At 44.6% G+C, this 72,089-nt stretch overlaps 4 protein-coding genes and 1 long non-coding RNA gene across 5 annotated transcripts in view; all 5 read left to right on the plus strand.

Annotated features, from left to right (window-relative positions):
- The first annotated feature begins 1,599 nt into the window (after nt 1-1,599).
- Nucleotides 1,600-2,696, plus strand: LOC310985836. The gene is made up of 3 exons (XR_014595376.1): nt 1,600-1,749; nt 2,123-2,328; nt 2,409-2,696. It is a non-coding gene; the product is annotated as an uncharacterized lncRNA (long non-coding RNA).
- A 4,906-nt stretch (nt 2,697-7,602) lies between these two features.
- On the plus strand, nt 7,603-27,810 carry LOC310985115 (E3 ubiquitin-protein ligase TRIM21-like). The gene is made up of 3 exons (XM_083970579.1): nt 7,603-7,695; nt 23,991-24,215; nt 25,847-27,810. The coding sequence occupies exon 3, from the start codon at nt 25,856-25,858 to the stop codon at nt 27,524-27,526; it is 1,671 nt and encodes a 556-aa protein (XP_083826705.1). The 5' UTR covers nt 7,603-7,695; nt 23,991-24,215; nt 25,847-25,855; the 3' UTR covers nt 27,527-27,810.
- On the plus strand, nt 14,712-16,524 carry LOC310985054 (E3 ubiquitin-protein ligase TRIM21-like; the record flags this gene model as incomplete). Its single annotated transcript, XM_083970490.1, has 1 exon — nt 14,712-16,524. One exon carries the CDS (start codon nt 14,712-14,714, stop codon nt 16,398-16,400), a length of 1,689 nt encoding a protein of 562 aa, XP_083826616.1. The 3' UTR covers nt 16,401-16,524.
- A 12,268-nt stretch (nt 27,811-40,078) lies between the features above and the next one.
- On the plus strand, nt 40,079-49,847 carry LOC310991489 (uncharacterized protein; the record flags this gene model as incomplete). Its single annotated transcript, XM_083979210.1, has 4 exons — nt 40,079-41,718; nt 45,417-45,453; nt 45,595-45,708; nt 48,162-49,847. The coding sequence occupies 4 exons, from the start codon at nt 40,079-40,081 to the stop codon at nt 49,845-49,847; spliced, it is 3,477 nt and encodes a 1,158-aa protein (XP_083835336.1).
- A 21,863-nt stretch (nt 49,848-71,710) lies between these two features.
- Nucleotides 71,711-72,089, plus strand: part of LOC310985176 (E3 ubiquitin-protein ligase TRIM21-like) — a gene marked incomplete at both ends in the record, with an annotated part of 1,629 nt that continues 1,250 nt past the window's right edge. Inside the window, one exon of the mRNA XM_083970681.1 lies at nt 71,711-72,089. This exon is cut by the window's right edge and continues 1,250 nt beyond it. Within this exon, the coding sequence (XP_083826807.1) occupies nt 71,711-72,089 (379 nt within the window).

Raw genomic sequence — 72,089 nt, forward strand, 5'->3', positions numbered from 1 at the left:
ACCCAGCAGCTAATTACACCTGGTACAAGGAGGATGAAGACTCACCAAAAGCTTCAGGACAGATCTTCACCATCACTGACCTCAGACCTGAACACAGTGGGAGTTATTCCTGTGAAGCCCAGAACACAAGAGGACGTCACAAGTCCACCTTAAATCTGATTGTTGTTGTTTCAGGTGAGTTCTACACATTCATCATCACACACTGTTTACTGCACCACAGTTAGCTAATTAACCTCACTGATAATATCTCCTGTTGTTACTACTGCAGCTTTTATTCATTATTATTAGGGCCACGGGGCAAATGTACCGGGCACTGGCCCTTGCTGCTATGAAATAGCCCCGGGCACTACTGTTATTGTGTGGATTTTTTCTTATCTTTATTATTCCTCTTCCGGACACAATTTCGATTCACTACTAGTCAAAACGTGCGGTTTGATCGGGATCGGTGTGCTATTACTTTTCTCAACAGTTCACAAATTTTTTGCAACTTAAGTTGCGAAAAACTGCAAAATTTTTTGCATTAAAGTCAATGGGATGGGTGGGGAAAAAAAGAGCGAAAAAGAACAATCATTGGAGTTTTCTAAACGTCTACTGCTCAGGCATACTTTCACCTAGAAACGTCATTTGAACTTTAAACAGTAGACACAAGTCTTTTGTATTAGTGTATTAATCCAGTGTATTATAGTTTTTGATCAATCCCTGATCAATGACCATGATCATTTTTGGAAAAATTATGAGATTATAATGGGTGTGTATTGCACGGAATGTTCGTGTCAGAGTGCGTGACATCATCGGTCAGAGTGGGAGAGAGCCCCAAAAAATTCTACATTTTTTCTCTTTCCACACTCCTTTTGGACACAATTTACACTCTACACACATGATTTTTTCGAAATGTGTAGACAATCTTGTTCTGTCTCTCACAATGTGCTCAAAATAGCAGAGAGACATACAGAATTTGAATTGTCAGCCTCTAAGTGCGGCCATGTCTGTCTCTGCTCCTCATTGACTCCAATACAAAGATTTTCTGAGCGAAGCAGAATGGACCAATGTTTTAAAATCACACATTTCAGCAAAATATTTACTGTAGAAACACCAAATCGTACCAAATTGTTCAGGAAGTCCTTAATAGCGCTGATGGTCTGGGTTTTCTCTGATTAGAGTTACCGTTTTGTCACAGTAAGCCTAAATGTGAGACCAGTGCAGAGGCAGAAAATCACTCTTTTTCTCCACGTTTCTGTCTGCCTCAACCCCTATCGCCCCTATCGTCATTGGCAACCGCCTCAAGTTGCCTCTGAGCCTCAGGGCAGAGCTCGTTAAGGTTTATAAACAATCCACCCGGTGCTCGTTAAATGGTTATAAACACATACAGACGCTAAATCTGATACAGGATGCAGCTCATAACATGTGTCAAGTCAGTCACACAATATGGGCTGCTTTTTCCCCCCGTGGAGTGTTTTCCCCCCCTCTCAGTTATTATTATTATTTATCTCTTGTCAGTGTTTCCTTCTGGTTGTCCATGTTCATGGAAATCAGCAGCTGTTGGAATAATCACTGTTCTTCTCCTGGTTCTCGTCCTCCTCACTGTCTTCCTGTGGATCAGGTGAGAACGTCTATGTCTCCATCATCATCTTCACTGATCCATCTAACTGTAGGAGTTGATTCATTCGACTGTTTTTCCTCCTGTCTAGAAGGGACAAGTTGTTCACAAAGCAGCGTGAACCGGGAGAGAGACCTGACAACGGAGCAGAGGTGAGACAGGAAGAGTTCAAGTCCAAGTCCAAGTTCCAGTGTGAAATGAAACATGAATGTCAGACTGCACTTGTCCTGTTAAAACTCACCTGGACACTGTTGTATCAGCTGTTTAGTCCACTTTCTTCATGGCTGCCTTCTTGGTGTTTTACAAACAATAGTTCATTAAAGCTGTGGATGACAGTGTAGATCCCTCAGGCTGAGAAAAGTGGCTTTGAACTGTGGAACCTCACTACATGTTGATTTATTGACTTTGCTGAATGTGTCAAGGAACATGAAGCAGTGTGTGAATACTCTGACCTCTGGTGGTGGACAATGGGAATTACAACACAATAAAAGTCTTGTTATAACTGAGATGTGTTTGTCCCGTCAGCTGAACGTGGGTCCAGCGTTTGACTCCCCGTCATCTGCAGCAGGACAGCAGGATGAGCTTAAGTACGCCAGCCTCAGCTTCCCTCGGCAGAACCAGGGAGATGTTGTCTCCTCCAACATCAGAGGTCATCTCCATAGAGAAACTGAGAAGGAAAATGGAGTTACATATTCTGATGTCAGACTGAACAACACCAGCAGTGCATCAGGGTGAGCAGCTCCTCTCACATGAAAACAATACACATCAGGTTAAAAACTGTCAGAGTGAAATTTTATTCTTCTCTTCACAGAACAAGCCAACAACAAGATGGAAACGATGCATTTGCACTGTACAGCAAAGTCAACAAACACACATGAATCTGTGGATTGTTGTTTATACTTTGATCAATAAAACAAGGAAAAATACAAGCACATAAACAACAGTGGTTCATGTAGGGAATGCAAATACTTGTTTCTTTTCTTTTTGTTTTAAAGGGTTGCAGATATAAGAAGGAAAACATATTTTCTCACTTACTCCTACTTTTATCCAATCGTGTAGGCCTATATTTGCTGTGAAAATGTACCTGTATGTTACTTAAGTTAAAACACAGGAAGAACCCTCCGTATGACATATTGTAAATAAAACAGCAGGCTACACTGGATCATATAGCCTACTGTATGTACATTACATGGATAAATATATACAGTAAATAAAACACAGTCAAACAGTTTGTGTTGTGTGAGTGATTTGATGGTGAACAACTCAACACGATAGTCCAATGTTGCCAAAACCAACTGATATAATACACATTTATTTATAAAGCACATTTGAAAAAGTGCTGTACAACAATAAGCATGAAAAAATACAAAATGCAGACTAGAACAAAATAATAACCCACTATCACATAGAGACTGTGAAGACCAGGGAAAGAACGTTTTTTTAAATGAGACTTAAAAACAGGCAGTGTGATGTCAACTACTTCTCATACAAACACAACAGCTTAAAGACAAGAATATAGAGATATAGGACACAAGATACCCCATGATTGGTGTAACTGTTGGAGACAGTATTTCATGAAGTTAATGAAGTGTTTAAAAAGATTAATAAATAGACATATAAATTCATGATAATAAGAGAGTTAAAAAGAGCTTACGTTTATAAATAAGTTGATAAAAATGATCTCAGTTGTGATATTTAAAAACCTTCCTGTGAGGACATTTTATTTTGAAAGTGTGTGGTCACATGACCCCTGGTCTTTTGTGAGGGTGAACTGTGGGATTGTGGGTCAGAAGTAAAATGCGGGACCACAGAGAATGGAGGCAGGAAGTAATGCCACTGAACACTCAGAGATAAATACACTGCGTTCAAGAGGCGCAAACGGTAATTATGGTTTGGTTTCATATGTATTTTATTTGTGGTTTTGTACAAAATGCTTTGAGCATACAGTGGACACTTCATGTGTTTGTTTACGTTGAGTTAGCATTTAGCTACAATGGACTCATATGGACTCTCTGCTTCTATTTGTAGTTTTCACGGTGTTCTATGATTTTACCAACGTCGGTGGAGAAGGAGAATAAAAGAATGAAAATCAAGACATCAGTATGAAGCGTGGCCTTTTGTTGAACCGGTGTAGCTACAGTGTCAGTTATCCAATCAGAAGAAGGAACAGAAATGACATCATGTTCTCACATCAGATCAGAGTGAGACACGATTCGATAGATCAGTGATCAATATTCACTTGTTTGTTAATCAATGACTCACCTTCACATTAAAAACACTGATGCTGATTATTGATCACTGAAGAACACGACCCCACAGAGGTCAGAGCTCTGAGCCCTGAGTCTGCTCGCTCCACAGACCAGATCCTGGTCCAGATCCAGATCCAGTTCGGACCCTGAAGCCGTTCACTGAGCATCAACTGATCCTCTACACTACAGTCATTGGACCATTAGAGAGTAAGTAGAATGACAGTGACATCACCGGGCCACCAGGTGTCAGCAGTTCTATCTATCTATCTCCTGCCAGGATGTCCGAAAAACTCTCTAAAGAGTCTCCAGCTGGTCCAGAATGCCGCAGCGAGGGTTTTGACAGGAGTTAGGAAGAGAGAGCACATCTCTCCCACTTTAGCTTCTCTCCACTGGCTTCCTGTAGGATTTAGAATAGACTTCAAAATCCTTCTGCTGACTTATAAGGCTCTTAATGATAAAGGTCCATCCTATCTGAAAGAACTAATCATTCCTTACTGTCCTACCAGAGCACTCCGCTCCCAGAACGCAGGTCTGTTAGTGACTCCCAGTATCTCTAAAAACAGACTGGGAGGTAGAGCCTTCAGTTACCGGGCTCCTTTACTGTGTAACCAGCTCTCTCCATGGGTCAAAGAGGCAGACACTCTAACTACATTTAAGTCTAGGCTTAAGACCTTCCTTTATGACAGAATTGCTTATAGTTGATAATAATCAAAACACACAGATCCACAGAACTGTGGGTTCTTTGTTAACCGAACAGAGGATGGATAAGGTTTCTGGTCTGAGATCCAGACCTGTGGGGACCATCACTCACCGTGAGGCCCGTTACTCACCGTTAACGTCCTTTTACACCGAAAGCGCAGGCGGGCGGCGGCAAACTCATTCATTGTGGATGTGCTAGGGATGCATGAAGTGAGTACCAACTCTCCCTAACAGGCTGTTAAACTGCTCCCTGCTCAGCCTGAAGCTAAAGTACACCTGGAAGCAGTCATCTTGTTGCTCCTGGTGAACATATACCCCCAAATCCTGTCTTGTTTGTTCGGTCACTGAGCAAATCGCGCCATATATGGGTGTGATGGGCGCGTGTGCCTGCGCCTGTCTGCGCCATAACGCGGTGGGCGCAACGCATACCGTGTTCAGTGTTGAAGCCCCTTTTCTCACCAGGAGGAACCACCACCTGGGGACCGTCACTCACCGCGGGGACCATCAATCACCATGGGGACCATCAATCACCATGGGCTCCATCAATCACCGTGGGGACCATCAATCACCATGGGCTCCATCAATCACCGTGGGGACCATCAATCACCATGGGCTCCATCAATCACCATGGGGACCATCAATCACCATGGGGACCGTCACTCACCGTGCGTGGGGACCATCAATCACCGTGGGGACCATCAATCACCATGGGGACCATCACTCACCCTGGGGACCATCAATCACCGTGGGGACCATCACTCACCATGGGGACCATCACTCACCCTGGGGACCATCAATCACCATGGGGACCATCACTCACCCTGGGGACCATCAATCACCGTGGGGACCATCACTCACCATGGGGACCATCACTCACCATGGGGACCGTCACTCACATCACAGTAGTGTATCTAGAACACATAGGCCTATTTCTAAAATGGTGAAGTATATACATATAAAACAGGTAACAAACGGACAGGAAAGGAGAGAGAGAGAGAGAGAGAGAAAAAATAATAATACAAGTAAGGCACCTGTTGAGATAGATCTGGTAAATCTACTACTTAGATTAAGAAAGCCAGTGAGTGGTGGTGGGGCTAAGCCATGAACAATTTTTTATACCAGATTTACGTAGTGAAATGTTACCACATTATCCCAACTTAAGAAGGAATGTTTGTCCAGGATACTGCAGTGATGATGTTGGAGGGGTTTCTTATCCACCACCTTCATAAATACCCAGAGAGAATCTGTTTTAATGTTGTCTTACAGGTCTGAGATCAGCTGGTGAGACAGTATGTGGAATGGGGCATTATCGTTACATTAAAATACAACTTTGCAGCTTCTGTGGTTAGACAGGGTCGTATATCTAAAATTTGCAAGGTTGTATTTCATTGTTTGCGTGACATTTTTTACTTTTTTTTGAGTCTAAGATGGTTCCAAGATACTTATATTCTGTCACAACTTGTAGCCTCTCACCTACCACATACATATCTGGTTCCTGTGTGTTTGATGCTCTTTTTGTAAAGAACATGCCTACTGTTTGATTTACATTTAAAAGTAGGCAAGAGTTGAGCCATTTGGATACCTGTACCACGGTTGCTGATGTTCTTACCATGAACATGGATTACAGTATTGTCTGCATACATTTGTATTTCGGACTTGGGCAGGTCATTAATAGGCTGAACAGTAGAGGCCCAATTCTGATCCCTGGGGCACCCCCACATCATATTTGAGGTCAGGTGATAACTCACTGAGCACTCTGACTGATTGGGTCCTACATTTAAGATACGAATGGATCCAATTTATGACATCAGAAGAAAAATGAATCAGATCATTTTGTGATAAGTACATCATGACTGATGGCATAAACGGCTTCTTAAGATCTAAGAACATGGCTCCAACTACCCCTCTTTATCCATTTTTGATTTAACAGTTTCGATAAAGAAACTGGTGGCGGCTTCTGTAGCGTGATTGGCTCTAAATCCAAACTGCATAGGGTGTAGTTTATATGGAAAACTGTTAAGATGGGCAATTAGTTGATCAGCTACAAATCTCTCAGCGATTTATGACACCACTGGGAGGATGCTGACAGGCCTGTAGTTGGAAACATCATTAGCATTTCCAGACCTAAAAATGGGTGTGACGGTAGGCTTCCAGGCGCTTAGGTACATAGCCTGTCTGAATCTATTAATGATCTATTAATAAGCCTATAATACATCCATATGTCAAATACTCATGAACTGAGCAGTGTGTGAGTCCAATCTGGATTCTACTTTCACTGGTCATTTAGTGAACAACAGCGACTTCTATTAATTATTAATCTGGTGATTATCACTGATGTTCCCTATAACAAATCAAGTAAAATCAGTTTATTAAAGGTCACTGAAACATTTGTAAATGGCCCAATGTATCCCTGAATGTGGTTCTTAATTTCGTTTAGTCCTATACATTTAATGTGTTATACAGACTGTAGAAAACACTCATAAAATAAATGTTTTTTCGTAATCATTTTATGTTTTAGCTTCAACGTTATATTCACAGAAAAAAACAATTTTCTTCTCTTCCTGATGAAAATATATTTCCACACTCTCTTCATCACAAAGTAAAATAACATCATTAATCACACAATAAATAAAAACACAATGTTTTTAACCAAAGTTGTTAATAATGTTGTAGTTGTTGCAATAATGATGAAATGTATTGCACCTCACATTAAAAAGCAAATCTCAAAATGCTACATAAAAAATAGTCAATAACTGTAATGTAAAAAGTAACAAGAAATTAGCTGTGATACCACACATTCACAAGTTTCAAAAAAGTTCTAGAAAAAAAACAAACCAAGCAACACAGAACCTGAGGTAATAAACAGTGACAGGAATTTGACTTGATTCCCACTTGGTGAACATCAACCTTTGCTCTATATTCACCAGATAAAACCTGCTGTTACAATAAAATCACAGACACACTGAGCTGCAGTGGGAGGAGCAGAAAACTGGAAACACTGGAACCAGAGAAACATTGAGCGTCAGCGTCCAGAAGTGAAAGTAAAGTGTGAGAGGAGGACGACTGAGCTGCAGCAGAGACGAGACAGAAAGTCAAAGTGAGTCCATCAGGTGTTTGTAAGCAACACAGCAGAGTCTCGACCAAACACTGGTGAGTACAGCTCATCATATTCACTGTGTGAGCAGCAGCTTTAACACTGAGCTTCATCTCTACTCACTCTCTTCATGTCACACTGACTCTAGTGAACTGGCTCACAACAGACCTGAGGCTGTTTGTCCACAGAGACACTATAGTCCACTTTAAACTGTCTCTGTGTCTCTGCTCAGGACTTTTACAACTCCTCACTCAGTCTCTGAGCTTCACTCTCTACTTCACCTCATTTCCTGCTTTCATGCTGTCAAGTTATCACTTCCTACTGCTGCCTTACTTCACACTTCCTGCAGCTCTTTCACAATAAAAGCCTCACACTTTTATTGTGAAGCAGCCAGAGGAAACACAGTGTCCTTGTCACTCAGCTCAGCTCTGTCAGAGGTTTTCTCTTTCAGTGACGTCATGAAAAGATTAAACATATGATTCAAAGTGACTACTAATATCATGTTAGAACAGTCTCCATATTTATTTATTTAATGATCTATTTATTTTATTATCTGATTTATGTATTATCTATTAATTATCAGAATGTTTTTCACTTCAAGCCTTCCATTCTAAAGAATCCATTGAACAGTGCCTGTGCTCTTAAACTCTTATTATAACCATAACTCCTGCACTTTATTTGTCTAATTTCTTGCACTTTTATATTTCAGTGTTTGGTTTGTTACTGTTCTCTATCAGTCTATATTCACTATGATGTGTGTTGCTGCCTTTCTTGGCCAGGTCACCCTTGTTAAAGTCCCAGTCTGTAACTTATTTGGCTTTTTATTATCAAAAATCAAATATTGCTTTCATAAATACGTATTTCACTATAGTCGAATCACACCCGCATACAAATGAAAGCTTTCTGGTACCTTAGAATGAGTTGTTACAAGTCGTTACAAATACATAAGTGGGCGATGCACCGAACCGAGGCGGCCATGTTGCATCGCCATTTTTTACGTTGAGTGGCAGCGTGACCGTAGGTAACCATGGAAACTGAGCGGAGCTGTGGGCTCGGCCTGTTAAAACTGTCACCACTGTGTAGTGTGAGGAAGGACGGAGGCAGTGATGTTGCATTCAGGTGCAGTCAGGCAGACGGCCGTCGGCAAACCAACCGGATGTCATTTTACTCCACCAGAGAAAGACGGTAAAACAATACCACATCACCATGACAACATTTTGTCACGCCTGTATTGTTTTGCCTCATGCTGGCGGACCACTGGTTTACATAGACGCTTGTTTATCCTGTTACATGCACATGTTGTCTGTCTGACGTCTGCCCGATTTCACGTGAATGCAACATCAAGAATACGTTCAGATATGCAACCGCACCGCTAGATGGGGTCATTCCTACACATTATACCTTTAAAGAGGTCTTGAGCTCAGTTGGGTCTTTTATCTGGTTAGATAAATAACCAATCAATTAAATATTTGTTTAGGTGTTCAGAAATGGCCGTATGTCCTGTTTGTCACGCCTCCTTCCACGAATTGCTACACAAGTTTACCCGAGTAAGGAAAAAGAAGGATATTCAGTGTTTGGGGCGGGACCGAGCTCGGTGTGTGTATATGTGTGTGTGTGTGTTCAGTGTGTTAGCGGGCTTGCTCGCAGGGTGTAGTGACGCGCCTAGTGCAGCATGCTAGAGAGACGTTGCATGTAGGGATGCATGTGACCCCCCTCCCTTAGTTCCTGCCGCTGACCAGTCCAGTCAGGATAAAGGAAGCCGAGTGCGTCAGTATTCCGAGGTCAGTACATAGCCTCTCCTTCACCAAGACCCCTACCTTGCCTCCTCACGGCAACACACGGATACTGGAGCCTCACGTCCCCAGGCTAAAAGGTAGGGGATCGCAGGGCAGCAGTGGCCCTTGAACAACCTACCACTGCCCCACTGCCACGTGGGTAAACCCGGGAGGGTTCCTTGGCTAGGGGAGTAAACCCCAATGACAAATCTGCACCTGGGGGCAGGCACAGACGGTGTCCAACAGACCGGACTACCGACAACCCCCTGCAACTCCTGCCAGACGAAGGTCGTCATGGGTTTCTCATGCCACCGGAGTCCATCTGGCGGAGTGAAGATGGTGGGAGTGAGGACTGCGCACCCACACCCTCACCCTCACCCTAATCCCTACCTCGCGCTAGCTCCTTGCCCCCCACCCCCCTCCCCCCTCTCCCCTCCCCACAAAGTCCTGTGGCGATGTGGAATGGCGGCAGGCACAGGCCAAGGATGTGGCTGGGAGTGCCTAGCCAAACCATGCACACAGGCGGCGATGGAGTGATGGTCGTTGTGACTGCGGGATGGAGCAGCGCATCACCTCGGCAGCTTCCATCGCGACTGAGCAGCCCCACACTGCTCACCCCAGACAGGGGAAGGACCTAGAAAAGGTGGTTCAAAAATTGTCTGCTCCCCAACCTCCGGACGGTCAACCGCAACCATCGGAGCACCCCCCCCCCCTGCGGTCGAAAAACAAAACACAGAAAAGCAAACTTATGCATCGCTACATGGAATGTCCGCACACTGCTGGACTCGGCCTTAACACCTGACAGACCCCACCGCAGGACAGCGCTTGTGGCCTTGGAGCTTGCCAGATATAATATCGACATCGCAGCACTCAGTGAGACCAGACTGCACGGAGAGGACTCCCTGACTGAAGTTGGTGCAGGTTACACCTTCTTCTGGAAAGGGGTCCCCGAAGGCACTCGCCGCATCCACGGAGTTGGTTTTGCTGTGAAGACCAAGCTGCTGCAGCGCATCCCAGAATCCCCTAGTGGCGTAAGTGAAAGAGTGATGACATGGCGCATTCCCCTTACAAAGGGACGTTTCGCCACCCTCATCAGTGCTTATGCACCAACCCTTGACGCCGAGAACAACATCAAAGAGGATTTCTACCGGATGCTTGACCACATCATTCAGAAAACTCCAACCACGAACAAGTTCATACTCATGGGAGACTTCAATGCTCGAGTGGGCACAGACCATCTTGTATGGAACCGGGTCATCGGTCAGCACGGAGTGGGGAAAATGAACTCCAACGGGCTACGGCTCCTCTCCCTCTGTGCAGAACATCACCTGGTCATCACTAACACCACTTTCCAGATGAAGAACTGGCTCAAAACCACCTGGCAGCACCCCCGCTCGAAGCATTGGCATCTCCTGGACTACGTGATTGTCCGCCAACAGGACAGACGGGATGTTACCATCACCCGAGCCATGCGTGGAGCAGAATGTTGGACCGATCACCTCATGGTCAGATCCAAGCTCCTCATGTATATCCAACCACGCTGTCCGAAGAAAGCCTCAATCAGAAAACTCAACTGTGCAGCCCTCAACAGCTCCACCACCAGAGACAACCTTCGACGGCTCCTTGCAGCAAACCTTGACCAGATCCCGGAGGCTTCCACTGACTGGCCATCTTTGCGTCATGCCATCTACAGCGCGGCCTCAGTGGCAGTAGGTCCCTCAAGGAAACGTCACCAGGACTGGTTTGACTGCAACTCAGCCAAAATACAGTCACTTCTTCAGTCAAAACATCAAGCTCACAAAGCTCTCCTGTCCTGCCCTGGATCTGCCACTCTGAAAGCCTCCTTCACCACAGCAAGAGCCGAGGCCCAGCGTGAGCTTCGGGTCATGGAGGACACCTGGTGGGTGACGAAGGCCCAGGAGATCCAGACCCTGGCAGACCACAACAACACCCAGGGCTTCTACGACGCCATTAAATCGCTGTACGGCCCCAGAAAGCAGGGAATTGCCCCTGTCCGTTCTGCCGACGGATCCACTCTCCTCAAGGACCACCACGAGATCCTTGGCCGCTGGGCACAACACTTCAAGACCCTACTCAACAACACCAACCCCACCGACCCTCTCATCCTGGACAAACTCCCTGACCTGCCACCAGTCACGCACCTCGACTCCCCGCCACAATACCAAGAAATCCGCCAGGCCATTAGCAGCCTGAAAAACAACAAAAGTGCAGGACCCGACGGCATCCCACCTGAGATCTTCAAACACGGAGGATATCTCCTAACCCGCCGCCTACACCTCCTGATCCAGCACACCTGGGAACACGAGACCCTCCCACAGGACTGGAAGGACGCCAACATCGCTGTCATCTACAAGCGCAAAGGCGACAGAGCTGTCTGTGGGAACAGCCGTGGAATCTCCCTCCTCTCCATCGCAGGGAAAGTCCTAGCTAAGGCTATGCTCAACAGGCGAGAGGGGTCTGGCTGCAGACCTCCACTGTCAGGACGCTTCCTTGCAGACCTCCACTGTGAGGCCACCTCCACTGTGGGGACGGAAGTGATTTGAAGCTTTTCAAAATAAAAGCGAATAAACCAGAAGCATGTATTTGTGAAGTTTTTTTTTTATTTAAACATGAAGAATAGGAAAAAGTGGTCAATAATGGCAGGGTTTCCTCTACATGTAATTGATCGTGGCCCACCGCCACGGCAAAATAAAAGCCGCCACACCTTCAGAATGATGATTTTTTTATTTTTTTTTTATGTTAAAACAATTTATAAAACGGAAAGGTGAAATCCGGCGATCTGATTGGTTGTTAGCCGTGGTATATTGAGCATATACCACGGCTACTATTCTAAAACCTTATCACAGCATAGGCTATCACTCCGCGTCAGGCATGGAAGTTGTTGTCATGTATCCATGACAACGGACTGTTGCAGTCCGTAGCAAAAGACAGCTGATGTTTTTACGATGTTAAAAAAATGGACTAAAGTAGTGTAATTCACATGTTTAAGGTTAACTTTCACCTGCGGGGAGGGTTAACAACGGTAGAGGGGACTGAGCAGTGACTTTCACCTGAAAAAATGCGGAGGAAAAGACGAGATGCAGAGCTAATTTGAAGCTAACGTCTGGAGAGGTGGGACTATTTTTTCACAGTGAGGCTATTTTATTGGATAATATGTATTTCTGGTTAAATAAAACTACATGAAATTGATTGCGTATCCCTCTTTTATATTGCCTTTATTCGTAACCGTTTTATAAAAGCAATATATCACTCCAGTCCGTGGTATATGCTCCACCACGGACTGGAGTGATATATTGCTTAAGTAAAGGAGGGTTTCCACAACCAGTTACCATTTCCTACTTTGCACCCCTTCCCACTACACAGTTACAACTTTCGACTCATGCTTTTAAATCACAGCTGAATTCTTTATTTCCTCCTCATTAAAAACGAAACTTATCAACGAGCGCATCCAGCGTTATATCATTAATTAACGACTCTGTGGAGGCCGGGGGACAAGCGCTTCGCCCCTCAGCTGTGTGTGTTCATCTCTCGCGCTCTGTTTAGATTAGCGAGTATACCAGCAGGGACCTATATATTTTTTCCCACATACTTTATGGGGCTTAATAATGTAAATATGATTTATGTGTTCAATCAACTTCCGTCCCCACAGTGGAGGTGGCCTCACAGTGGAGGTCTGCAAGGAAGCGTCCTGACAGTGGAGGTCTGCAGCCAGACCCTCTTGCAACAGGCTGGTGGAGCACATCTCAGAAACTGCTCTTCCGGAGACACAATGTGGCTTCCGGAAGACCAGATCCACCACCGATATGGTCTTCGTCCTGAGACAGCTAATGGAGAAGAGCAGAGAGCAGCGCAAAGACCTTTACATAGCCTTCATTGACCTCAGCAAAGCTTTTGATACCGTCGACCGTGAGCTGCTCTGGCAACTGCTTTCCAAATTTGGGGTACCACCCAAGTTCCTCTCCATCCTGCAGCAACTGCACAACGGGATGCATGCCAGAGTCCTCACCGGAACCTGGAGACAGTGTCAACCTAGAATACCGTCTGGACGGTAACCTCTTCAACATCCGACGCCTCCAGGCTCACACGAAGACCAAGACCAATAAAATCCACGAGCTGCAGTACGCTGACGACTGTGCAGTCCTAGCACACAGCCCAGAGACCATGCAGCAGGATCTCAACACCCTCTCCTCCCTGTACCAATCCTTTGGACTTCAGGTCAACACTCAAAAAACCGAAGTCATGACCCAACTCTCTACCCAACCTGCCTCCCCCCCGTGCTTTCATTTAAATGGAATCCCACTTAAAACTGTCGACCACTTCACCTATCTCGGCTCCACACTATCCCAACACTGCAGCCTTGACACCGAAATACACACCCGCATCAATAAAGCCTCATCAGCCTTTGGACGCCTGCGCAACAGAGTTTTTGAAAACCGGAACCTGAAGGTCAGCACCAAGGTCACGGATCGGCCTCGTCAGCCACCTGAAGTGGCACCAGCAACAACATCGCTAACCCCCCTCCCCCACCACCCCTCCCCACCCCAAGAAGCAAGCGTCATCATCGTACACGATGGACAGCTAAGAGAAGTGTGTGTGCGAGTCTTATAATAGATCCATGGTGAGAGTGTGTTTAGCTAATGTAGCTAACTGTTAGCTAGTAGACTTGCGACATTATAGCTTGCTAACTTTGCTAGCTAGGCTAAGTGATGGAGCGCAGGGATCTGGAGGTGGAGAGTTTGTTTCGGTGGTGGTGGACGAGTCTCCTCGTTTTTCTCAGACGTTTGATTGACGGATCCTAATAGCCTATCACTGGTAGATGAATCATGAGCAAAGTGACGCATAATTTGTGCGCCTGCATTATCCAATGTGAAAAAAAACTACCACACTTTCATCCCGGATTTACTCTAAAATAGAATTTTGCACAAAGTTTGGGCTACATCGTCTGATAGATGAGTTATTACACTAATGTTAAGACCCACAGTGGGCTCGAATTCAATTTTCTTTTCTGACTATCTTTAAACTGTTTAAGCCAGAGTGTCTCAAACTTCCTCCACCACGCCCCCTACAGGTGGAAAAACTTCACAGTCCTTCAGCCAATATTTCTATCAGCATTAACAATGAAACCAGAAGAACTGATGAAGAAGGATCCATGTTGAACTTTATGGAAATAAACAGGTCAACAGAACGGCCCGCCCCCCAGGTAGAGAACCACAGTCTTAAAGACACAGAACAATATTTTAAATGAATGTTTGTTTTCTCTCCCTCAGTGTGTAGACATGTCTGCTGCCAGCAACCTGAGGTCTGAAGATCAGTTCCTGTGCTCCATTTGTCTGGATGTCTTCACTGATCCAGTCAGTACACCATGTGGACACAACTACTGTCAGAGCTGCATCACTCAGCACTGGGACGTTAATGTACCATGTCAGTGTCCAATGTGTAAAGAGGTTTTCTATTCAAGACCTCAGTTGAAGATCAACACTCTGCTCTCTGAGGTTGTTGCTCAGTTCAGACGTGAAGCTCAACAGAAAACCAGCAGCAGCAGCTCAGAGCAACAAGTTTCCAAACCAGGAGAAGTTCCCTGTGACGTCTGCACTGGAACCAAACTGAAGGCCCTGAAGTCCTGCCTGGTGTGTCTGACCTCCTACTGTGAGACTCACCTGGAGCCTCATCTGACACTGTCAGGTCTGAGGAGACATCAGCTGATGGAGCCTGTGGAGAACCTGGAGGACAGGATGTGTAGGAAGCACGATAAACCTCTGGAGCTGTTCTGTCAGACCGACCAGACATGTGTCTGCATGCTCTGCTCTGTTTTAGACCACAAGACTCATGAGTTTGTTCCTCTGAGAGAAGAATATGAAGGAAAGAAGGCACAGCTGCAGAAGACAGAGGCTGAAACTCAGCAGATGATCCAGAAGAGACGACTGAAGATTGAGGAGATGAAACAGTCAGTGAAGATCAGTAAAGCTGCTGCAGACAGAGAGAAAGCAGAAGGTGTTGAGGTCTTCACTGCTCTGAAGGAGTCTGTTGACAGAGGCCTGAAGCAGCTCATCAAGGAGATGGAAGAGAAACAGAAAAGCTCAGAGAAACAGGCTGAAGACCTCATCACAGAGCTGGAACAGGAAATCTCTGAGCTGGAAAAGAGAAGCACTGAGGTGGAGCAGCTCTCACTCTCTGAAGACCACCTCCACCTCCTCCAAAGCTTCCCATCCCTGAAAGCTGCTCCACCCACCAAGGACTGGACAGAGGTCAGAGTCCGTCCACCATCATATGAGGGGACTGTGGTGAGAGCTGTGTCTCAGCTGGAGGAGACACTCCGTGGACAGATGGAGGAGGTGAAGATGAAGGCTGAGATGAAGAGGGTCCAGCAGTTTGCAGTGGATGTGACTCTGGATCCTGATACAGCAAATCCTCATCTCATCCTGTCTGATGATGGAAAACAGGTTCATGATAGTGATGTGAAGAAGAAACTCCCAGACAACCCAGAGAGATTTGATAAATGTCCCTGTGTTTTAGGAAAACAGATTTTCTCTTCAGGTAGATTTTACTTTGAGGTTCAGGTTAAAGGAAAAACTGACTGGACAGTGGGAGTGGCCAGAGAGTCGATTGACAGGAAGGGAGAAGCCCCACTGAGTCCTCAGAATGGTTACTGGACGATAGTGTTGAGAAATGTAAATCAGTACAAAGCTCTTGATGTCCCCCCAGTGGATCTCAATCTGAGGTCTGGTCTTGAAAAGGTGGGGGTGTCTGTGGATTATGAGGAGGGTCTGGTTTCCTTTTATGACGTAGATACTGCAACTCTCATCTACTCCTTCACTGGCTGCTGCTTCACTGACAAACTACACCCATACTTCAGTCCCTGTGTTAATGATGGAGGTAAAAACTCTGCCCCTCTGATCATCTGTCCTGTCAGTCAGACTGAGCAGCTGAAAACATCTAGTTCTTTACAGAACGTGGTTAATTTTTAATTCAGGGAACAAATGTAAATATTTAGTGTCAATACTGAACAATGTAAATCTTTTTGTTTTCTACTGAGTTAACCTTCATCAGATCATCATCACACAGGAAAATGAACTGTGTGAATACTGCTGTTTAATCAATTATTACTTACTAGGTGGAGTACACACATGGTGCGTTTATGGAATAGGATACAAGGATTAAATTGTAACAGGATTGCAAGATGGGATAGAGACATATATGACATCTTACTGAGAGCTGGATATGAAGACAGTTATTATAACAAAGAGAAAGTGGAGAATAACGTATTAAAATAAATTATTTTCCAACAAAGTAAAGATAGATGGGTATTAGATATTTGGGGTAAACCAAAACTGTGTACTTCCTGTGAAATAAAACAGGTATTTGGTCCAGAAAATTATGTTTTGTATAATTTGTCTAAAAAGAAAAGGTCCCTGTGTGCTCAATTGAGAGCTGGTATTCTTAGTCTTCATATTGAGATGGGCAGAAATGTTGGCAAAGCAAAAGACGATAGAATTTGTAATTTATGTGACATCTAAGAGGTGGAGAATGAAATTCATTTGGGTTCTACTGTCTTTTCTATGATTCTGTAAGACAAAAACTGTTTAGTAAGGTAAATCCAAATAACAAGTTTGTGTGGTTGAACGATGCTGAGAAGCTAAAACATCTTTTTCAGTTAAATATATTTGCATTTTCTTTATTTCCTGAAAAGGCCTGGGTAATGAGATGAAGAGTGATATACAGATGAGTACTGAAAGTAATATTATGTGTCACACCTGTGTGGCAGGTAACACCAACAGGAAGGACTATCTAGTCTTTTTTTCTTGTATTTGTCATTAAATTTGTCTTGTAATCCCATATGGGATGGACCACAGTGGTGGCATGACACGAAATTAAAAATTCATTCATTCATTCATTCATTGAGGTTGTTGTGTAATCAAAAAAGAGCATAAGTACATAAATGCACAACAAAGAAACAGAAATATCCAAATAAAACCTGATTATTCTCCTAAATCCTGTTTCTCTATGTAATCATTAATTACTTAATATTAATTGTCGAGTTATTTGGATCTGCCTGAACTCGACCAGGCTTGGCACAGAGGACGCAGAGTCAACTCAGTTCAGTTCAACTTCTTCCTTTTATTTTATTTTATCTTGTTGCTGAAATAAACAGGTTGATAACCTCAAAAAGAGAAGAACAGAAATAAACAGAAATTAGTTTCAGCATTGTAAATTATAATCAGGGTCATACACATTATCAGTTCTTTTTAACTAAACTTATATCTATATCTTCAAATTAACCTTACAATTTCATCTTTTAAGAGGGACATACATGCAATGACTGTAATGAATGAAATAACCATACATACCAATAGCGTCTCTGTGCTCCTTCCATTCACACTTAGCCTCGCATCACCAGGCTCTTCAGACAAGCGAAGAGCCTGGTGTCAGTTACCTCCCAATTAGTCTGCATTCTGGTTCCTGTCTGTAGCGGATACCGAAATCACCAAATTCACCAAAATAAAAGTATTCACCAACATAAAACTTATAAAATAAACATTAACTTGTAATACAATAAAAGCAAAATGTTAACTTAATGGCTCAGGGACTTTCTTGTAAATTATATTCCTTAAATTAAAGAGTTTTACCGCATTTTATTAGCTTGGTGCTTTTATTTTGAAGAAAAGGTCTGTCTCTCTCGCCCTGGATCCGTTTCATACCGAAACAGTGAGTCAACGGCCCCAGACTAATTCACACTGCACCCAGGGCAGACAAAAGGCTGCCCAGGTGTTCTCCCAAGCCTAATCACCCTGGTGCTTCTCACTCACTCCCTGAAAGTGAACACTCAGCCCCACTACTGCCCTCTCTGGCACATGTCCCACACACACCAGACCACCGTGACAAAAAATGAATAAATAAACAGGCCATAATGCATCTCAACACCTCCCACTTGAGCTCCTGGTTAATGAACCCAAGGAGGTCACGCCAATCTTTTTAAAGTCTTCCTTAAAGTTGCTCTTCAATGGGAAGTAAGACCACCAGGCGCCTAACATCCCTGTGAAGGATGGTAGAGGGGATTTTGGATGACAGACCTTTTGTGTCTTTCCTTTGCTTTTGCAGTGCATCTCTCTTCCTGACTGGGACAGGGTAGCTAGGAAAAGTCCTCACATTCACATCCCTCACAATCCCACGCCGGTCAGGATTTACACTGACAACTCTGCCCAGCTTGTATCGCCCTCTCAAAGCATTTTGATCCGCCAGCCACACCACATCTCCCACCATGACATTTCGCTGCTTTGTGTGCCATTTGCTCCTGATGAAAAGGTTAGGACCAGCCAGTTCACTCCACTTCTTCCAGAATCTACTGACCTCATGCTGGATACTTTGAAGTCTCTTATATGAATAGCCCTCAAACTGAAAGTCTCCTGGATCTCCTTTTGGGCTGGTCCGACCAAGTAAGAGAGAGTTGGGGCTGATGTACTCCACATAGTCTTCACAACTTTGAACTCTGGCATCTATGGGTCGTTCATTTACCAGATTTGCTGCCAGGAAGAGGAATGTTTGGAATTCTCCCCATGTAAAGACTCCATTTCCACCAAGGTTGTTCAAGGCTCTTTTCACTAAGCGGACTGCTGCTTCTGCTGCTCCGTTTCTGTGGGGGGAATCTGCGGGGTGGATCTTCCAAGACCACTCTGTTTCATTCTGTGCAGCTTCAGTCTCAAGCTCAACTTTATTTAGTTTTCCTAGGAAACTTTGGAGCTCCTTCAGTGCAGGTTTGGCCCCCACAAAATTTGTCCCAGCATCTGACCACAGCTTCTTTGGGTGTCCTCTGAGGGATGTGAATCTCTGATAGGCCAGGAGGAACCCTTCTGATGATTGGTCACTGACAACATCGGTGTGAACAGCTCTTGAAGCCATGCAGCAGAATAAAATACCCCAGACTTTTAGTTTAGTCCTCTTCTTCACCTCATCTCTGACCTCAAAAGGTCCAAACAAATCAACAGATGTGAATTCAAATGGATTTGAAGGACTTACTCTTTCCAGTGGCAGCTCACCCATGACTTGTTGACATTGCTTGGCTTTGCTCTTCCTGCAGACAACACAGCTGTCAACTATCTTTTTTGCGAGTCTTCGACCTCTGATCACCCAGGCCTTCTTCCTCATCCTGAGAAGTGTTCCTGCCACACCTTCGTGATTTGCGTTGTGGGCGTCCTGTGCTATCAACGTGGCTATCCATTCTCCATACGGTATTATTGGCACTGCAGATTTGTCTTCTGTAAATATCTGAACTCTGCCTCCACAGACCAACAATCCAGAGTCTTCATCTCTGCACACAACCAGTCTGTTGAGAGCGGTAATTGGAAAAGTCTTCCCTGCTTGAGCTTCAAAGAAGAGACGTCTGAGCGCATCTCCCCGTTCTCTGGCTGTCAGCATTGTTAACTTCCCTCTCACGTGCTTCCTGCCTCCATCCTTAATTTCCAGCCACTTCCTTGCAGCCCGCAGGACCCAGGCAACAACGCTGACCAGCTTGTGCAAGCTGCTGAACCTCCTCACCTCCACAAGACTTTCCAGCACAGAATCAGCAGGTGTTTGTGTTTTCCCTGGACCAATTGCAGGGTTTGTGTGGGGTTTGTCTGTGGTAGGATCGTTAAAGCTTGCCTGAGTGGTTGGCAGGGGCTGCCTCTTTACTTGACTCCTGGTGGTCACTGCAGCTGTGAAAGCTTTTCTCTGAAGCTTGTTCACACTCTCTCTGGCATGAGCCACAACTTCCCCAGCTGACTTCTTGGGCCATGTTTCTACTGGCCCCCTCAGGAACTCCGGTCCGTTCTGCCACGCAGATCCTTCCCTCAGCTCTTTTGCTGCGCTTCCTCGTGTCATGATGTCAGCAACATTCAGCTCTCCCGGAATCCACCACCAGTCATCAACAGGTCCAGCTCTTTGTATCTCACCCACTCGATTTGCAAAGAAGGTTTGGTATCCATAGCTGTCTCTTTGGATGGCGCCCAAGACTGTTTGACTGTCCACCAGATGGAACCATTTCTCCACTTCCAACCTTCCATGTCTCTCAAAGTACTTCCTGAGCCTGGCTGCGAAGACTGCTGAGTGAGGATATTAACACCCACTGCACAACTGCACATTGTTTAATTATTCATTAAATATTCACCCGCTTATTAATCAATGATTTACCTTCACATCAAAAACACTGATGCTGATTATTGATCACTGAAGAACACGACCCTATAGAGGTCAGAGCTCTGAGTCTGTTTGCTCCACAGACCAGATCCAGGTCCTGATCCTGGTTCAGATCCAGTTCTGACCCTGAAGCCGTTCACTGAGCATCAACTGATCCTTTACAGTCATTGGATCAATAGAGACTCAGTAGAATGACAGTGACGTCACCTGGCCATCAGGTGTCAGCAGATCATAGTCTGACACTGATCACAGAGGAGAGGGGGCAACTGGGGCTTTTATTTAAAGTGACCATAATTTCAGAGTAAAGTTTTCATTTCAGTATATGCTCATTAAAGGAAAAATAATATAGAAAAATACATGCTAGGTGACTAGGACTGTCTTCTTCAACCTGCGCAGTATCGCTAAGATTAGGAATATCCTTTCCCAGAGTGATGCTGAGAAACTGAACTACTGCAACTCTCTCCTGTCAGGCTGTCCGAAAGACTCTCTAAAGAGTCTCCAACTGGTCCAGAATGCCGCAGCGAGGGTTTTGACAGGAGTTAGGAAGAGAGAACACATCTCTCCCTTTAGCTTCTCTCCATTGGCTTCCTGTAGGATTTCGAATAGACTTCAAAATCCTTCTGCTGATTTATAAAGCTCTTAATGATAAAACTCCGTCCTATCTGAAAGACCTCATCATTCCTTACTGTCCTACCAGAGCACTCCGCTCCCAGAATGCAGGTCTGTTAGTGACTCCCAGTGACTGGGAGGTAGAGCCTTCAGTTACCGGGCTCCTTTACTGTGGAACTAGGGGGACCGTCACTCACTAGGGGACCATCACTCACTAGGGGGACCGTCACTCACCAGGGCACTGCCACTCACTAGGGGACCATCACTCACTAGGGGGACCGTCACTCACCATGGGGACCATCAATCACCATGGGGACCATCACTCACCAGGGGGACCGTCACTCACCGTGGGGACCATCACTCACCAGGGGGACCGTCACTCACCATGGGGACCATCACTCACCAGGGCACTGCCACTCACTAGGGGACCATCACTCACTAGGGGGACCGTCACTCACCGTGGGGACCATCAATCACCATGGGGACCATCACTCACCAGGGGACTGCCACTCACTAGGGGACCATCACTCACCAGGGGGACCGTCACTCACCATGGGGACCATCACTCACCATGGGGACCATCACTCACCAGGGGGACCGTCACTCACCGTGGGGACCATCACTCACCAGGGGGACCGTCACTCACCATGGGGACCATCATTCACCAGGGGGACCATCACTCACCATGGGGACCATCACTCACCAGGGGGACCGTCACTCACTAGGGGACCATCACTCACCATGGGGACCATCATTCACCAGGGGGACCGTCACTCACCATGGGGACCATCATTCACCAGGGGGACCATCACTCACCATGGGGACCATCACTCACCAGGGGGACCGTCACTCACTAGGGGACCGTCACTCACTAGGGGACCATCACTCACCAGGGGGACCGTCACTCACTAGGGGACCATCACTCACCATGGGGACCATCATTCACCATGGGGACCATCAATCACCATGGGGACCATCATTCACCATGGGGACCATCAATCACCATGGGGACCATCATTCACCATGGGGACCATCACTCACCATGGGGACCATCACTCACCATGGAGACCATCAATCACCATGGGGACCACCACTATCTGTGGGGACCATCACTCACCATGGGGACCATCATTCACCATGGGGACCATCACTCACCATGGGGACCATCATTCACCATGGGGACCATCACTCACCATGGGGACCATCACTCAGCATGGGGACCATCATTCACCGTGGGGGGTGTAGTGAGGGGTTTCTTACCCACCACCTTCCTAGCTTGCTTATACCCAGAGAGAAACGGTTTTAATGTTGTTTTACCGGCCTGAGATCAGGTGGTGAGACAGTATGTGAAATGGGGCATTATCATTGCATTAGAATACAACTTTGCAGCTTCTGTGGTTAGACAGGGTCGTATATTTAAAATTTGCAAGGTTGTATTTGATTGTTTGCGTGACAGTTTTTACTTGTTTTTTAAATGTAAGGTTTGAGTCTAAGATGGTTCCAAGATACTTTTATTCAGTTTTTTTTTGCCACTTCTTGTTCTTACCATGAACATGGATTACAGTATTGTCTGCATACATTTGTATTTCGGTCTTGGGCAGGTCGTTAATAGGCTGAACAGTAGAGGCCCAATTCCGATCCCTGGGGCACCCTCACATCATTTTTGAGGTCAGGTGATAACTCACTGAGCACTCTGACTGATTGTGTCCTACCTTTAAGATACGAATGTATCCAATGGCATCAGAAGAAAAATGAATCCGATCATTTTGTGATAAGTATGTAATGACTGATGGTAATATGGCTTCTTAAGATCTAAGAACACAGCTCCAACTACCCCCTCTTTATCCATTTTTGATTCAACAGTTTCGATAAAAAAAACTGGTGGCGGCTTTTGTGGAGTGATTGGCTCTACATCCAAACTGCATAGGGTGTAGTTTATATGGAGAACTGTTAAGATGGGCAATTAGTTGATCAGTTACAAATCTCTCAGCGATTTATGACACCACTGGGAGGATGCTGACAGGCCTGTAGTTGGAAACATCATTAGCGTTTCCAGACTTAAAAATGGGTGTGACGGTAGGCTTCCAGGCGCTTAGGTACATAGCCTGTCTGAATCTATTGATGATCTATTAAAAAGCCTATAATACATCCATGTGTCAAACACTCATGAACTGAGCAGTGTGTGAGTCCAACGTGGATTCTACATGTGAACAACAGGGACAGTTCCCTATAACAAATCAAGTAAAATCAGTTTATTAAAGGTCACTGAAACATTTGTAAATGACCCAATGTATCCCTGAATGTGGTTCTTAATTTCGTTTAGTCCTATAAATTTAATGTGTTATACAGACTGTAGAAAACACTCATAAGATAAATGTATTTTTCGTAATCATTTTATGTTTTAGCTTCAACGTTATCAACATTTTTTTTCTTTTCTTGATGAAAATGACATTATACATTTCAACACTCTCTTCATCACAAAGTCAAATAACATCATCAATAACACAAGAAATATAAACACACAATGTTTTTAACCAAAGTTGTTGTTGTAATAATGATGAATTTGATTGATAATGCACTTTACATTCAAAAGCAAATCTCAAAGTACAACATAAAAACGAGTCAATGACTGTAAATATGTAAAAAGTAACAAGAGATTAGCTGTGATACCACACATTCACAAGTTGCAATAAAGTTCTAGAAGAAAAACAACAAACCAAGCAACACAGAACCTGAGGTATTAAACAGTGACAGAAACTTTGCTCCATATTCACCAGATAAAGGCTGCTGTTTCACAATAAAAGCACAGACACTGCTAGCTGCAGTGGGAGGAGCCGGAAACTGGAAACACATGGAAGCAGAGGAATGCTGCGCGTCAGAGTCCAGAAATGAAAGTAAAGAGTGAGAGGAGGACGACTGAGCTGCAGCAGAGACGAGACAGAAAGTCAAAGTGAGTCCATCAGGAGTTTGTCAGCAACACAGCAGAGTCTCTACCAACACTGGTGAGTACAGCTCATCATATTCACTGTGTGAGCAGCAGCTTTAACACTGAGCTTCATCTCTACTCACTCTCTTCATGTCACACTGACTCTAGTGAACTGGCTCACAACAGACCTGAGGCTGTTTGTCCACAGAGACACTATAGTCCACTTTAAACTGTCTCTGTGTCTCTGCTCAGGACTTTTACAACTCCTCACAAAGTCTCTGAGCTTCACTCTCTACTTCACCTCATTTCCTGCTTTCATGCTGTCAAGGTATCACTTCCTACTGCTGCCTTACTTCACACTTCCTGCAGCTCTTTCACAATAAAAGCCTCACACTGTTATTGTGAAGCAGCCAGAGGAAACACAGTGTCCTTGTCACTCAGCTCAGCTGTCAGAGGTTTTCTCTTTCAGTGATATCATGAAAACCTTAGACATATGATTCAAAGTGACTTTAACTGGTATCATATTAGAACAGTTGTCATATTTATTTATTTAATGATCTATTAATTTTATTATCTGATTTATTTATTATCTATTAATTATCAGAATGTATTTCACTTCAAGCCTTCCACTCTAAAGAATCCATTGAACAGTGCCCGTGCACTTAATCTCTTATTATAACCATAACTCCTGTACTTTATTTGTCTAATTGTTTGCACTTTCATATTTCAGTGTTTGGTTTGTTATTGTTCTCTATCAGTCTACAGTATATCATAGACTGTAAAAAGAATGGACCCGTGACGTCACCCATTGGTTTGGGGGAGTCTGTTTTGTGCCGCTTTCATAAATACGTATTTCACTGAAGTGGAATCACACCCGCATACAAATGAAAGCTTTCTGGTACCTTAGAATGAGTTGTTACAAGTCGTTACAAATACATAAGTGGGCGACGCACCAAACCGAGGCGGCCATGTTGCATCGCCATTTTTTATGTTGAGTGGCAGCGTGACCGTAGGTAACCACGGAAACTCAGCGGAGCTGTCGGCTCAGAGAGAAAATTTTCCAGGTAGCACCTGTTAAAACTTTCACCACTGTGTAGTGTGAGGAAGGACGGAGGCAGTGGTGTTGCATTCAGGTGCAGTCAGGCAGACGGCCGTCGGCAAACCAACTGGATGTAATTTTACTCCACCAGAGAAAGACGGTAAAACAATACCACATCACCATGACAACATATTGTCACGCCTGTATTGTTTTGCTTCCTGCTGGCGGACTTGTTTACATAGACGCTTGTTTATCCTGTTACATGCAGCGTCTGTTGTCTGTCTGACGTCTGCCCGATTTCACGTGAATGCAACATCAAGAATACGTTCTGATATGCAACCGCACCGCTAGATGGGGTCATTCCTACACATTATACCTTTAAAGAGGTCTTGAGCTCAGTTGGATCTTTTAGCTGGTTAAATAAATAACCAATCAATTAAATATTTGTTTAGGTGTTCAGAAAAGGCCATTTGTCCTGTTTGTCGCGCCTCCTTCCACGAGTTGCTGCACGAGTTTACCCGAGTAAGGAAAACAAATGTTGTTTTCTCCATGTTGAACTTTAGGGAAATAAACAGGTCAACAGGACGGCCCCGTCCCCCAGGTAGAGAACCACAGTCTTAAAGACACAGAACATTATTTTAAATAAATGTTTGTTTTCTCTCCCTCAGTGTGTAGACATGTCTGCTGCCAGCAACCTGAGGTCTGAAGATCAGTTCCTGTGCTCCATCTGTCTGGATGTCTTCACTGATCCAGTCAGTACACCATGTGGACACAACTACTGTCAGAGCTGCATCACTCACCACTGGGACGTTAGTGACAGGTGTCAGTGTCCGATGTGTAATAAGGTTTTCAAAATAAGACCTGAGTTGCATGTCAACACTCTGTTCTCCGAGATGTTTGCTCAGTTCAGATGTGAAGCTCAACAGAAAACCAGCAGCAGCAGCTCAGAGCAACAAGTTTCCAAACCAGGAGAAGTTCCCTGTGACATCTGCACTGGAACCAAACTGAAGGCCCTGAAGTCCTGCCTGGTGTGTCTGACCTCCTACTGTGAGACTCACCTGGAGCCTCATCTGACACTGTCAGGTCTGAGGAGACATCAGCTGATGGAGCCTGTGGAGAACCTGGAGGACTGGATGTGTAGGAAGCACAATAAACCTCTGGAGCTGTTCTGTCAGACCGACCAGACATGTGTCTGCACACTCTGCTCTGTTTTAGACCACAAGACTCATGAGTTTGTTCCTCTGAGAGAAGAATATGAAGGAAAGAAGGCAGAGCTGCAGAAGACAGAGGCTGAAACTCAGCAGATGATCCAGAAGAGACGACTGAAGATTGAGGAGATGAAACAGTCAGTGAAGATCAGTAAAGCTGCTGCAGACAGAGAGGAAGCAGAAGGTGTTGAGGTCTTCACTGCTCTGAAGGAGTCTGTTGACAGAGGCCTGAAGCAGCTCATCAAGGAGATCGAAGAGAAACAGAAAAGCTCAGAGAAACAGGCTAAAGACTTCATCACAGAGCTGGAACAGGAAATCTCTGAGCTGGAGAAGAGAAGCACTGAGGTGGAGCAGCTCTCACTCTCTGAAGACCACCTCCACCTCCTCCAAAGCTTCCCATCCCTGAAAGCTGCTCCACCCACCAAGGACTGGACACAGGTCAGAGTCCGTCCATCATATGAGGGGACTGTGGTGAGAGCTGTGTCTCAGCTGGAGGAGACACTCTGTGAACAGATGAAGAAGATGAAGGAGGCTGAGATGAAGATGATCCAGCAGTTTGCAGTGGGTGTGACTCTGGATCCTGATACAGCACATCATAAACTCATCCTGTCTGGTGATGGAAAACAAGTTCGTCATGGTGATGTGAGGAAGAAACTCCCAGACAACCCAGAGAGATTTACACGTTATGCCAACATCTTAGGAAAACAGAGTTTCTCTTCAGGTAGATTTTACTTTGAGGTTCAGGTTAAAGGAAAAACTGACTGGACAGTGGGAGTGGCCAGAGAGTCAATCGACAGGAAGGGAAAAATCCCACTGAGTCCTCAGAGTGGTTACTGGACAATATGGTTGAGAAATGGAAATGAGTACGAAGCTCTTGCTGGCCCCTCAGTCAGTCTCAGTCTGAGGTCTGGTCTTGAGAAGGTGGGGGTGTTTGTGGATTATGAGGAGGGTCTGGTCTCCTTTTATGACGTAGATGCTGCAGCTCTCATCTACTCCTTCACTGGCTGCTGCTTCACTGACAAACTACACCCATTCCTCTGTCCTGGTCTTAATGATGGAGGTAAAAACTCTGTCCCTCTGATCATCTGTCCTGTCAATCAAACTGGGCATCTGAAAACATCTAGTTATTTGAAGAACTAATGTAAATATTTTTTGTCAATACTAAACAATGTAAATCTTTTTGTTTTCTACTGAGTTAACCTTCATCAGATCATCATCACACAGGAAAGTTAATGTGTGTGATAACTGCCGTTTAATCACTTGTTACTTTAGTCAATTAGATTAGACCAGTGAAAACAGCTGACATGTTTCACCACTGAAATGATGCAAGTGTTTATTAATGTAACTGTTGATCACTATGACTCTTGTGAATATGAACACATCTTTATCAGAGACACAGGAACTGTTGACAAAAGTTGTATATTCATCCAGACAGATTTACCTGTGTAGAACATTATGACACGTTGAGATTGTTGTGTTTAAGAGAAATAAATACAAAATTTAAGTAAAAGCACAATAATGAAACATAAATATACAAATAAAACCTGATCATTCTCCTAAATCCTATTTCTCTATCTATGTAATCATTAACTACTTAAAGGCCCCATGCTGTGCACTTTTCTCTGGGTTTATTTACCTGCTGATATCCCTAACAAGATGTATCATTGGTTTTGAGTACCTGTGATCTGCTTAATATCGTCTATATTGCCCCTTTCTGTTGCCTCTTTCTGGAGTTCTAACAGGCACAGGTCATTTGGCCAATCAGAAGAGAGAATGAGAACCTCTCCTCTGATTGGCTGACTGTTTTAGAGTGGCATGTGGTCGGGCCAATCACAGGCAAGTAACTGAAACCTAAGCTGCATTCATAGAAATTGAAAAATAACAACTGGTCACGGTGGGCGGAGTTCCCTTGTGTGTGACATCACAGAAAGGAGGAAGTGCTATCTGCTCGTCTCAAATAGAATGTTCCTACAAATGGGCGGTGTGTATTTCTCTGTTTATGACCAGTTTGATGCATGGGACAGTATATACGTGACCCAGAGACCTCCCCAAGCATGACAAAATAACCAAAATCACATTTTTCATGCCATGGGGCCTTTAATATTAATATTTTGGATATTCATTAAATATTCAGTAAGTAGGGGAGAGTGGGGTAAGTTGAGCCACTTTTTGTATTCAGGATCACTACATCAAGACAATTATAGTTTTGTTGCTAACTAACACATCTGCATATATTTCAGGATGTTTTGCATCCCTACAAATTAACAGAATGAGTGTAAATATAACTGTTTTTAAAATATAGCATGTTCAAAAAAAGTGGTCTTGTCAACTTACCCCATGAATGGGGTAAGTTGACCATAGGAGTGGGGTAAATTGATCAACCCCCCCTTCTTTCCTTCCATCCATCTCCTCCCTCCCCCTTTACTTAATATTTCACCCGTCCAGGTTACAGGTGAACACAAACTGCAGGGACTTCCTGCTGAGCCACCAACTCACTGAGATTTGGGGAGTTTTGCAATTACGTGGCATCTTGGGAAGAATCCCAGATATTTTTCTTTGAAAGTAAAGTTTGGCACACTATAAACAACTTTTCCTGTTTGTAGGAACATACTTACTGTAATCACGAACATAATCTTGATTTAATCATTTGGACATATACAGCCAAAATACATTCATTTATACCATGGTCTGGGTGAATCCTCGATTCTGATTGGCTGCGGGGTGTCCATTAAAAAGTGATAATGGACACCCATAAAGATGTTCCGGTCATATTGCCTGATTACGTTCTAAATATTACTGCGCTGGCTCAAACGCTTGTTGGTAACCACGGCAACGGACACTCGGACCATAACAACTTTTTTTCAGCGCATCACGGCACTGGAGTCTGTAAACACACAAGCGGTAAGAAGTGCACTGGCCCTCTGAAAAACTTTGTGTCACGTAACATTTAAGCCGTCACCTCACCGCCCTTCGCTGATCAACTATCAGGCTGTGGCAGAGTCACTGGCTGTAGTTATGCTGCGGTCACAGCGGGTCCCTCTTTTTTTTTTCTTTTATCGCCAACGAGAGTTATTAAATAGTCCACTCAGCCGCTTATTGTGAAAGACGTATGATTTTAACGGTAAAAACAACATTAAAGCAGAAGTGAGTGATATATTTGTGTTAATATAAGTCTTAAATAGTTATATCTTCCGACAGCAATCACTTACATAGAGTGTTTGGACAAAAACACGGGTCTCTCAGTCCCTCTGCTCTGCTCTGAGCCGAAGAGAAAACATTTATCGTATCCTACAGTTTTTATCCAATGAGGAGAGAGAACGGCATGCAGGGCTGTGTGTGCAGCCAAGGAACGCCGTGAATGTGGTGACGTAGCGACGAGGACTGTTATGGTGCGTTCAAGGAAACTCGTATTTTTCCGACCGTGAAGTCGTACCAGTTCGATCTGGTACGACTGGTACGACTTCACCGGTCGGAAGTTACGAGTGGCCGTTATAGTGACTTTCACCGGTAAAACAGGTCGGAAAAACACGAGTGGGTTGCCTGAAACGCTACAAAGTCGTAAGTTGTGACTTGAAGCTGTAATTTACGATTTCAAAAGCCTGCCTGGAACGCAGCATTAGCGAAAACGACCGGACCACTCACTTCTGCTTTAAAGGATAAGTAATTGATTTAATATGTATTTATCTCGTAAGTGACCATTGCCACGGGATAATGCCCGACGAGGTGTCCATTATCAGAGATTAATGGACTTCGCGGAAGCAACCGTCTGACGCGAAGCGGAGGATGGTTCACGCCTCCGCGTCGTCCATTAATTTCTGATAATGGACACCTCGTCGGGCATTATCCCTTACTAAGTGTATAGGATAGGTGGCTCAATTTACCCCTGGCCAAATGGATCAACTTACCCCACAGCTACCTTAGCTTGGGTTTATTGCTCTCACAGCTAAAATGGTGCAGTTACATGCTAGGTTTACTACCTCATGTTGTAGCTCATAGATACCACAACCCATGTAAATTTGCAATCATCTCTTTTGGTCTAAACACAATTCTCATGAAACTTATGATCGACAAAATTCACTCTCGAGAGTGAAAAATGATTTTTTTGGTCATAAATGGTAAACCACTTTACTCACGTGGTTCTAATCTTCACAGACTCCATGAAATGATGCCTGCCTCCCAAATATTTGGTCACATGCTAACTTTTTCTTATAGTTTCCTAGAAACAAGGGGTGGGTCAACTTACCCACTGGCTCATCTTACCCCACTCTCCCCTAAGTAGTAAGTCAGGGGTGCTCACAGTTTTTCAGCCTGAGAGCTACTTTTAAAGTGACCAAGTCAAAATGATCTACCAATTTTTGGTCGTCCAGTTGGTCGGACTATGCGGCGGGGGGGGGGGGGGGGGGGGGGTGGCGGCAGCTGCATTTACCGTGCGCCCCTGTCTGTATGTGAACCTGTGTCTGTCTATGTGCGGGCAGAGATGAGAGATGGTGTTTTTTTAAATAATCATGCTAGCGTTTCACCATCTCTCATCTGTCAGCTGTCAGCCTCTCAACCTGCCGCCTCTCTCGCTTGCGGGCGCACCGCACGTAAACACACGTGAGGAGAAAAAAAAAAAACTTTTTTTTTTCTGTTAGTGGGAAACACTGATCAAGCTGTGCGTACGCACAACTCTGCGCAATATTCCATTGATAAATCACACCGGACCCAAGAATGGTGCAGACATGAACACACCTCATATTCCACCCCCAGAATGCCTCAGCACAACCATATGGTCAGCACGTGCATAATTAAGTAGCCATGTGCGCTCTGTGGAGCGCCAACAAATTAACAACAAAGACAACAGGCGGAGAGCGTGATTCACCCGGAATGATGCTTCGGCAGACCTGCCCTCGCTTTTGAGGTCGGTTCTTTTACAGTCTATGGGTCGGTTGTGAGAAAAATGCCTACTGTCCAGACAACTGTGTTTTTAATTTTTTTTTTTTTTTTTTCTTCATCACGCGATCGACCCAAATGTCTTCATCGACGTAATGAGCACCCCTGTAGTAAGTAGTAAGTAAACCTTTATTTTACCAGGCAAGAATTGCTAAGAATACATTCTTATTAAGGCAATGGCCTGGTAGGAGGTGAAATACCTCCTAAGGGCAAGGGAGAGGGGGAGTATAACATTAAAATATAGACAATAAAAGCACATACAACAACAGTGACACAAAAGAAGAAAGAATAGAGACAATAAACCAACATAATGCAATGACATACCACAAAATGACAGTTAATTTGACGAACAGTGACATACAACAAGTTATAGGACAGAGATATTAAATGTAAAAAACAGTGATACTACAACCATAAATGAGACAGTAACAAAACAACAACAGTAACAACACCTGCTTGTTAATCAATGACTCACCTTCACACTAAAAACACTGATGTTTAGATGATTTTTTTCTTTCTTGTAGATGTTTTTACTTTGTCTCTGCACTTTAATCTCCTCCTTTAGCTGTTTTCTTTAACTCTTTCGCGACCATTGACGAGTAAACTTGTCACAGCCTGCCGAACGTTCACGACAATTGACGAGTTAACTCGTCAAAACCGTTTTTTTTTTACAGATTACGATAATAGACACTCTGAGGTACCCTGTGTGTGAATATGGTAGTCCTCTGATATGTAAAACAGCTTTAAACTAAAATCAAAACATAATGTTTTTTATAAACTGTGATCTTGGTTTTGTTTGAGTAATCGGTCTCCTTGAATACTGCTCTGGGGACAGCGTGCAGCGCTGTGCGGCTGTCGGCTACAGTGTTGAGACTTTCTCGCTGAATCTGGCGACTTTCCAAACCCTCTTGGTGACTTTTGACAAAAGCGGCCGACGACAAATCTGGCGACTTTTTCCGGTGCTGTTACAAACATTTCTGGTTTGGAGACTCGGATCTGAAAGTCCGTTATCTCTGCTGTTTTCAACGTGCAGCGGAGCGGGCGCTCTGCATCGGGGGTTGTGAGCCGGCCGCCCCCGCCCCAGAGCACTCGCCGGCCAGTCACACCGGAGTGTCACGGAGCTGCTCCGCTGCGGCCAGAGACCCGCACCGCTGCACCGCTGGTCTCCACGCTGCCACACCCTCCAGATTTTCCTACAAATATATTTATTTAGCCGTATAAATGATTTGGGAGACATGCCACACTGCAGAGTACCGGTAAAATGAGCCGATTGCCACCTAACACAAAAGTGCGTTTTTCTCTGAAACTAGAGCGGGAGCCCCGTTTTTGGAGAAACCCAGCTCTCTTCTTCTACTTCGTACTCACGAACGAAACGGCGGAAAAACTTGCCGTTTTTTCGAGGAGCACGTTGGAAAGTCACTCTTCAACCACGTGAAAACCGTTTGTTTCTAGGTGATGTATAGAGTTCGGTTCGACGTGAGAAAAAGGTAAACAAATGGCCAAAAACATGTGGTCCTGAGCGGATGTGCTGAGGAATTAGTGTGGTCGCGAAAGAGTTAATGTACTTTTTTTTTTTTTTACCTGTGTCTTTTTTTATCTTCTGCTGATTTTAACATGTCTGATTTTTCTCTTAGTCTTTAGTTTATTTTGTTTCGGGGTTTCTGTAGCACTTTGAGATTACTTTATCAAAAGTGCTTTACAAATAAAATGTATTATTTATTTATTATGATGTTGATTATTGATCACTGAAGAACACGACCCCACAGAGGTCAGAGGTCAGAGCCCTGAGTCTGCTCGCTCCACAGACCAGATCCAGATCCAGTTCTGACCCTGAAGCTGTTCACTGAGCATCAACTGATCCTCTACAGTCATTGGACCAATAGAAACTCAGTAGAATGACAGTGGTGATGTCACAGGTGCAGTGACGTCACCTGGCCACCAGGTGTCAGCAGATCACAGTATGACACTGATCACAGAGGAGAGGGGGCAACTGGGGCTTTTATTTTGAAGTGACTGTGATTTCAGAGTAAAGTTTTCATTTCAGTACAAAAGCTCATTAAAGGAAATTACAGGCTAGGTGACTAGGACTGTCTTCTTCCTCCTGCGCAGTATCGCTAAGATTAGAAATGTCCTATCCCAGAGTGATGCTGAGAAACTGGTGCATGCATTTATCACTTCTAGGCTGGACTACTGCAACTCTCTCCTGTCAGGATGTCTGAAAAACTCTCTAAAGAGTCTCCAGCTGGTCCAGAACGCTGCAGCGAGGGTTTGAACAGGAGTTAGGAAGAGAGAGCACATCTCTCCCACTTTAGCTTCCTTCCACTGGCTTCCTGTAGGATTTAGAATAGACTTCAAAATCCTCCTGCTGACTTATAAGGCTCTTAATGATAAAGCTCCAACCTATCTGAAAGAACTAATCATTCCTTACTGTCCTACCAGAGCACTCCGCTCCCAGAATGCAGGTCTGTTAGTGACTCCCAGTATCTCTAAAAACAGACTGGGAGGTAGAGCCTTCAGTCACCGGGCTCCTTTACTGTGGAACCAGCTCTCTCCATGGGTTAGAGAGGCAGACACTCTAACTACATTTAAGTCTAGACTTAATATAAGACCTTCCTTTATGACAGAGCTTTTAGTTAGGGCTGGTTCAGGTAGCTCTGAACCATTTTATAGCTACACTGCTATAGGCTTAGACTGCTGGGGACACATCTGGTTACACAGAGCCCTCTCCTTTCCCCTCCTCTCATTTCCTCTCCTCTCCTCGCCTCTCCTCTCCTCTCCTCTCCTCTCCTCTCCTCTCTTCTCCTCAGTATATTTTTGAACTGTCATTTTCTGTTGTACTTTGTAGTTTGGCCTTGGTGTCTCGCACTCTCTCTGTGTTTCCACAGATCCACCGGAGCTCCACCTCTCTGCACCAGCCGCCGCCTGCATCGCCCCCCCTCCCACCCTTTCCCCTGCTGTTAGACCGGCCTGCCCTCCCTTCCCATGAACCAGTCTGCCATCCAGTCCTCCCATTAAGCTGGCCAACTCTCCCTGCCTTTCCTCCCACCAGAAGTGGTGAGGGATCCCTCTTCTGTTGCTCACTCCGAGGTTTCTCCGATTTTTCCCTGTTATGTGGGGACCATCACTCACTGTGGGGACCGTCACTAACTGTGGGGACCATCACTCACCATGGGGACCATCACTCACCGTGGGGACCATCACTAACCGTGGGGACCATCAATCACCATGGGGACCATCACTCACTGTGAGGACCGTCACTCACCATGGGGACCATCAATCAACATGGGGACCATCATTCACTGTGAGGACCGTCACTCACCATGGGGACCATCAATCAACATGGGGACCATCATTCACTGTGGGGACCATCACTAACCGTGGGGACCATCATTCACTGTGGGGACCATCACTCACCGTGGGGACCATCACTGACTGTGGGGACCATCACTAACCGTGGGGACCATCACTCACCGTGGGGACCATCACTAACCGTGGGGACCATCAATCACCGTGGGGACCGCCACTAACCGTGGGGACCATCACTAACCGTGGGGACCATCAATCACCGTGGGGACCATCACTAACCATGGGGACCATCACTAACTGTGGGGACCATGGGGACCATCACTAACCGTGGGGACCATCAATCACCATGGGGACCATCACTAACCGTGGGGACCATCAATCACCGTGGGGACCGCCACTCACCGTGGGGACCATCACTAACCGTGGGGACCATCAATCACCGTGGGGACCATCACTAACCATGGGGATGAACACTAACTGTGGGGACCATCACTAACCGTGGGGACCATCACTAACAGTGGGGACCATGGGGACCATCACTAACCGTGGGGACCATCAATCACCATGGGGACCATCACTCACCGTGGGGACCATCAATCACTATGGGGACCATCACTCACTGTGGGGACCATCACTCACTGTGGGGACCGTCACTAACTGTGGGGACCATCACTCACTGTGGGGACCATCACTCACTGTGGGGACCGTCAGTAACTGTGGGGACCGCCACTAGCTGTGGGAACCATCAATCACTGTGGGGGCCGCCACTAGCTGTGGGGACCATCACTCACTGTGGGGACCGTCACTAACTGTGTGGACCATCACTCACCATGGGGACCATCACTCACCGTGGGGACCATCACTCACCGTGGGGACCATCACTCACCATGGGGACCATCACTCACCGTGGGGACCATCACTCACTGTTGGGACCATCACTCACTGTGTGAACCATCAATCACTGTGGGGACCATCACTCACTGTGGGGACCATCACTCACTGTGGGGACCGTCAGTAACTGTGGGGACCGCCACTAGCTGTGGGAACCATCAATCACTGTGGGGACCGCCACTAGCTGTGGGGACCATCACTCACTGTGGGGACCATCACTCACCGTGGGGACCATCACTAACCGTGGGACCATCAATCACCATGGGGACCATCACTCACTGTGAGGACCGTCACTCACCATGGGGACCATCAATCACCATGGGGACCATCACTCACTGTGAGGACCGTCACTCACCATGGGGACCATCAATCACCGTGGGGACCATCACTCACCATGGGGACCATCACTCACCATGGGGACCATCACTCACCGTGGGGACCGCCACTCACCGTGTGGACCATCACTAACCCTGGGGACCATCACTCACCGTGGGGACCATCAATCACTATGGGGACCCTCACTCACTGTGGAGACCATCACTCACCGTGGGGACTATCAATCACCAGAGTGACCATTAATCACCGTGGGGACCATCAATCACCGTGGGGACCATCACTCACCGTGGGGACCATCACTCACTGTGGGGACCATCACTCACTGTGGGAACCATCACTCACTGTGGGGACCATCACTCACTGTGGGGACCGTCACTGACTGTGGGGACCATCACTCACCATGGGGACCATCACTAACCGTGGGGACCATCAATCACCATGGGGACCATCACTCACCATGAGGACCGCCACTCACCGTGGGGACCATCAGTCACCGTGGGGACCATCACTCACCATGGGGACCATCACTCACCATGGGGACCATCACTCACAGTGGGGACCATCACTAACCGTGGGGACCATCACTAACTGTGGGGACCATCACTAACTATGGGGACCATCACTCACCGTGGGGACTGCCACTCACCGTGGGGACCATCACTAACTATGGGGACCATTACTAACCGTGGGGACCATCAATCACCATGGGGACCACCACTCACCGTGGGGACCATCAATCACTATGGGGACCCTCACTCACTGTGGAGACCATCACTCACCATGGGGACTATCAATCACCAGAGTGACCATCAATCACCGTGGGGACCATCAATCACCGTGGGGACTATCAATCACCATGGGGACCATCACTCACCATAGGGGACGATTGGTTGATGATAGTTGTTGTTTTTTCGCCACTTCTTTGTTCTTACCATGAACATGGATTACAGTATTGTCTCCATACATTTGTATTTCGGACTTGGGCAGGTTGTTAACATATAGGCTGAACAGTAGAGGCCCAGTACTGATCCCTGGGGCACCCTCACATCATATTTGAGGACATATGATAACTCACTTAGCACTCTGACTGATTGTGTCCTGCCTTTAAGATACGAGTGGATCCAATTCATGGCATCAGAAGAAAAATTAAACAGATAATTTTGCGATAAGTACATCATGACCGATGGTATCAAACGCCTTCTTAAGATCTAAGAACACGGCTCCAACTCCAATCTTTATCCATTTTTGATTTAGCAGTTTCGATAAAGAAACTGGTGGCGGCTTCTGTGGAGTGATTGGCTCTAAATCCAGACTGCATAGGGTGTAGTTTATATGTAGAACTGTAAAGATGGGCAATTAGTTGATCAGCTACAAATCTCTCAGCGATTTATGACACCACTGGAAGGATGCTTGTAGTTGGAAACATCATTAGCATTTCCAGACTTAAAAATGGTTGTGATGATAGTGCGCTTTCAGGCACTTGGGTACATAGCCTGTCTGAATCTATTAATGGTCTATTAATAAGCCTAAATTACATCCATGTGTCAAACACTCATGAACTGAGCAGTGTGTGAGTCCAACATGGGTTCTACTTTCATTGGTCATTTAGTGAACAACAGCGACTTCTATTAATTATTAATCTGGTGATTATCACTGATGTTCCCTATAACAAATCAGGTAAAATCAGTTTATTAAAGGTCACTGGATCCCTGAATATGTTTCTTAATTTCGTTTAGTCCGATAAATTTAATGTGTGTTATACACACTGTAGAAAACACTCATAAATAAATGTATTTTCGTAATCATTCTATGTTTTAGCTTCAACATTATATTAACAGAAAAAACGAATTTTCTTCTTTTCCTGATGAAACGAAATTTTTCCACACTCTCATAATTAATCACACAAGAAATATAAACACAATGTTTTTAACCAAAGTTGTTGTTGTAATAATGATGAATTTGATTGATAATGCACTTTACATTCAAAAGCAAATCTCAAAGTACGACATAAAAATGAGTCAATGACTGTAAATATGTAAAAAGCAACAAGAGATTAGCTGTGATACCGCACATTCACAAGTTGCAGTAAAGATGTAGAAGAAAAACAACAAACCAAGCAACACAGAACCTGAGGTAATAAACAGTGACAGGAACTTGACTCCTCTCACTTGTCAGGTGCACCTCAACCTTTGCTCCCTGTCAGATAAAACCTGCTGTTACAATAAAAGCACAGACACACCTAGCTGCAGTGGGAGGAGCAGAAAACTGGAAACACTGGAACCAGAGGAACGTTGAGCGTCAGCATCCAGAAGTGAAAGTAAAGTGTGAGAGGAGGACGACTGAGCTGCAGCAGAGACGAGACAGAAAGTCAAAGTGAGTCCATCAGGTGTTTGTCAGCAACACAGCAGAGTCTCTACCAAACACTGGTGAGTACAGCTCATCATATTCACTGTGTGAGCAGCAGCTTTAACACTGAGCTTCATCTCTACTCACTCTCTTCATGTCACACTGACTCTAGTGAACTGGCTCACAACAGACCTGAGGCTGTTTGTCCACAGAGACACTATAGTCCACTTTAAACTGTCTCTGTGTTTCTGCTCAGGACTTTTACAACTCCTCACTCAGTCTCTGAGCTTCACTCTCTACTTCACCTCATTTCCTGCTTTCATGCTGTCAAGTTATCACTTCCTACTGCTGCCTTACTTCACACTTCCTGCAGCTCTTTCACAATAAAAGCCTCACACTTTTATTGTGAAGCAGCCAGAGGAAACACAGTGTCCTTGTCACTCAGCTCAGCTCTGTCAAAGGTTTTCTCTTTCAGTGACGTCATGAAAACATTAAACATATGATTAAAAGTGACTGTAACCAATATCATGTTAGAACAGTCGTCATATTTGCTTCAAAGGGAACTATAAAAATCTGTTGCTTTTTTACTGTTTTGGTAGCTTTTTTTCTCTATGGAGTTCCTCCTACAGTTTTGAAGTGTTTATTTTCACCACCATGGCCATGTGCATTTGTTTAAACTGTTTAAAGGGATATTCCAGTTTAAGTTTAACCCATGGTCCAACGCACCATGACACCGAGTTAGACTCCCCCTCGAGAGATAAAGTCTGCTGACCGCTAGCTTCTCTAGTTGTAGCAACTTTAGCAATGGCCGCACCATGACAAACAGCGCAGTCTATTTTTCCACACGCAAACCGCAATCAAAAAGCCACTCATAGCCTACTCTGTTGTATGAAGTATCCAATCATGTTGATACGTTTTGTGCAATGGTATGGAAATGTTTGTATTGTTTGTTAAGTGGATGTTTGTGTTTTTATTGCGTGGCAAAGCAGTTTCCCCTTGGCGATCAATAAAGTTTTCTAATCTAATCTAATCTAATCTAATGCTCAGAACAGCACCAAACTGCCTCAACAGTACAAACAGGGTCCCATCCCATAATACGAGGCATCAAACATCTGTTAGCTTTGCCTGATTTCTATTGAAAAGAGACGAAAACAACTCACCCACTCTCCTCCAGTTATACGTTATGCAGCAACTTTCCCCGTCCAGCATAGCGTCAAGGCACTGACAACACACGTCCGAGTCCGACTGGCAGCACAAACATCTGGTTTCAGTGGCCACCGACAGGCAATGACCGCCACACTGACCACTTGACCAAATGTCTGTTTAAAAATGGTGGAAAAACAACTGTTTTAAAATGCCAATAAAACAGTCCAGTCTTTGAATAAAAAAGGGAGAGTGGCTATTCAAGTCCAGGGCCAGGGCCTCAGAATGGGGGAAGGGGATCCTGGCCGCCAGCTGCTCTGCTCCGGCGGCCCTGCGGTGGCGTACTGGATTCTGTGCTGCGGGGCTCGGGCGTTCAACCAGGACAGCTCACACAATCAACACGTTCGACTCAGCTCGTGTTCCTTTACTTATCACTTTGTGCACGTTGTATCAAGTTTCTTGCCGTCAGCCCAGCCACTGCGTTCCTCCGTGGACTCACTTTCTTTGGACCACCGCTCCATCCCGACTCGCCCTCTCCGCTGTGGAACTCGCAGAAAGCACAGATGATTGGTCCAATTTGTGGAAAAGTTGCGGTGGTTGTACAAAATTGCAAGGTCACACAAAATTCACGGGGATTGGTTGAATTTGCGTTAATTATTGCGATCGCAACATCGCAAATTCCTGGAGGGACTGATTATTTTAAATGAATGTTTGTTTTCTCTCCCTCAGTGTGTAGACATGTCTGCTGCCAGCAACCTGAGGTCTGAAGATCAGTTCCTGTGCTCCATCTGTCTGGATGTCTTCAATGATCCAGTCAGTACACCATGTGGACACAACTTCTGTCAGAGCTGCATCACTCAGCACTGGGATGTTAGAGACAGGTGTCAGTGTCCAATGTGTAAAGAGGTTTTCTACATAAGACCTCAGCTGAAGATAAACAGGTTAATCTCTGAGATGGTTGCTCAGTTCAGACGTGAAGCTCAACAGAAAACCAGCAGCAGCAGCTCAGAGCAACAAGTTTCCAAACCAGGAGAAGTTCCCTGTGACGTCTGCACTGGAACCAAACTGAAGGCCCTGAAGTCCTGCCTGGTGTGTCTGACCTCCTACTGTGAGACTCACCTGGAGCCTCATCTGACACTGTCAGGTCTGAAGAGACATCAGCTGATGGAGCCTGTGGAGAACCTGGAGGACAGGATGTGTAGGAAGCACGATAAACCTCTGGAGCTGTTCTGTCAGACCGACCAGACATGTGTCTGCATGCTCTGCTCTGTTTTAGACCACAAGACTCATGAGTTTGTTCCTCTGAGAGAAGAATATGAAGGAAAGAAGGCAGAGCTGCAGAAGACAGAGGCTGAGACTCAGCAGATGATCCAGAAGAGACGACTGAAGATTGAGGAGATGAAACAGTCAGTGAAGATCAGTAAAGCTGCTGCAGACAGAGAGAAAGCAGAAGGTGTTGAGGTCTTCACTGCTCTGAAGGAGTCTGTTGACAGAGGCCTGAAGCAGCTCATCAAGGAGATCGAAGAGAAACAGAAAAGCTCAGAGAAACAGGCTGAAGACTTCATCACAGAGCTGGAACAGGAGATCTCTGAGCTGGAGAAGAGAAGCACTGAGGTGGAGCAGCTCTCACTCTCTGAAGACCACCCCCACCTCCTCCAAAGCTTCCCATCCCTGAAAGCTGGTCCACCCACCAAGGACTGGACACAGGTCAGAGTCCGTCCATCATCATATGAGGGGACTGTGGTGAGAGCTGTGTCTCAGCTGGAGGAGACGCTCCATGGACAGATGAAGGAGGTGAAGGAAGCTGAGATGAAGAGGGTCCAGCACTTTGCAGCGGATGTGACTCTGGATCCTGATACAGCACATCCTAAACTCATCCTGTCTGATGATGGAAAACAAGTTCATCATGGTGATGTGTGGAAGAAACTCCCCAACAACCCAGAGAGATTTGATGAATGCGTTAATGTCTCAGGAAAACAGAGTTTCTCTTCAGGCAGATTTTACTTTGAGGTTCAGGTTAAAGGAAAAACTAAGTGGGATGTGGGAGTGGCCAGAGAGTCGATCAACAGGAAGGGAAAAATGCCACTGAGTCCTCAGAATGGTCTCTGGACGATATGTTTGAGAAATGGAAATGAGTACAAAGCTCTTGCTGTCCCCCCAGTCCGTCTCACTCTGAGGTCTGGTCCTGAGAAGGTGGGGGTGTTTGTAGATTATGAGGAGGGTCTGGTCTCCTTTTATGATGTAGATGCTGCAGCTCTCATCTACTCCTTCACTGGCTGCTGCTTCACTGACAAACTACACCCATACTTCAGTCCTTGTAATAATGATGGAGGTAAAAACTCTGCTCCTCTGATCATCTGTCCTGTCAATCAAACTGGGCATCTGAAAACATCTAGTTATTTGAAGAACTAATGTAAATATTTATTGTCAATACTGAACAATGTAAATCTTTTTGTTTTCTACTGAGTTAACCTTCATCAGATCATCATCACACAGTTAAGTTAAGTTTGTGATAACTGCTGTTTAATCACTTGTTACTTTAGTCAATTAGATTAGACCTGTGGAAACAGGTAAAATATTTTACCACTGAAATGATGCAGGTGTTTATTAATGTAACTGTTGATCACTATGACTCTTGTGAATATGAACACATCTTTATCAGAGATACAGGAACTGTTGACTAAAGTTGTATATTCATCCAGACAGATTTACCTGTGTAGAACATTATGACTCGTTGAGATTGTTGTGTTTAAGAGAAATTTAAAAAAAATAAAAAAGCATAAAAAATGTAAGTAAAAGCACAATAATGAAACATAAATATCCAAATAAAACCTGATTATTCTCCTAAATCCTATTTCTCTAAGTAACCATTAACTACTTAATATTAATATTTTGGATATTCATTAAATATTCACCTGCTTGTTAATCAATGACTCACCTTCACATTAAAAACACTTATGTTTAGATGATTAGATGTTTTTACTATTGTCTCTGCACTTTAATCTCCTCCTTTAGCTGTTTTCTTTAAAGGGACAGTATGTGAGATTTACCCCCATCTAGCGGTGCGGTTGCATGTCGGCACGTATTCTTGCTGTTGCGTTTACGTAAACTCGGGCAGAAGTCAGAAAAACAACACACGCTGCATGTATCAGGATAAACAAGCCTCTATGTAAACAAACGGTCCGCCAGCACGAGGCAAAACAATACAGGCGTGACAATATGTTGTCATGGTGATGTCGTATTGTTTACCTGACCCACGTTTTACCGGCTTTCTCTCGTCGAGTAAAATAACATCCAGTTGGTTTGCCGACGGCGTCACTCACGGCGTCATTCAGGTGTCTGACTGCACCTGAAGGCAACACCAGTGCCTCCGTCCTTCCTCACACTAGCTACACGGTGGTGACAGTTTTAACAGGCGCTGTCTGGAAAACTTTCTCCCCGAGCCGAGAAGCTCCGGCGGCCCGAGTTTGAGGTTACTTACAGCCACGGTGACACTGAACGTAAAACATGGCGATTCAACATGGCAGAGAAGGTTCGGTGAACCCCCCCCTGTATGTTTGTAACGACTTGTAACATCTCATTCTAAGGTAGGAGAAAGCGCTCGTTTGTATGCGGGCGCAATTCCACTTCAGTGAAATACGTATTTATGAAAGCGATATTTGATTTTTGTCAATAAAAAGCCAATAAAGTCCCATACTGTCCCTTTAATGTACTTTTTTTTTTTTTTTACCTGTGTCTTTTTTTTATCTTCTGCTGATTTTAACATGTCTGATTTTTCTCTTAGTCTTTAGTTTATTTTGTTTCGGGGTTTCTGTAGCACTTTGAGATTACTTTATCAAAAGTGCTTTACAAATAAAATGTATTATTTATTTATTATGATGTTGATTATTGATCACTGAAGAACACGACCCCACAGAGGTCAGAGGTCAGAGCCCTGAGTCTGTTTGCTCCACAGACCAGATCCAGTTCTGACCCTGAAGCCGTTCACTGAGCATCAATTGATCCTCTACAGTCATTGGACCAATAGAATGAATAGAATCAGTAGAATGACAGTGACGTCACCTGGCCACCAGGTGTCAGCAGATCACAGTCTGATCACAGAGGAGAGGAGGCAACTGGAGCTTTTATTTTGAAGTACTGATACTACTGATACTAGTATTAGCACTGATACTTTACTAGTAGGCTACTGATAGGCTACAACTAGTTGTAGTATTAGTAGTATCAATATTAGTAATATATTACTAGTATTGATACTACTAATACTAGCCTACTAATACTACTGACACTAATACTAATATTACTAGTACTGACACTATACTACTTATACTAACACTACTACTTCTACAGATACTACTGATAGCACTGATACTGATGCTACTAATAGGCTACTAGTACTGGTACTACTAATACAACTGACACTACCACTACTACGAGTATTAACACTACTGATAGCTTAGCCTACTACTAGAACTGATACTACTAATACTACCAGTATTAATAGTACGAATACTGATACTAATACTACTGATAGCCTACTGATATTAGTAGTAGCAATAGCCTAGTAGTAGGAGTAGTAGTAGTAGAAGTAACATGAGTACTATCACCACAACTACCATAAATATTACATGTACTCGTTCCAGTTCTATATTGGTACTGCTGCAGTACTCCCCATAGATATATATAAGAACTAGATGACTCACCCGCCGCTGTTTCCCAATGACAAAGCGTAGCCAATACGGCGGCCATCTTGGGACGGGCAACTCTCTCCCTCAGAGCATTAAGCCTCTGCTGCATGTTCTGCTATAATGACCATAACTTGCTCAGTTTTTGTCCGATTTCAAAACGGTTTGATTTTTATGAACGTTTATGCAGTTATGATGCAGCATATTTAGAATCACGGATAATTTTAATAATGTATTTTTTTTTTGTAAAAGTAACATTATAGTGACATTATGCAAATAGTTAAAGTAATAGCTACATACTGATTTATTTTTCACAGAGTTATGAATCGTTTTTTTAGTGCAGATGACTGGATCACCTATCTACTGCACTGTAACTGCAGCCAGAGTCAGAGCAAGCTGCCCGTCCTCATATGGCCGACTGTGAGCTACGCCTGCGTGTAGTCCGATCTACCCCCTTGGTACTCCCACTCTACTCACAGTACTTCATCTGAAAGTACTTCTACTGTTCAAACCGTCACTGAAACTCAAACTCAGCTATCACAAGCTGGATGAGTATTAGGCTACAGTTAACTAAAATACTTCTACTACTAATAATACTACAACAAATACTAGCCTACAGATACTAATACTAGGCTACTATATGTATATCAATAACACTGCCTCCTCCAATGTTACCAGTAGTAGTAGGCTACAGAGTGGTAATGGCAGTGTTGTTAATCATTATTATGATTATTATTATTATTGTTATCATATGCTAATAGCACGTGACTCTGCAGTCCTTCGGGTCTGACGTCACCAGGAGGACCACCACTCACTCCCCTTGAAAATCAACACTCACTCCCCAGGAGGACCACCACTTACTCCCCAGGAGGACCACCACTCACTCCCCTTGAGGACCACCACTCACTCCCCAGGAGGACCACCACTCACTACCCAGGAGGACCAACACTCACTCCCCAGGAGGATCACCACTCACTCCCGAGGAGGACCACCACTCACTCCCCTTGAGGTCCAACACTCACTCCCCAGGAGGACCACCACTCACTCCCCTTGAGGATCACAAATCACTCCCCAGGAGGACCCCCACTCACTCCCCTTTAGGGCCAACACTCACTCGCCTTGAGGACCACCACTCACTCCCCTTGAAAATCAACACTCTGTAACGGGGTAAACCCGTATCGGCTAGTAATCTTTGTATTTTGTGTGACACTGTGGTGGATTTTGCTGTGGGTGTGGTTTGAACAGAGTGAGTGTGCCTTTAACAGAGTGAGTGTCTGCAGTGATTGCATGGTGACGGGCTAACTGGAAACAGGTGTGCTGGACAGGTCGGCAACCAGCTTAATTACCCACACACACTCTCTCCTTCAGTCTCCCTCTGATCTTCTCTGTGACAGGTACCTGTGTGAATGTGGTCTGAGGTCTTCAGAAATTGTAAGTTGAATGTATCTGGTGTTGAGTCTCCCTCTGATCTTCTCTGTGACAGGTACCTGTGTGAATGTGGTCTGAGGTCTTAAGAAATTGTAAGTTGAATGTATCTGGTGTTGAGTCTCCCTCTGATCTTCTCTGTGACAGGTGGCGTGTGGCGTAGGCTGGAGTTACTTTGGACGCTGGGTCAGGTTGGAACCTCGAGGGCTGAACAGAAGCGCTTTACAGCCACGAAGTGGAGTGCAGCAGCCTGCAGCAGTCGTAAGCAGCACAGCACACAGCGCCAGCAATGATGATACAGCCTTGACACCGAACCAGTACACCAACTGACCAGCAGATCCAGCCAGCCTGCCAGTCTGTGTGAGTGAAGCCCGGCCACTCACCAGGCCACACGGAGCCACACTCTCAGCCACCTCCTTCCAGACTCTTTTAATTACTTCCCCCATAGACTTGATTAGTTTTTTATATATTTCTATAAATAAAAAGGACTCCTTTAAACCGTACCCTTTGTCTTGTGTTGCCTTTTCCACTTTCACTGGTTGGTCAAACAAAGAACACTTTACAACACTCACTCACCAGGAGGACCAACACTCACTCCCCTTGAGGAACAACACTCACTCCCCTTGAGGACCAACACTCACTCCCCAGGAGGACCAACACTCACTCCCCAGGAGGACCACCACTCACTCCCCTTGAGGATCACCACTCACTCCCCTTGAGGACCAACACTCAATACCCAGGAGGACCACCACTCACTCCCCAGGACAACCACCATTCACTCCCCAGGAGGACCACCACTCACTCCCCTTGAAAATCAACACGCACTCCCCAGGAGGACCACCACTCACTCCCCTTGAGGATCACCAATCACTCCCCAGGAGGACCACCACTCACTCCCCAGGAGGACCACCACTCACTCCCCTCGAGGATCACCAATCACTCCCCAGGAGGACCAACACTCAATACCCAGGAGGACCACCACTCACTCCCCAGGAAGACCACCATTCACTCCCCAGGAGGACCACCACTCACTCCCCTTGAAAATCAACACGCACTCCCCAGGAGGACCACCACTCACTCCCCTTGAGGATCACCAATCACTCCCCAGGAGGACCACCACTCACTCCCCAGGAGGACCACCACTCCCTCCCCTTGAGGACCAACACTCACTTCCCTTGGGGACCAACACTCACTCCCCAGGAGGACCACCACTCACTCCCCTTGAAAATCAACACGCACTCCCCAGGAGGACCACCACTCACTCCCCTTGAAAATCAACACGCACTCCCCAGGAGGACCACCACTCACTCCCCTTGAGGATCACCAATCACTCCCCAGGAGGACCACCACTCACTCCCCAGGAGGACCAACACTCATTCCCCTTGAGGCCCAACACTCACTCCCCAGGAGGACCACTACTCACTCCCCAGGAGGACCAACACTCACTCCCCTTGAGGACCAACACTCACTCCCCTTGGGGACCAACACTCACTCCCCAGGAGGACCACCACTCACTCCACAGGAGGACCACCACTCACTCCACAGGAGGACCACCACTCACTCCCCGGGAGGACCACCACTCACTCCCCGGGAGGACCAACACTCACTCCCAGGAGGATCCAACTCCTACTGAAGTTGAATAACCCTGGTCTAATGGCAGAGGATGTTGTCATGATGCAGTGTAAAGCCCTTTGAGACAAACTGTTTGTAAAAACTGGCTATAAAAACAGAATCGCCTTGCCTAACCCTGAGATAATGAACAATGACTGACACTGGACTCCTCCCACCTGTCAGGTGCACTTCCACCTTTGCTCCCTGTTAACCAGGTAAAATCTGCTGTCTAGCAGAAAAACCACACACACACAGTCCAGATGTGAAAGTAAAGTGTGAGAGGAGGACGACTGAACTGCAGCAGAGACAGAAAGTCAAAGTGAGTCCATCAGGTGTTTGTCAGCAACACAACAGAGTCTCTACCAAACACTGGTGAGTACAGCTCATCATATTCACTGTGTGAGCAGCAGCTTAAACAGTGAGCTTCATCTCGACGCACTCTCTTCATGTTACACTGACTCTAGTGAACTGGCTCACGACAGACCTGAGGCTGTTTGTCCACAGAGATACTATAGTCCACTTTAAACTGTCTCTGTGTCTCTGCTCAGGACTTTTACAACTCCTCACTCAGTCTCTGATCTTCACTCTCTACTTCACCTCATTTCCTGCTTTCATGCTGTCAAGGTATCACTTCCTACTGCTGCCTTACTTCACACTTCCTGCAGCTCTTTCACAATAAAAGCCTCACACTTTTATTGTGACGCAGCCAGAGGAAACACAGCGTCCTTGTCACTCAGCTCAGCTCTGTCAGAGTTTTTCTCTTTCAGTGACGTCATGAAAACATTAAACACGTGATTCAAAGTGACTGTAACTAATATCATGTTAGAACCGTGGTCATATTTGTTTGAACTGGTTAAAACAGAGCTTCTCAAACTTCCACCATGCCCCCTACAGGTGGAAAGCTTCACAGCCCTTCAGCCAATATTTCTATCAGTCATTAACAATGAGACCAGAAGAACTGATGAAGAAGGATCCATGTTGAACATTAAGGAAATAAACAGGTCAACAGGACGGCCCCGCCCCCCAGGTAGAGAACCACAGTCTTAAAGACACAGAACATTATTTTAAATGAATGTTTGTTTTCTCTCCCTCAGTGTGTAGACATGTCTGCTGCCAGCAACCTGAGGTCTGAACATCAGTTCCTGTGCTCCATCTGTCTGGATGTCTTCACTGATCCAGTCACTACACCATGTGGACACAACTTCTGTCAGAGCTGCATCACTCAGCACTGGAACGTTAATGTACCATATCAGTGTCCAATGTGTAAAGAGGTTTTCTACACAAGACCTGATCTGAAGATCAACACTTTGCTCTCTGAGGTTGTTGCTCAGTTCAGACGTGAAGCTCAACAGAAAACCAGCAGCAGCAGCTCAGAGCAACAAGTTTCCAAACCAGGAGAAGTTCCCTGTGACATCTGCACTGGAACCAAACTGAAGGCCCTGAAGTCCTGCCTGGTGTGTCTGACCTCCTACTGTGAGACTCACCTGGAGCCTCATCTGACACTGTCAGGTCTGAGGAGACATCAGCTGATGGAGCCTGTGGAGAACCTGGAGGACAGGATGTGTAGGAAGCACGATAAACCTCTGGAGCTGTTCTGTCAGACCGACCAGAGATGTGTCTGCACGCTCTGCTCGGTTTTAGACCACAAGACTCATGAGATTGTTCCTCTGAGAGAAGGATATGAAGGAAAGAAGGCAGAGCTGCAGAAGACAGAGGCTGAAACTCAGCAGATGATCCAGAAGAGACGACTGAAGATTGAGGAGATGAAACAGTCAGTGAAGATCAGTAAAGCTGCTGCAGACAGAGAGAAAGCAGAAGGTGTTGAGGTCTTCACTGCTCTGAAGGATTCCGTTGACAGAGGCCTGAAGCAGCTCATCAAGGAGATGGAAGAGAAACAGAAAAGCTCAGAGAAACAGGCTGAAGACTTCATCACAGAGCTGGAACAGGAAATCTCTGAGCTGGAGAAGAGAAGCACTGAAGTGGAGCAGCTCTCACTCTCTGAAGACCACCTCCACCTCCTCCAAAGCTTCCCATCCCTGAAACCTGCTCTACCCACCAAGGACTGGACAGAGGTCAGAGTCCGTCCACCATCATATGAGGGGACTGTGGTGAGAGCTGTGTCTCAGCTGCAGGAGACGATCTGTGGACAGATGGAGAAGATGATGGAGGCTGAGGTGGAGAGGGTCCAGCAGTTTGCAGTGGATGTGACTCTGGATCCTGATACAGCACATCCTAATCTCATCCTGTCTGATGATGGAAAACAAGTTCATCATGATGATGTGAAGAAGAAACTCCCAAACAACCCAGAGAGATTTGATAAATGTGTTAATGTCTTAGGAAAACAGAGTTTCTCTTCAGGTAGATTTTACTTTGAGGTTCAGGTTAAAGGAAAAACTAAGTGGGAAGTGGGAGTGGCCAGAGAGTTGACTGACAGGAAGGGAAACATCACACTGAGTCCTATTAGAGGTTACTGGACGATATGGTTGAGAAATGTAAATCAGTACAAAGCTCTTGATGACCCCCGAGTTGATCTCACTCTGAGGTCTGGTCCTGGGAAGGTGGGGGTGTTTGTGGATTATGAGGAGGGTCTGGTCTCCTTTTATGATGTAGATGCTGCAGCTCTCATCTACTCCTTCACTGGCTGCTGCTTCACTGACAAACTATACCCATACTTCAGTCCTGCTCTTAATGATGGAGGTAAAAACTCTGCCCCTCTGATCATCTGTCCTGTCAATCAAAGTGTTCAGATCAAAACATCTAGTTCTTTGCAAGACTTGGTAGATTTTTAATTCAGGTACCAAATGTAAAGATTTAATGTCTATACTGAACAATGTGAATCTTTTTGTTTTCTACTGAGTTAACCTTCATCAGATCATTATCACACAGGAAAGTTAACTGTGTCATAACTGCTGTTTAATCACTTGTTACTTTAGTCGATCAGATTAGATCAGTGGAAACAGGTAAAATAGTTTACCACTGAAATGAATCTGTAAATTAACTGAGTCTGCTTTGGGGAGTTAGAAGCAGATGCAGGTGTTTATTAATGTAACTGTTGATCTGTTGATGACTCTTGTGAATATGAACACATCTTTATCAGAGACGCTGTAACTGTTTACAAATTTACCTGTGCAAAACATTATAACACATTAGTATGAATTATTGAACTAAGATGAAGTGTGATGATGATGATTTAAATTGACATGCCCGAAATAAACAAATTGATTGATTGATTGATGAAGGAGTATGGGGATTCAAACAATACCCTAAATGTGAGGCTGTGCAAAATAGAGCCAGCCATTAGAGTATTTTCTTGGCATACAGAAACTCACACCGACTCCAGCTGTGATGGGAGATATGAGCTGGGAACCCAATGAGGTAGGGTGGAGTGTACACATGGTGCGTTTATGGAATAGGATACTAGGATTAAATCTGAACAGGATTGCAAGAAAAATATTTGAGTGGGACACTCTGACTAATGGGGCATTGGATAGGGAAATATATGATATCTTGCTGAGAGCTGGATATGAAGACCGTTATTATAACAAAGAGAAAGTGGAGATGAACGTATTAAAATAAATTATTTTCCAACAAAGTAAAGATAGATGGGCATTAGATATTTGGGGTAAACCAAAACTGCGTACTTAACTGTGAAATAAAACAGGTATTTGGCCCAGAAAATTATGTTTTGTATGATTTGTCTAAAAAGAAAAGAATGCTGTGTGCTCAATTGAGAGCTGGTATTCTTAGTCTTCATATTGAGATGGGCAGATATGTTGGCAAAGCAGAAGACGATAGAATTTGTAATTTATGTGACATCCAAGAGGTGGAGAATGAAATTCATTTGGGTTCTACTGTCCTTTCTATGACTCTATAAGACAAAAACTGTTTAGTAAGGTAGATCCAAATAACGAATTTGTGTGGTTGGACGATGCTGAGAAGCTAAAACATCTTTTTCAGTTGAATATATTTGCATTTTCTTTATTTCTTGAAAAGGTCTGCGTTTTGGGGGGACAGCAATGAAGAACATGCATTGCTGTATACGTTAGCAGCAGGAGTTGGACACGGAAGTGACTCGTGACGTCACACTAGTCATTCCCATACCATCCTCCATCATCAAACTCTGTCTCCCAGCAACCTCCCCACTCATCATTACCATCATCAACTCCTCCCTCACCTCTGGCTAAATCCCCCAATCCCTGAAACTGGCTGCTGTCACCCCCATCCTCAAAAAATCCGGCCTGGATCCTGACACCATCTCAAACTTTGGTCCCATCTCAAACCTCCCTTTTCTGTCAAAAATTCTGGAACGCGTTGTCGCCGCACAAATCAAAACCCACCTCCGCTCTCATGAACTGTATGAACCCTTCCAATCTGGATTCCGCTTACAACACAGCAATGAAACCGCTCACCTGAAAATCACAAACGATCTCCTCCTCTCTGCAGACTCTGGGCACCTCAATGTAGCGGTTGATTTTCTGCGTTGTGTTATGTAGTTATGGAGTGAGACGCACACTGGAGTTGAGCATCTATGGGAGTTTTAATCTTCAGAATAAGGAAAAAAACACAGGCGTCACACACACAGAGCCACACTGCAACTCTCCACCGCTCTACAGGAAAAAAAATGTAAATTAAAATTCACATAACCACAATAAAACGTCACGTTACATATGAAATAATGCAGTTATTACACAGCCATAGCATGCAGAGCACAACCTCATCATGACATGACATGAAAAGGAGGGAAATAGAGGAAAAACTGCAATCCAGCTAGCATAAGGCTAAATTAACCAACTCTGCATGAATAACTCAGTTTAAGATTCAATTTACAAGTTATTAATCAATGGAGTCTTGACCAAAAGGTCCATTAGTGTGTTACATTACAGCAGATATCAACAAATTGTGGTTTTGAACGGGAAAAAATATATAATAAACAAGACAATGGAGAGAGCGCCTCATAAAGTGACTCACCAGCTCAGAGCACACACAGCTCTCTGAGGCTAGGTGGTGCAACGCCAAAACAACACCCCAGGGGAACAAAGGGGATACAATTGAAAATCACCGTAGGAACCTTTCTTTTCCTTTTTTTTTTACAGGAGGAAAAAATCATTTTGGGGAAGTTCACAACACAGAAGAAAGATTTTAAGGAAAATTAATAAACAAAACATAATAAGAAATTTTGACTTGGCTACATCAACATACTGATCCTCCTTGACCTCACTGCAGCTTTCGACACCATCAACCACTCCATTCTCCTGTCCCGCCTACAAACATCACTCAACATCACTGGCTCTGCTCTTTCCTGGCTCATATCATACCTCACCGACAGACATCAGTTCATCCACATCAACAACTGCACCTCCTCCACTGTCCCCCTCCCTCAAGGCGTCCCCCAGGGCTCGGTGCTTGGTCCTCTCCTCTTCATCCTCTACCTATACTCCCAGAGATGGACAGAGTACTCGACCCCAGTACTTGAGTAAGAGTACAAATACTACTGGTCAAAATTTACTCCGTCACAAGTAAAAGTAGCTCAGTCGACATGTTACTCGAGTAAGAGTAAAAAAGTACTTGCTTCTAAAGGTATCCAAAAGTACATGCTTTTAAATTTACTTTAAGTAAAAGTAAGAGTAAGAGTAAATTTCTTATTTTTCACATCAATGAATTACTACAATTTTTTCTAAACGAATTCAAGGACCTTTTAACTCGTGTTTCTGAGAACTTTGGCGGTATCCTTATGGGGAGGGATGACGTATTTCCGCTTATACGTAGATCCCAGTGGAGAGTGTGCACTGTGATAGGTTTCCTTCTTTGACAAAGTACTTTTCAGCCTTCCTAGAAATTAACTTGAGTAAAAGTATTTGTCTTGTAAATGTATTCAAGTAAGAGTAATAAGTACCAAAGAAATCTAATACTCAAGTAAAGTACAAATCCTCTGGATATGTACTTAAGTACAGTACTCAAGTAAATTTACTCCGTTACTGTCCACCACTGCCTACTCCCCATTGGTTCCATCATCCGCCGTCATGGTCTCCGTTTCCACTGCTACGCCGACGACATCCAAATCTAAATTTCTACAAACTCCATCACCCCTGCCACCCACTCCACCCTCACCAACTGTCTGACAGAACTAAAATCATGGCTGCAAACTAACTTCCTTCAACTGAACTGTGACAAATCAGAAATCGTACTCATCGGCCCAAAATCCCTCGCCACATCGACCCAGAATTTCTCTGTCACCCTCCCCGTTCATCCGTAACCTTGGTATCATCTTCGACAATAATCTCTCATTTGAACATCACATCAGCCGCCTCAGCCAAACTGCTTTCTTTCACCTCAAGAACATCGCTCGCCATCGTCCATTGCTCTCCTTTTCTGCCGCCGAAACTCTCATCCATGCATTCATCACTTCACGACTCGACTACTGCAATAGCATCCTCTATGGCTCATCATCCAAGGTTCTCAACAAACTTCAGTACATTCAAAACTCAGCTGCCTGCCTTCTCACCCACCCTCTCCTCTCCTCTCCTCTCCTCTCCTCTCCTCTCCTCTCCTCTCCTCTCCTCTCCTCTCCTCTCCTCTCCTCTCCCCTCCCCTCCCCTCCTCTCCTCTCCTCTCCCCTCCCCTCCCCTCCCCTCCTCTCCTCTCCTCTCCTCTCCTCTCCTCTCCTCTCCTCTCCTCTCCTTCCCTCTCCCCTCCCCTCCTCTCCCCTCCTCTCATCTCCTCAGTATATTTTTGAACTGTCATTTTCTGTTGTACTTTGTAGTTTGGCCTTGGTGTCTCGCACTCTCTCTGTGTTTCCGCAGATCCACCGGAGCTCCATCTCTCTGCACCAGCCGCCGCCTGCTGCTTCCTCTGCCGGCTTTTTTGCAACCCACCTCCACCCCAGCTCCTCCTGTCATTGTCATGTTGGTTGCTCTGCTCTGTCTGGGTTTTCTTTGCTGCTGCGCTCCCTGCTTATGCCGTTCATGATGGCTCGTGAAGGGCAGGAAGGTGCTCTTCCTGCCTCAGGCTTTCCACACAAGCGTGTGGAAGAGCAGGGGGTCCCAGAACAGTACCATACCGCCAAATTAAACTTGTGCAAGTTAATAAATATTATTTTGATATAGTGGTCCTGACAGAACTGATGTTACTTGTAAGCCCAGTAACTAGTGATTTACAAACATTAAATGTGGAACTACAGCTTGTTACTTATCAATTTGAGAGTCCCTGACATTAAACACAAGTTGTTAAACTGTCAAACACAAAATTCTGACGGTGAATCTGTTTACACTGGTGAAAGAGATGTTTACCCTAGATTAAAGATTAAACACTTGTTTTTATCAGTTCCTCAATTCTCATGTGTCTCTGAGGGCCTCCTCTGTACTCTCTAAGGCGAGAGCATGGCTGTAGGTCACACATTTGTGAACCTCATGAATATTCATAATGTTAACAGGAAGTTATTTATCTTTTAACAGCTGGACTTCTGTCCCCTGAGCACAGTCGGTCATCACCCTCCTCCCTTGTCAGATGAAAACAGGTTTTACATCAAATGTATGTTTCTTTCATGCAACTGTCCAGCAGCTGATGTGTTTTATTGTATCTGAAGTCACACAGAGAGATGAGAGGAGCAGTGATGAGTTTAACAGCAGCATCAAGTGGATTTGTCGTCGTCCTTCTTCTCACTGTACCAGGTACTGTACATCTATATTTACTTTGAAGGACATTTAGTTAACATACTCAGACTGAGATGAAACAGGTTTGGGTCAATAAATAGAAAACATTATTCGCCTTTATAAGTTTAGTGGTTGATACAAACTCATATGATGTAAATCGTTAAAACACATGTGAGTCTTTGTTGTTCTGTGTTCTGTGTGCACAGTGAGGTTGGTGCTGTCTCAATTCACTGTATGAATAAAGCTGTATCAAATCAAATCATAGGGACCAGTGCCCGGTCAAAAAAGAGTGAAAAAGAACAATCATTGGAGTTTAACAAACGTCTACTGCTCAGGCATACTTTCACCTAGAGACTTCATTTGAACTTTAAACAATAGACACAAGTGTTGTGTATTGTCGTAGTACTCCACGTTTTGATAGGTCATATAGTTTTTGATCAATCCCTGATCAATGACCATGATCATTTTTGGAGATATTATGAGATTATAATGGGTGTGTATTGCACGGAATGTTCGTGTCAGAGTGCGTGACATCATCGGTTAGAGTGGGAGAATGCCCAAAAAAACTCCAAAAAAAACAACCAGATTTTTTCTTTTTCCACACTCGGCCCGGCCACAATTTACACTCTACACACATGTTTTTTTCAGAAAATTGTAGACAAACTTGTTCTGTCTCTCACCATGTGCTCAAAATATCAGAGAGACTGAATTTACAGAATAGCCTCAAAGTGCGGCCACGTCTGTCTCTGCTCCTCATCGACTCCAATACAAATATTTTCTGAGAGAAGCAGAACGGACCGATGTTTTAAAACTGCCAGCGTCTCCAAAATATTTACTGTAGAAACACCAAATTGTACCAAATCTTTCAGGAAGTCCTTAGAGCAACGTTGATCTGTGTTTTGTTCTGATAGGAGTTACCGTTTTGTCACAGTAAGCCTAAATGCAAGACCGGTGCAGAGGCAGAAAATCACTCTTTTTCTCCACGTTTCTGTCTGTCTCAGCCTGGGGGGCCCCTATCGTCATTGGCAACTACCTCAAGTTGCCGTGGTAACGTCTGAGCCTCAGGCCAGAGCTCGTTAACTTCATAAACAATCCACCTGGCGCTCGTTTTAAATGTTTATAAACACAGACACACAGCTAAATCAGACTGACACAGGATGCAGCTCATAGTGGACTGGACTTGGTTATTTGTCTAGGAAAAATAGCCAGACAAATAATCAAGTCCATTTGCTTTTGATTCATTTCTACCTTCCACCATAACACAGTTAATCTTTTCCCCAAAGCCTGTGAATATTCTCATTTGTCCAGGTCATCGTTATCCCCGAAGAAGAGAAATATATGCAAACTAACGTGATAAACATGTCAAAGTCCAATGTTTGATGTCAACAGTATATAAGGCACGGTTAAGGAGATTGAAACCAGTCGTGTCCTGTAGAGTGCTTGGGTCATGTCTGTGTCTTTTCTTGGGTCTGTTAAGTGAATAAAACTCTACTGCATCGAATTCTAACTCTTCAGTGCTTGATTTGAAGACTCTAGTTTATTCTATATTGGTGTTTTAAAATACTGTTACGTAACAACCCAGTCCGGGTTTGACCCGCCCTCCCATAAAGGAGAAAACAAGGAAACAAGAAACAAGGACATTGCACACACACTAATATATGGCATCGTTCATTGAGGCTGCATTAATATTTAGAGGTCCAGTAGGTTTCTGTTTGGACTTTTCTTTTTGTGTGACTCACTGTGGCTTCATACAGCAACAACATTATTCACAATGTGTTTTAGTCATGTAGCAGGTTTACATGTTGAATTAGCTCCATAAAACTTCAGTGTTGTTCTGAGTCTGACTGTGGTTTCTGCTGTGCTCTGTGTTACAGTGATACAGGGTCAGAGTCACTGGAGAGTGACTTACACTGACACTCACATCTGTGCCTCTAAAGGATCAACAGTGGAAATGAGCTGCACATACAGGCACCCATCAAGCCATGCAGTTAAGAAAACATACTGGTTCAATACCGGAGGTAATGATGGTCTGGATCTGACAACAGACCCAGACTACAAAGGTCGTGTGGAGAATAACTGTGACGAGAGGAAACAGAGCTGCACTCTGACAATCAGAGACCTGAGAGAGAGCGACTCAGTTCTTTACAAGTTCAGATTTATAACTAAGCTTAATCGATACACAGGTGAACCTGGAGTGACTTTGTCTGTCACAGGTAACGGTTTCACTGGAATATTTATCAGTTTGATTCAAGTCATTGACGACTGAGAATCTTTATTTGTCTGTGTGTTTGTACTTTTCTAGTTTAGTTCATGTCTGTTCTTTCTTTACATGTCCAGATCTCCAGGTGCTGGTGGAAAGATCATCAGACCAGGTAGAGCTGAAGTGTCAGAGCAGTTGTAAAGCAGCTGATGGTCGTTCATTTGTCTGGTACAAGAACGAACTGAAGATGGAGGAGGAAACATTTTCCATCACAGTCTCTTTTAATGATACCAACAGATATTCCTGTGCTCTTAAAGGACATGAGGATCACCGCTCTCCTCCAGTGTGTGAGTTTACTCCACAGTTTCACTAATACAATGTCAAACTAAGGTTTTAGTTTCATACTAAAGCACAGTTTATGTATCATACTGGATCAACTACATCATATTCATATTCACTTCTACTGTGGAAAGACAGTTAAAGTTGAATACTTCTCATGTTTCCTCCTCCAGATGCTCCAAAGCTTCCCTCTGTGTCAGTGAGTCCCTCTGCTGAGATAGTGGAGGGCAGTTCAGTCAATCTGACCTGTAGCAGTGATGCTAACCCAGCAGCTAATTACACCTGGTACAAGGTGAAGGAAACATGGGAACATCTCAGTGACCAACCACAGTTTGTCTTCAGCTCCATCCAGCCCTCTGACTCTGGAGAGTATAAGTGTGACGCTAAGAATGGGATGGGATCTATATCAGCATGTTTCTCTGTTGATGTCAAATGTGAGAGTTTATTTTAAACCTATATGGAGCTGAATAGTAACCAATGTTTTCTTTTGCATCTAAACACAGAACTATGAATTGTTTCTCATTCAAATACAACATGTAGCTCTGCAGTTCAATTCAATCCTTTCAATTCAATATACTTTAATTGTCCCCGTAGGGAAATTCGTTGTGGGCTTCACAGGTGGTCCGCAGTTTGACAATAAAAACAATCAAACAAACAAGCAATAAAAATCGAGCGATCAGTAACCCGTACTGCTACAGTACACAGCTTCATAAAATATACATCAGTCAATCAATCAATCAATCAATCAATCAATCAATCAATCAATCAATCAATCAATCAATCAATCAATCAATCAATCAATCAATCAATCAATCAATCAACAACCTGTACTGATACAGTACACATTAAACAACATACGTTACCCATACCAACACAGCACACAGCAACAAAAAATGGCAGTTGCCCAACCGTTACAATACAGTACACAGTGTTTTATCAACTGTACAACTACATATGTGCATTCAGAATATTAACAGATGTTGGAATAAAAGAATGTTTGTAGCGGTTCAACCTGCTCCGGGGAACTCTAAGTCTCCTCCCAGAAGGAAGCAGCTGGTACTCTGAATGGAGAATATGAGATTGATCAGACAAAATTTTGCGTGCGTGTCTCAACGTGGATTGTTCGTAAATGGATTGAAGATAAACATGATCTTTAACGCCCATGATTTTCATGGCATGTTGTACCAGGCGATTCATTTGTGTCTTTAGTTGAACAGACAAGTTGCCATACCAGGCTGTAATTCCGTACCTTATGATACTCTCCAGTACGGCATGATAAAACAACAACATAAATTTCTGCTCAACACCAAAAACTCTCAATCTGCGCAGAAAATACAGTCTCTGTTGCAGTTTGAAGAGACTCTCCACATGTGCCCTCCAGCTGAGTGTGTCATCAATATAAACTCCCAAGTACTTATAAGAAGAGACCTGAGCGATGGGTTCATTGTGGATGACCACCGGCCTCAGGTCATCCACAGCTTTAACATTGAACACCATCTCTTCAGTTTTCTTTACATTTAGCACCAGATGATTAGAGTCACACCACTGAACAAAATTACAGATCTCAGAATGGTAAGCTTCTGGACTGCCATTCTTGTGCAACAGCCCCAGAATGGCCGTGTCATCTGAAAATTTGATGATGTAATTATCAGGATGGACTTTGATGCAATCATTTGTGTATAATGTAAAGAGCACAGGGGAGCTCACACATCCCTGGGGGGCACCAGTGCTGGAGAGTCTGGACTCAGAAAGTACATTGTTAACTCTGACATACTGCACACGGTTAGTTAGAAAAGACATAAACCATTTCAATATAAAGGGGCTAACATTCATGTTCCTCAGTTAAACTGTGCTGTTGATGTTTGTTGTTCCAGATCCTCCAAAGCTTCCCTCTGTGTCAGTGAGTCCCTCTGCTGGGATAGTGGAGGGCATTTCAGTCAATCTGACCTGTAGCAGTGATGCTAACCCAGCAGCTAATTACACCTGGTACAAGGAGAAACAAACTCAGCTTCAAGGAGCAGAAGGAGTTTATCAGTTCTCCTCCATCAGCTCTGAGGACAAAGGGACCTACCACTGCAGGTCTGAGAATAAATATGGACGGAACGACTCTGCGTCTCTAATTATAGACGTCCTGTGTAAGTAGAATACACACCTTGAATTTTAAGTTGTACATAACAGTTTTAATATTACTTCTTCACGTTTCCTCCTCCAGATGCTCCAAAGCTTCCCTCTGTGTCAGTGAGTTCCTCTGCTGAGATAGTGGAGGGCAGTTCAGTGACTCTGAACTGTAGCAGTGATGCTAACCCAGCAGCTAATTACACCTGGTACAAGGAGGATGAAGACTCACCAAAAGCTTCAGGACAGATCTTCACCATCACTGACCTCAGACCTGAACACAGTGGGAGTTATTCCTGTGAAGCCCAGAACACAAGAGGACGTCAGAAGTCCACCTTAAATCTGATTGTTGTTGTTTCAGGTGAGTTCTACACATTCATCATCACACACTGTTTACTGCACCACAGTTAGCTAATTAACCTCACTGATAATATCTCCTGTTGTTACTACTGCAGCTTTTATTCATTATTATTAGGGCCACGGGGCAAATGTACCGGGCACTGGCCCCTGCAGCTATGAAATAGCCCCGGGCACTACTGTTATTGTGTGGATTTTTTCTAGTCAAAACGTGCGGTTTGATCGGGATCGGTGTGCTATTACTTTTCTCAACAGTTCGCAAAGTTTTTGCAACGTAAGTCGCGAAAAACTGCAAAATTTTTTGCATTAAAGTCAATGGGATGGGTAGGGAAAAAAAGAGCGAAAAAGAACAATCATTGGAGTTTTCTAAACGTCTACTGCTCAGGCATACTTTCACCTAGAGACGTCATTTGAACTTTAAACAGCAGACACAAGTCTTGTGTATTAGTGTATTAATCCACGTTTCAATTGGTATTATAGTTTTTGATCAATCCCTGATCAATGACCATGATCATTTTTGGAGAAATTATGAGATTATAATGGGTGTTTATTGCACGGAATGTTCGTGTCAGAGTGCGTGACATCATCGGTCAGAGTGGGAGAGAGCCCCAAAAATTCTAAATTTTTTCTCTTTCCACACTCCTCCTGGACACAATTTACACTCTACACACATGATTTTTTCCAAATTTGTAGACAATCTTGTTCTGTCTCTCACAATGTGCTCAAAATAGCAGAGAGACATACAGAATTTGAATTGTCAGTGCGGCCACGTCTGTCTCTGCTCCTCATTGACTCCAATACAAAGATTTTCTGAGCAAAGCAGAATGGACCTCTGTTTTAAAATCGCACATTCCAGCAAAATATTTACTGTAGAAACACCAAATCGTACCAAATTGTTCAGGAAGTCCTTAATAGCGCTGATGGTCTGGGTTTTCTCTGATTAGAGTTACCGTTTTGTCACAGTAAGCCCAAATGTGAGACCAGTGCAGAGGCAGAAAATCACTCTTTTTCTGTCTGCCTCAGCCCGGGGGGCTCCTATCGTCATTGGCAACCGCCTCAAGTTGCCGTGGTAACGTCTGAGCCTCAGGGCAGAGCTCGTTAAGTTTTATAAACAATTCACCTGGTGCTCGTGTAACGGATGTGCACTCACTCCACCCATAAAAGACGTGCTAACCAACCCGCCAAGTGGTTGTCAACCTCTTGGCGAAGAGGTTAGCATCGTCGCCTCCGGTGCGGGAGGTCGTGGGATCGAACCCCACCTAGGGCAGGCCGTGAGAAACACAACGCAGAGGGCCAGATCGACATCGACTACAGTGGTGCCGTGACCCGGATGCCCTGGGTGGAGTGAGTTCAGCGGGGGTGAGTGTAACGGATGTGCACTCACTCCACCCATAAAAGACGTGCTAACCAACCCGCCAAGTGGTTGTCAACCTCTTGGCGAAGAGGTTAGCATCGTCGCCTCCGGTGCGGGAGGTCGTGGGATCGAACCCCACCTAGGGCAGGCCGTGAGAAACACAACGCAGAGGGCCAGATCGACATCGGCTACACTCGTTAAATGTTTATAAACACATACAGATGCTAAATCTGACACAGGATGGAGCTCATAACATGTGTCAAGTCAGTCAGTCACACACACACACACACACACACACACACACACACACACACACACACACACACACAGATTTTGCCACATTACATACAGTTCTCAGGTCAGACTTTATTCCTCCTGTTGCTCCTTGTTGTACTTAATTGACTTCTCTCTCAAAGCTCTGTGCTTAATATGGGCTGCTTTTTTTTTTTGCTTTTTTTTCCCCCGTGGCCCTCTCAAAATTTCCCAGAGGAAATTTTCTAGTTATTATTATTATTCATCTCTTGTCAGTGTTTCCTTCTGGTTGTCCATGTTCATGGAAATCAGCAGCTGTTGGAATAATCACTGTTGTTCTCCTGGTTCTCGTCCTCCTCACTGTCTTCCTGTGGATCAGGTGAGAACGTCTATGTCTCCATCATCATCTTCACTGATCCATCTAACTGTAGGAGTTGATTCATTCGACTGTTTTTCCTCCTGTCTAGAAGGGACAAGTTGTTCACAAAGCAGCGTGAACCGGGAGAGAGACCTGACAACGGAGCAGAGGTGAGACAGGAAGAGTTCAAGTCCAAGTCCAAGTTCCAGGGTGAAATGAAACATGAATGTCAGACTGCACTTGTCCTGTTAAAACTCACCTGGACACTGTTGTATCAGCTGTTTAGTCCACTTTCTTCATGGCTGCCTTCTTGGTGTTTTACAAACAATAGTTCATTAAAGCTGTGGATGACAGTGTAGATCCCTCAGGCTGAGAAAAGTGGCTTTAAACGGTGGAACCTCACTACATGTTGATTTATTGACTTTGCTGAATGTGTCAAGGAACATGAAGCAGTGTGTGAATACTCTGACCTCTGGTGGTGGACAATGGGAATTACAACACAATAAAAGTCTTGTTATAACTGAGATGTGTTTGTCCCGTCAGCTGAACGTGGGTCCAGTGTTTGACTCCCCGTCATCTGCAGCAGGACAGCAGGATGAGCTTAAGTACGCCAGCATCAGCTTCCCTCGGCAGAACCAGGGAGATGTTGTCTCCTCCAACATCAGAGGTCATCTCCATAGAGAAACTGAGGAGGAAAATAAAGTTATATATTCTGATGTCAGACTGAACAACACCAGCAGTGCATCAGGGTGAGCAGCTCCTCTTACATGAAAACAATACACATCAGGTTAATAACTGTCAGAGTGAAGTTTTATTCTTCTCTTCACAGAACAAGACAAAAACAAGATGGAAACGATGCATTTGCACTGTAGAGCAAAGTCAACAAACACAAATGAATCTGTGGATTGTTGTTTATACTTTGATCAATACAACAAGGAAAAATACAAACACATAAACAACAGTGGTTCATGTAGGGAATGCAAATACTTGTTTCTTTTCTTTTTGTTTTAAAGGGTTGTAGATATAAGAAGGAAAACATATTTTCTCACTTACTCCTACTTTTATCCAATCGTGTAGGCCTATATTTGCTGTGAAAATGTACCTGTATGTTACTTAAGTTAAAACACAGGAAGAACCCTCTGTATGACATATTGTAAATAAAACAGCAGGCTACACTGGATCATATATACATTACATGGATAAATATCTACAGTAAATAAAACACAGTCAAACGGTTTGTGTTGTGTGAGTGATTTGATGGTGAACAACTCAACACGATAGTCCAATGTTGCCAAAACCAACTGATATAATACACATTTATTTATAAAGCACATTTGAAAAAGTGCTGTACAACAATGAAAAAATACAAAATGCAGACTAGAACAAAATAATAACCCACTATCACATAGAGACTGTGAAGAGGGAAAGAAGGGTTTTTTAAATGAGACTTAAAAACAGGCAGTGTGATGTCAACTACTTCTCATACAAACACAACAGCTTAAAGACAAGAATATAGAGATATAGGACACAAGATACCCCATGATTGGTGTAACTGTTGGAGACAGTATTTCATGAAGCTAATGAAGTGTTTAAAAAGATTAATAAATAGACATATAAATTCATGATAATAAGAGAGTTAAAAAGAGCTTACGTTTATAAATAAATTGATAAAAATGATCTCAGTTGTGATATTTAAAAACCTTCATGTGAGGACATTTTATTTTGAAAGTGTGTGGTCACATGACCCCTGGTCTGTTGTGAGGGTGAACTGTGGGATTGTGGGTCAGAAGTAAAATGCGGGACCACAGAGAATGGAGGCAGGAAGTCATGCCACTGAACACTCAGAGATAAATACACTGCGTTCAAGAGGCGCAAACGGTAATTATGGTTTGGTTTCATATGTATTTTATTTGTGGTTTTGTACAAAATGCTTTGAGCATACAGTGGACACTTCATGTGTTTGTTTACGTTGAGTTAGCATTTAGCTACAATGGACTCATATGGACTCTGCTTCTATTTGTAGTTTTCACGGTGTTCTATGATTTTACCAACGTCGGTGGAGAAGGAGAATAAAAGAATGAAAATCAAGACATCAGTATGAAGCGTGGCCTTTTGTTGAACCGGTGTAGCTACAGTGTCAGTTATCCAATCAGAAGAAGGAACAGAAATGACATCATGTTCTCACATCAGATCAGAGTGAGACACGATTCGATAGATCAGTGATCAATATTCACTTGTTTGTTAATCAATGACTCAACTTCACATTAAAAACACTGATGCTGATTATTGATCACTGAAGAACACGACCCCACAGAGGTCAGAGCTCTGAGCCCTGAGTCTGCTCGCTCCACAGACCAGATCCTGGTTCATATCCAGATCCAGTTCGGACCCTGAAGCCGTTCACTGAGCATCAACTGATCCACTACAGTCATCAGCAGATCTATCTATCTATCTCCTGCCAGGATGTCCGAAAAACTCTCTAAAGAGTCTCCAGCTGGTCCAGAACGCTGCAGCGAGGGTTTTGACAGGAGTTCGGAAGAGAGAGCACATCTCTCCCACTTTAGCTTCTCTCCACTGGCTTCCTGTAGGATTTAGAATAGACTTCTAAATCCTTCTGCTGCCTTATAAGTAGGGCTGCCCCCGACCAAAGATTTTGTTGGTCGACCAGTAGTCGTCACTTATGGCGATTAGTCGACTAATCGACCCCCCACCTTGAGGGAAAAAAAAAAAAATTATTATTTTTTTTGCCCGCGGTCAGGTTGAGAATTAATTAATTAATGCTTGTGACTCCGGCCGTGTTGGGTCCGAGATTCAACAACAAGCCGGTCGGGTTTCACCGTTATTACCGGCAGAATGCCCGTTTATCACCAATAAACACAGTAGATGAGGAGGGTAAAAAGTTACTGAGCTCAGGCTGTGTGACGGGGGTGCGGGGGTGGGGGTCCGCGGCGTGGAGCGGTGCGGGCATAGACATATGTCTATGGGTGCGGGTCTCTGACTGCAGCGGGGACTATCATGGATCCGCTCCGTGACACTGAGACTGACCGCCGGTGAGCGCTGTGGGACGGGACCGGGGCTCAGACAGCACCGCTAATGGTGACAGCGGTGATACCAGAGAGACTGCCGTGCCGTGTAAAAAAAAAAAAAAAAGTGTCACGTCACGTTCCTCTATCTGGCCCTTCAAAATAAAAGCACCATAACCTTTCATATACAGTTAAGTCATTGATGTTGGCTTAATTTTGACAAGACATGGCTCCAAATGTTTTTTTTTTTCCTGCGACCAATCGACCAATGAAATTTTGGTCGGCTAATGATTTTTTGGTCGACCAGTGCTTGGTCGACTATTTGGGGGCAGCCCTACTTATAAGGCTCTTAATGATAAAGCTCCATCCTATCTGAAATAACTAATCAATCATTCCTTACTGTCTAACCAGAGCACTCCACTCCCAGAATGCAGGTCTGTTAGTGACTCCCAGTATCTCTAAAAACAGTCTGGGAGGTAGAGCCTTCAGTTACCAGGCTCCTTTACTGTGGCACCAGCTCTCTCCATGGGTCAAAGAGGCATGAAAAATGTAAGTAAAAGCACAATAAAGAAACAGAAATGTCCAAATAAAACCTGATTATTCTCCTAAACCAATGCAATAAAACTATTAAATGTTGTTTGCTGAATATTCAATCTCTCCCATCCAAGTCTCTCTAAGTGAATTAATTAATTACAAATCACCAAATTGGCATATTAACACTCACCTGGTGGCAGCAAGATGAATATGTTATATTATATATCTACCCCTCCTAGTTACATTAACTGTTATTTGGGCAGCTATGCTGATTTTACCCCCACGTAGGTAGACTATCTTGTAATATTCATCTTTAATAGAAAAGAAAAAGAACAACCCCAGGTTCCTTTTCAACACTCACTGTCAATCACCGGTGGACCGTCACTCACCAGGGGCACCATCACTGACTAGAAGGGCACCATCACTGACTAGAAGGGGACCATCACTCACTAGAAGGGGACCGTCACTCACTAGGGTGACCATCACTCACTAGAAGGGGACCGTCACTCACCAGGGGGACCACCACTCACTAGAAGGGGACCGTCACTCACCAGGGGGACCGCCACTCACTAGAAGGGGACCGTCACTCACCAGGGGGACCGCCACTCACCAGGGGAACCGTCACTCACTAGAAGGGGACCGTCACTTACCAGGGGGACCGTCACTCACTAGAAGGGGGCCGTCACTCACTAGAAGGGGACCGTCACTCACCAGGGGGACCGCCATTCACTAGAAGGGGACCGTCACTCACCAGGGGGACCGTCACTCACTAGAAGGGGGCCGTCACTCACTAGGGTGACCGTCACTCACTAGAAGGGGACCGTCACTCACCAGGGGGACCGTCACTCACTAGAAGGGGACCGTCACTCACCAGGGGAACCGTCACTCAGTAGAAGGGGACCGTCACTCACCAGGGGGACCGTCACTCACTAGAAGGGGGCCGTCACTCACTAGAAGGGGACCGTCACTCACTAGGGTGACCGTCACTCACTAGGGGACCATGACTCACCAGGGGGACCATCACTCACTAGGGGGACCATCACTCACTAGGGGGACCATCACTCACTAGGGGGACCGTCACTCACTAGAAGGGGACCGTCACTCACCAGGGGGACCGTCACTCACTAGAAGGGGGCCGTCACTCACTAGAAGGGGACCATCACTCACTAGGGTGACCGTCACTCACTAGGGGACCATGACTCACCAGGGGGACCATCACTCACTAGGGGACCATCACTCACTAGGGGACCATCACTCACTAGGGGGACCGTCACTCACCAGGGGGACCGTCACTCACTAGAAGGGGACCGTCACTCACCAGGGGAACCGTCACTCAGTAGAAGGGGACCGTCACTCACCAGGGGGACCGTCACTCACTAGAAGGGGGCCGTCACTCACTAGAAGGGGACCGTCACTCACTAGGGTGACCGTCACTCACTAGGGGACCATGACTCACCAGGGGGACCATCACTCACCAGGGGGACCGTCACTCACTAGAAGGGGACCGTCACTCACCAGGGGGACCGTCACTCACTAGAAGGGGGCCGTCACTCACTAGAAGGGGACCATCACTCACTAGGGTGACCGTCACTCACTAGGGGACCATGACTCACCAGGGGGACCATCACTCACTAGGGGACCATCACTCACTAGGGGACCATCACTCACTAGGGGGACCGTCACTCACTAGGGGACCATGACTCACCAGGGGGACCATCACTCACTAGGGGACCATCACTCACTAGGGGACCATCACTCACTAGGGTGACCGTCACTCACTAGGGGACCATCACTCACTAGGGGGACCATCACTCACTAGGGGGACAGTCACTCACTAGGGGACCATCACTCACCAGGGGGACCATCACTCACTAGGGGGACCATCACTCACTAGGGGAACAGTCACTCACTAGGGGGACCATCACTCACCAGGGGGACCATCACTCTCTGGAAGGGGACCGTCAATCACTAGAAGGGGACCATCACTCACTAGGGGGACTGTCACTCACTAGGGGACCATCACTCACTAGGGTGACCGTCACTCACTAGGGGACCATCACTCACCTTGGGGACCATCACTCACCATGGGGACCATCAATTACTATGGGCACCATCACTCACCGTGGGGACCATCAATCACCATGGGGACCATCATTCACCATGGAGACCGTCACTCGCTGGAAGGCGACCGTCACTCACCAGAAGGTGCTGTCACTCACCGCGGGGACCGTCGCGTACCATGGGGACCGTCACTCAGCAGAAGGGGACGGTCACACACAAAGGTATTGTTGATTTTATTTTACTTTATTTTATCCAGGGACAGTGCACATTAATTGGCATTACTATAAATGCACCAGTGTTAGCCAAGTGGCTAATTTTCAACTATGCACAATGTTAATTGCCAGCCTATGAAACAACACAGTCTATCTAGAACACAGAGGCATATTCTAAAATGGTGAAGTATATACATATAAAACAGGTAACAAATGGACAGGAAGGGAGAGAGAGAGAAAAAAAACAACAACAATACAAGTAAGGCACCTGTTGAGACAGATCTGGTAAATCTACTACTTAGATTAAGAAAGCCAGTGAGTGGTGGTGGGGCTAAGCCATGAACAATTTTTTATACCAGATTTACGTTGTGAAATTTTACCACATTATCCCAACTTAAGAAGGAATGTTTGTCCAGGATACTGCAGTGATTATGTCAGAGGGGTTTCTTATCCACCACCTTCATAGCTTGCTTATACCCAGAGAGAATCTGTTTAAATGTTGTCTTACAGGCCTGAGATCAGCTGGTGAGACAGTATGTAAAATGGGTCATAATCGTTGCATTAAAATACAACTTTGCAGCTTCTGTAGTTAGACATGGTCATATATCTAAAATTTGCAAGGTTGTATTTGATTGTTTGCGTGACATTTTTTACTTTTTTTTTTAAATGTAAGGTTTGTGTCTAAGATGGTTCCAAGATACTTATATTCTGTCACAACTTGTAGCCTTTCACCTACCAAATACATATCTGGTTCCTGTGTGTTTGATGCTCTTTTTGTAAAGAACATGCCTACTGTTTGATTTACATTTAAATGTAGGCAAGAGTTGAGCCATTTGGATACCTGTACCATGGTTGCTTATGTTCTTACCATGAACATAGATTACAGTATTGTCTGCATACATTTGTATTTCGGACGGCTGAACAGTAGAGGCCCAATTCTGATCCATGGGGCACCACCACATCATATTTGAGGTCAGGTGATAACTCACTGAGCACTCTGACTGATTGTGTCCTACCTTTAAGATACGAATGGATCCAATTTATGACATCAGAAGAAAAATGAATCAGATCATTTTGTGATAAGTACATCATGACTGATGGCATAAACGGCTTCTTAAGATCTAAGAACATGGCTCCAACTACCCCCTCTTTATCCATTTTTGATTTAACAGTTTCCATAAAGAAACTGGTGGCGGCTTTTGTGGAGTGATTGGCTCTAAATCCAAACTGCATAGGGTGTAGTTTATATGGAGAACTGTTAAGATGGGCAATTAGTTGATCAGTTACAAATCTCTCAGCGATTTATGACACCACTGGGAGGATGCTCATAGGCCTGTAGTTGGAAACATCATTAGCGTTTCCAGACTTAAAAATGGGTGTGACGATAGTAGGCTTCCAGGCGCTTAGGTACATAGCCTGTCTGAATCTATTAATGATCTATTAATAAGCCTATAATACATCCATGTGTCAAACACTCATGAACTGAGCAGTGTTTGAGTCCAACGTGGATTCTACATGTGAACAACAGTGACTTAATTATTAATCTGGTGATTATCACTGATGTTCCCTATAACAAATCAAGTAAAATCAGTTTATTAAAGGTCACTGAAACATTTGTAAATGGCCCAATGTATCCCTGAATGTGGTTCTTAATTTCGTTTAGTCCTATACATTGAATGTGTTATACAGACTGTAGAAAACACTCATAAAATAAATGTATTTTTCGTAATCATTTTATGTTTTAGCTTCAACGTTATATTCACAGAAAAAACTAATTTTTTTCTTTTCTTGATGAAAACGACATTATACATTTCAACATTCTCTTCATCACAAAGTCAAATAACATCATCAATAACACAATAAATATAAACAACACAATGTTTTTAACCAAAGTTGTTGTTGTAATAATGATGAATTTGATTGATAATGCACTTTACATTCAAAAGCAAATCTCAAAGTACGACATAAAAATGAGTCAATGGTAAATGGTAAATGGTAAATGGTCTGTATTTATATAGCGCTTTACTATACCTGAAACGATACCCAAAGCGCTTTACAGTACATCACATTCACCCATTCACACACACATTCACACACTGATGGCGGAAGCTGCCATGCAAGGCACGAACCACGACCCATCAGGAGCAAGGTGGGTAAGGTGTCTTGCCCAAGGACACTACGGCAGCAACCGGGACTGTAAACATGTAAAAAGCAACAAGAGATTAGCTGTGATACCACACATTCACAAGTTGCAATAAAGTTCTAGAAGAAAAACAACAAACCAAGCAACACAGAACCTGAGGTATTAAACAGTGACAGGAACTTGACTCCTCCCACCTGTCAGGCGAATCTCCACCTTTGCTCCATATTCACCAGATAAACTCTGTTGTTTCACAATAAAAGCACAGACACATCTAGCTGCAGTGGGAGGAGCCGGAAACTGGAAACAATGGAACCAGAGGAACGTTGAGCGTCAGAATCCAGAAGTGAAAGTAAAGAGTGAGAGGAGGACGACTGAGCTGCAGCAGAGACGAGACAGAAAGTCAAAGTGAGTCCATCAGGTGTTTGTCAGCAACACAGCAGAGTCTCTACCAAACACTGGTGAGTACAGCTCATCATATTCACTGTGTGAGCAGCAGCTTTAACACTGAGCTTCATCTCTACTCACTCTCTTCATGTCACACTGACTCTAGTGAACTGGCTCACAACAGACCTGGGGCTGACACTATAGTCCACTTTAAACTGTCTCTGTGTCTCTGCTCAGGACTTTTACAACTCCCCACTCAGTCTCTGAGCTTCACTCTCTACTTCACCTCATTTCCTGCTTTCATGCTGTCAAGTTATCACTTCCTACTGCTGTTTTACTTCCTGCAGCTCTTTCACAATAAAAGCCTCACACTGTTATTGTGAAGCAGCCAGAGGAAACACAGTGTCCTTGTCACTCAGCTCAGCTGTCAGAGGTTTTCTCTTTCAGTGATATCATGAAAACCTTAGACATATGATTCAAAGTGACTTTAACTGGTATCATGTTAGAACAGTTGTCATATTTATTTATTTAATGATCTATTAATTTTATTATCTGATTTATTTATTATCTATTAATTATCAGAATATATTTCACTTCAAGCCTTCCACTCTAAAGAATCCATTGAACAGTGCCCGTGCACTTAATATCTTATTATAACCATAACTCCTGCACTTTATTTGTCTAATTGTTTGCACTTTTATATTTCAGTGTTTGGTTTGTTATTGTTCTCTATCAGTCTACAGTATATCATAGACTGTAAAAAGAATGGACCCGTGACGTCACCCATTGGTTTGGGGGTGTCTGTTTTGTGCCGCTTTCATAAATACGTATTTCACTGAAGTGGAATCACACCCGCATACAAATGAAAGCTTTCTCGTACCTTAGAATGAGTTGTTACAAGTCGTTACAAATACACAAGTGGGCGACGCACCAAACCGAGGCGGCCATGTTGCATCGCATTTTTTAAGTTGAGTGGCAGCGTGACCGTAGGTAACCACGGAAACTGAGCGGAGCTGTGGGCTCGGCCTGTTAAAACTGTCACCACTGTGTAGTGTGAGGAAGGACGGAGGCACTGGTGTTGCATTCAGGTGCAGTCAGGCAGACGGCCGTCGGCAAACCAACCGGATGTCATTTTACTCCACCAGAGAAAGACGGTAAAACAATACGACATCACCATGACAACATATTGTCACGCCTGTATTGTCTTGCTTCCTGCTGGCGGACTTGTTTACATAGACGCTTGTTTATCCTGTTACATGCAGCGTCTGTTGTCTGTCTGACGTCTGCCCGATTTCACGTGAATGCAACATCAAGAATACGTTCTGATATGCAACCGCACTGCTAGATGGGGTCATTCCTACACATTATACCTTTAAAGAGGTCTTGAGCTCAGTTGGGTCTTTTAGCTGGTTAAATAAATAACCAATCAATTAAATATTTGTTTAGGTGTTCAGAAAAGGCCGTTTGTCCTGTTTGTCGTGCCTCCTTCCACGAGTTGCTGCACGAGTTTACCCGAGTAAGGAAAACAAATGTTGTTTTCTCCATGTTGAACTTTAGGGAAATAAACAGGTCAACAGGACGGCCCCGCCCCCCAGGGAGAGAACCACAGTCTTAAAGACACAGAACATTATTTTAAATAAATGTTTGTTTTCTCTCCCTCAGTGTGTAGACATGTCTGCTGCCAGAAACCTGAGGTCTGAAGATCAGTTCCTGTGCTCCATCTGTCTGGATGTCTTCACTGATCCAGTCAGTACACCATGTGGACACAACTTCTGTCAGAGCTGCATCACTCAGCACTGGGACGTTAGTGACAGGTGTCAGTGTCCGATGTGTAATAAGGTTTTCAAAATAAGACCTGAGTTGCATGTGAACACTCTGTTCTCCGAGATGTTTGCTCAGTTCAGATGTGAAGCTCAACAGAAAACCAGCAGCAGCAGCTCAGAGCAACAAGTTTCCAAACCAGGAGAAGTTCCCTGTGACGTCTGCACTGGAACCAAACTGAAGGCCCTGAAGTCCTGCCTGGTGTGTCTGACCTCCTACTGTGAGACTC

The sequence above is a fragment of the Trachurus trachurus genome, assembly GCF_905171665.1.
Source record: "Trachurus trachurus genome assembly, chromosome: 1".
Classification (NCBI taxonomy): Eukaryota; Metazoa; Chordata; class Actinopteri; order Carangiformes; family Carangidae; genus Trachurus; species Trachurus trachurus.

Coding starts and splice junctions, on each gene's coding strand:
- LOC310985115 (XM_083970579.1), top strand. CDS start 25,856: ATGTCTGCTGCCAGCAACCTGAGGTCTGAAGATCAGTTCCTGTGCTCC.